This window comes from Telmatherina bonti (assembly GCF_933228915.1).
Source record: "Telmatherina bonti genome assembly, chromosome: 6".
NCBI classification, from domain to species: domain Eukaryota; kingdom Metazoa; phylum Chordata; class Actinopteri; order Atheriniformes; family Telmatherinidae; genus Telmatherina; species Telmatherina bonti.
In genome coordinates, this window is record NC_136624.1 from 37,301,884 (window position 1) to 37,362,831 (window position 60,948).

General features: G+C 41.6%; 2 protein-coding genes across 2 annotated transcripts; both read left to right on the plus strand.

The window, feature by feature from the left end:
• Positions 1-18,497: 18,497 nt before the first annotated feature.
• Positions 18,498-26,003, plus strand: LOC306756669 (protein unc-119 homolog B-like; the record flags this gene model as incomplete). Its single annotated transcript, XM_079241491.1, has 5 exons — positions 18,498-18,729; positions 19,711-19,824; positions 20,007-20,106; positions 20,297-20,469; positions 25,891-26,003. 5 exons carry the CDS (start codon positions 18,498-18,500, stop codon positions 26,001-26,003), a joined length of 732 nt encoding a protein of 243 aa, XP_079097617.1.
• A 12,785-nt stretch (positions 26,004-38,788) lies between these two features.
• Positions 38,789-60,193, plus strand: LOC306757627 (RNA-binding protein Musashi homolog 1). The gene is made up of 14 exons (XM_079242738.1): positions 38,789-38,906; positions 39,424-39,464; positions 40,152-40,233; positions 40,368-40,452; positions 47,028-47,069; positions 47,511-47,603; positions 53,717-53,765; positions 54,233-54,315; positions 54,557-54,674; positions 55,517-55,597; positions 56,176-56,232; positions 58,597-58,653; positions 58,800-58,954; positions 59,103-60,193. Exons 1-14 carry the CDS (start codon positions 38,842-38,844, stop codon positions 59,142-59,144), a joined length of 1,050 nt encoding a protein of 349 aa, XP_079098864.1. The 5' UTR covers positions 38,789-38,841; the 3' UTR covers positions 59,145-60,193.
• The last annotated feature ends 755 nt before the right edge of the window (positions 60,194-60,948 follow it).

The following is a 60,948-nucleotide window of genomic DNA, read 5'->3' on the forward strand; positions in this document are numbered from 1 at the left end:
GTCAAGCTTGTTTGCTTCTGTCCCAAAAAGCAGCGTGGGAAATATGTGCCACTCCAATCACCCAAAACCCAAAAACCAGAACTTTTAGATCATCCCTTTATCTCCTGTAGATCTGAGTGATTTCAGAGAAATGTCAAAACAAAGCAGAGGTCTGTGCTCGGACGTGGAAAATCCCAAAGGGAAGGAGGGAAGGTGCGGCAGGCAGGGCCGAGCTGCTCTCTGCACCTCCCTCCAGTGTGCTCTTCCCGAAGGTAAAAGCAGGGAATGAATGAGGCCGGTCTTTGTCCGAGGGAACAGAGGAGAGAGACGAAAACAGGAAGACTTTGGAAAAGCAGAGTAACAGGGATCGTTTAATAAAAGAACGAACAGCAGACATGTGAACTTTCTTGCATGTGAATTTGCCCGTCCTCTTTTGTGTGAATGTGTGTGTGTGTGTGTGTGTGTGTGGAGGTGGGGGGAAATCTAAAACAGAGAGGAGAGAGAGAATAGAGCAAGTGGGGCACCATGTATGGTCATTCTGTCATGCTGCCTGGCTGGATAGATCCAAAGGAGGACATGCAGACCATGCTAGACCTCCTGATGATAAGACTTATCAATACACCCATCTGTCTTCTGATCAGCAGCCTGAAAGCTGCACGGTTGGCTGCAAACCTTGTGCCTGCTTAGCAAACATCTTCCTCATTCTGCTCGGTTTTCTGCCCCTTTGCAGTACAGGTTCTCACAGCAGTAAATGTTCAGTTTCCTTAACAAAATGTTCTTTTTACGACTCACAATGACCCGGTTGTTTCACCGTCAGGTGCGGCGCAGAATGAGGAAGTGCTATTTCTAAGAGCGGCAGCACCACTTAGTGGCGCAAGCAAGGATGCACCAGCACAGGAGCGACAACCACAGCACCCAAATGCAATCACAGCAAGCTGCACACTGGGGGTTTTAATAGACTACAGTGTGCATATGGTAAACAGACACAGAATGCCACACACACACACAATGCCACACACACACACACACACACTTGAGGAATTCTAAGTTTGCTGTTGCATGCACAAACAGGTGCCGAAGCAATCCATCTTCAGCAACAAGCCCCCGAAAGCTCTTCAGTGAGCTGAAGCTCATCGCTCCTTTCCATCTACAAATGTCTGACTTTGCTGTTTTCACAGTAAAAAGTGATTAAATAAGATTTTTAATCATCACAATCACGTGTACTTTTCTGCCTTTCGCCCAAAGACAGCTGGGATAGGCTCCAGCTTCCCTGTAACCCTTCATTGGATTAAGCGGTTAGGATAATGAATGAGTATTGATTGTTGTGGGCCATCTTCACCTCAACCTGGTTATCCACGTGGATGATAACGAAGTTTATTTGTGGAGATGTCAGCTCAGACATGGTTTGTTGGCTGCAGCTGTATCACAACGCCGCCAAGTCTCCGACATAAAGTTTTCTAGTGCTTCATTGCATGATGTCCACAGCTGAATGCTGCTTTTAATAAAGGGACGGACAAAGTTAGCAGCTATAAACACTCGCCGTTCTCTTGCTTCAGGCTAAACTACTGATCTCCAAACATCGCAGAGCTTTTAATGAGCTACGAATGAACGGAGGAAGAGTGGATTGATTAGGAGGAAAAACCAGTCATGTTTACTCCTGTCATGCAGATTAACCTTTTACTGGAAGATTCATATGATTAAAATAAACTTAGTGATAAAACTGTGATGGAAGAGGAGGAAAATTAGCACAAAGCAGAGCTTTCTGGGTTTACAGCGGGGCTGCAAAAGACTGGAAAAGACTGACAGTATGATTCTTTTCTAACCCTGCAATGTATATTGTGATATAAAAAATATACATATATACAAGACTTTGTCTTGCTTCACTCCTGACATCTTGTGGACAATAAACCTTCAATGATCTGGCCTCCTTTGTCAGTGTTACAAGCGTGGCTTTTATCTGTGTCTGACCGTTTTTTCTTTTTCATTTATTCATTCATTTTCCTGACCGTTTAATCCAATTCAGGGTCGTGGGGAAGCTGGAGCCTATCCCAGCAGTATTTGGGCGAAAGGCAGTGTACACCCTGGACAGCTCGCCAGTCCATCGCAGGGGGGGGTCTGTAAAGCAAAGCGCTCCAGGTCACATGATCCCTTGAGAGAAGGAGCCGCTCCTGCAACAATAAAATGTCTGGTTTCTGAAGAAAGCACCCCCCTCGGAGCGCCAACACGCGTCATGCACCGCATGGTGACCCCAGAAATCATCAATTAATCTCACATCTGGCTGATGTTTGGGTCAGAAGTTACACGGTGTCCCTTTAAACTTTTATTGGTATATTCACATTAATAAAATTAAACTTAGTGATTAAATCATAAGGATTTTCAAACGGTACCTGGTCAAGAAAAACAACATTGCATTTTACCATTTTGGAATATAATCTCACTTCCTTTCATGGTCGGATAAATGAAACTTATGTTAAATAAATTTCTCTGCATAACGTAGCAAATATAACACAGGCTGCACTAAACCATCTGACACCGCCCAAAGAGGACATTTCCCAGTTAACGTTAAAAACATTGAAGGTCTTGTTGGTCTTTGTTGTAGCTCACATGTCTGGGATACTTGGCGAGCAAACCATCAAATCTGTGTGTGTTTTTCCCCTCTAAAAAGGTTAAAGTGTTCCTTTAGATACCTGTCAAATCAAGCTACATCATGATGCTTCAAATATTTAACTTAAATTTAATAATATGGCGTCCTAAAGTCCAGGAGATGTTGAAAGATACCAGTTTAATAAATAAATGATCTCATGGAACACTAGAAACGTGAAACAGACACACCTAACCTTTCTGAAATACTGGGCTACGTTATCAGGATGAATAGAAATTAAATTCTGCCTTTAATGGTCTTAGTGCACTAATTCCACGTTGGGTTATTAATCACAATGACATGCATACTCCTTTATGATTAATAAAAACAGACTGTGTAAGGTGGGAGTCTGAAGGAGGTACAAACTGCTGAGCTGGCTCTGCTGCACGCTGCAAAAACATCGCCAGACATGAAGCACGACTTCAGCAAACTAACCACAACGTTCTCAGATGCAGAAAGATAAAAATAAGAAACACATTCTTCCTTTTGCTGTATTTATACCCACTCTTCTTCTTCCATGCTTTTCTCTAAGCAATAAATAATATTGCACAAATAAAATAACTGAAGTTCAGAGATAATAAGAAAAGGGAAACGTGCAAAATTATGGGATTTAAAAGAAGGAAATGTTCCATGTGAAGTAATGGGGATAAATGGGAATTAACCTGGAACTGGAAAAGTTAAAGGTTGGTCCTTACAGGGGTTTTAAATGTAGGTGGGAAAATATTCATTCATTCATTCATTTTCTGAACCGCTTAATCCAATTCAGGGTCGCGGGGAAGCTGGAGCCTATCCCAGCTGGCTTTGGGCAACAGGCAGGGTACACCCTGGACAGCTCGCCAGTCCATCGCAGGTGGGAAAATATATTTTAGGATTAATCTTGACTAAAACAAACAAGTTTTGTGCCAGTACACGAATAAACCGACCACCTGGGCCTTGATACAGGCAACATTTCAGGCAGTTGGATGAAATCTGCACCTGTAGCTTCTGTCATCCTCCACATCCCACCATCATGGCCAGCCCGAAACAAGCGGGTTGGAAAGATGCTCACACAGAGGTTTGCAACGAATATGAGGGCGGAAGTTAAATATAGTGGCCATTTGGTCAAACCTAGGGTTATTTGAGACATCCTGAACAAGGCTGGACAGCAACATATAATTGGCTTATATGAACGCAGTCAGTTTAAACTGGACTTCTGTGAATTTAGTTGGATTATAATCAGACTCTGGTGCATTTCACTGAAATGGATCGCCTGTAAAACGCCTGATGGTGACAAAACAATAAAGCTGAATTGAAATGAACTGAAGACACTGAAGAGGAGATGCGGTTGGACGTTGAGAAGTGAAAATGGAGGATGTTGGTGAAGCTACATCTGAAAAAGTTTGGCAAGAAGCAAAGAGATGCTTTATGATTTATGTGTTGAACAGGATTTTATGTCTGCTTATGATAAAAACTAAATCTTTATGTTTACTAGGGGTGGGAAAATCAAATCGAAAAATAAAAAATTGGGATTTTTTTTTGCTTCACAATTTTAAAATCAATTTTTTGTTAAAAAAAAAATAGTTTTTACTGATCTTTTTACTTTTCTTCTTGGGCATTTTAGCAGCAGAATGATGGTCTGGCTACTGTGTTTTGTCATAATTGAATTAAAGAAAAATGATGTGCAAATAAAAATTTTTTCATACATTTATTTTGTTTTAAATCTACAAAAATCAGCAATATCGAAGAATTGTGAGAATCGCAATTTAAATCGAATCGGCACCCAAAAAATTGGAATAGAATTGGGACAAAAGCATATCGTCAAAGCCCTAATGTTTACATATGTAAACATAAAGATTTTGATAGGTAAAAAAATTCCCAAAGTTTCCAGATACAGTTGTATCCAGAATCCACCAACTTAACTGTTTTACAGCTTCAAGCCTGGATTTCTGGAACTCTTAGGGAATCTGTCGCTAAGTTTCCACCCATTTGCAATCATTGTTGTCAGCACTAACCTCCGCTCTGACAAATATTACAAACACTATGTAAATATAAGCTTTCTGTTTTCCACCAGCCAGCTGTCTTTCTGTTCTTCCACACGACTCCTCTTCCACATCCCGTCTTATGAATCCTCTCGACAGTTTTTTGATGATGTTTGGATCAGGGGACTTCGGGGGATTTTGATTGGTGTTGTCCCAGCTTCTGCAGCATCGTGCCTTACTTCTTAAAACTTAAATATTCACAGCTGACGCCAACCTCTGTCACATTTTTCTGTACAAGTCATGAGCTATTGTTTCAGAAGAAGCAGAGCGACACAACCTCACAGCCACACGAACACATCTCTTCAGGCAACATTCCTCTTATCCACATTCAGACAAACCATAATTACAACTAATGATCCAAAGAAAGCCGCGTGTCAACCACAACAATCCTCATGTGGAGGATTATTGTCACTTGGTATCATCGATACCCATGATGAGTTGAGATCTAATAGATTACAATAAAAGACTCATACACACATCATCACAAGTTCTTAAGCTGAATCTTGACAAAGCAAGTATAACAAGATATTTTTCTTGTGTTACAGGAAGGACAGTGTCGGTGCAGGTGAGGTATGCGAGGCTCCCAGGATCACATGATTCACCGGTGAAAAGCCACGTTTGCTGGTTCACTCCCATATCTGTGTTCCACCTCGCCCTTTCTTTGTAAACTAAAAAGTAACTACTTTGTATAAACATGGTGACATTTATTTCAGGAGACTTATTTTTTTTATTCTTTTTACTATATATTAGAATAATATATTATATATTTAGAATTAAAAAGCCAAAACCGCTGGATGTGTTTAGGATTTACAGCTTGTGGAAAGTTGCTTCATACACACGACATCTGTGTTATTTCATCATTAATGGTGCATTTAAAAGATCTGAATGTCAAGTTTTGGAAACTGTTACGATGAAACCCTAAAATAACTCTTAAAACAAGTAAAAAACATCATCTTTTGGCTGTATGACACTTCAGCGAGTAGAAGGCAGGAATGTCAGGGGCGAATAAATTTATAGTCTCATACGAGAGAAAAGAAAACACACCGATGCACTTTGCGATATTAAAAGACCTGAACGTCCAACAGTCATAAAATCCTCTTTTTGTAAGATATAACAAAGAATCCAGCAAAGTGAAAAACACTGACATTTATTTTAATAGTGGTGTGAAAAAATATCAATGTACTGAAGCATTGCAATATTTTCTTTCATGATTATTTATCGATTTGTAAAAGCACTGTATCAGTTTTTATGAATGATTTACTGTACGTTGTACAAGTGCAACACAAAAACAAACTGCTGTACTTAAACTTTACTTGTTTTTGTTGATGTTTACTTAAAGAATCCGAAACACTTTAATTTTTAATCTAAAAATATGTAAATGTTAAAAGAATACCACCAAGCATACTTTCTTTTAATAAATACTTTGACATAAAAATGTATATATTTTCTAAAACTAGTTGAAATTTTTACTAATAAGGCAGATTTTAGGTTTTTATTCATAATGTAAAATAAAAAGGAACTGTTTTAATTTATTCTGTAGTGAAATATAGATCCTCTGTACTTATTCAGTAGGTTGATATCAAGCATGCAGCAGCTTTGCATATTATTTACTATGCTGTGACAGTTTGCTTACTATTAAAATAAGGTAAAGAAAAATACCACAATATGTCGTCTTGCTTATAGAATGGCAACATATGGTTTTACTGTGATATTTCATACCACCAGATTCTTGCCCATATTATTTAAGTCAAATGTTAAGACTTGATCAAGAGCAAAGAAAGGAGAGTTTACCACAGAAAAAAATGTTTAAAAGGCTCAACAACAGAAAGGCCAGAATTAAAACAACACAACTAAAAAGCTAGAAGAGTTTTAAAGCAACAGAGGACGTGAAACAACCTGCGACCCGATGCACACCACCTCATCTGTAACACTGTGGATTCTTCAGTACATGGGGACATATGCTCCGCTCAGATTCAGCCGAACTGGGAAACATGTTGCAGAACGACGGACATGAACTCAAAAAACTTTTAAAAAAAAGGAGTTTTTAATCCTGCAAAGAGTAAATCTGTTGCCTGATCGTAGGAAGACATCTGGTTTCAGAACCTGCCAGCGATCCTTCGTATAAGATTTCCTGATAATAAGAGGAGTTTTTTATTCCATTTGTACAGTTTATCCAGTTACATTTAAGCCTCAGAAGAAGATCTAAATTTAAGTAGACAATGTGAACTTGTGTAAATATAAACATCTAAACATCACTGAGGACATTAAATTACAATCCAAGCAGATTAGGATGAGTTGGGTTTTTACCTCATCGTCATCCTCCTGAGCTTCATCTTCCTTTGTCTCCACCTCTGGGTTGTTATCTTTGTTTCCCTCTTCCTCCTCCTCCTCCTCTTCTTTCATTTCCCAAGAGATGAGCAGCTCTTCCTCCACCCTCTGCTGCTCCTCCTCCACTTCTACGTCCACAATCTTCCCTTCCACCTCCTCTTTATTCTGGTTCTCCTGTTCTGCAGTGGACTCGTTCTGTTGTTCCTCCTGCTTTCTGTTTTCCTGAGGTTCAGCATCTTGGAACGCCAGTGACTCCCCTTCGGCGACATCGTCACCCGCCCCCCTGAAGCTGATGGGAGGAGTTTCCACTTCCGCCCGGACGACCCGTTTCTTTGGTTTGACGGAAAAGTCGTCAAAATCCATGTCGATCAGGTTCTTTTTGACGGAGAAGTCATCATAGGGAACGTCGATCTGAGGCTCTGTGGGGATGTGGGATGAGGCGGGGTTCAGAGTCTTCTGGGGAAAATCTTCAGAGTCAAAACTGATCAGATTTTGCTGAACTGCTTTCTCCTCTTCCCTCAAAGTCGCTTCTTTTCCCTCCATCTCTTCCTCCGTTTGGAGCTTTTCTTCAAGTTCGTCGACTCGCTGCTTTTCCTGCTCCTCTTTCCTCTCCAGAGGCTCTGCTCTTTCTTCCTCCATCTGTCGCTTTCTTTCCTCCTCTCTCTGTTTTCCTATTCTCTCCATCTCTTCCTCTAGTCTCTCTCTTTCCCTCTTTCTCTCCTCTTCCTCTAGTCTCTCTCTCTCCCTCTTTCTCTCCATCTCTTCCTCTAGTCTCTTTCTCTCCATCTCTTCCTCTAGTCTCTCTCTCTCCCTCTTTCTCTCCATCTCTTCCTCTAGTCTCTTTCTCTCCATCTCTTCCTCTAGTCTCTCTCTCTCCCTCTTTCTCTCCTCTTCTTCTAGTCTCTCTCTTTCCCTCTTTCTCTCCATCTCTTCCTCTAGTCTCTCTCTCTCCCTCTTTCTCTCTTCTTCTTCTAGTCTCTCTCTTTCCCTCTTTCTCTTCTCTTCCTCTAGTCTCTCTCTTTCCCTCTTTCTCTCCTCTTCCTCTAGTCTCTCTCTTTCCCTCTTTCTCTTCTCTTCCTCTAGTCTCTCTCTCTCCCTCTTTCTCTTCTCTTCCTCTAGTCTCTGTCTCTCCCTCTTTCTCTCCTCTTCTTCTAGTCTCTCTCTCTCCCTCTTTCTCTCCTCTTCCTCTAGTCTCTCTCTCTCCCTCCTTCTCTCCTCTTCCTCTAGTCTCTCTCTCTCCCTCTTTCTCTCCTCTTCCTCTAGTCTCTCTCTCTCCCTCTTTCTCTCCTCTTCTTCTAGTCTATCTCTCTCCCTCTTTCTCTCCTCTTCCTCTAGTCTCTCTCTCTCCCTCCTTCTCTCCTCTTCTTCTAGTCTATCTCTCTCCCTCTTTCTCTCCTCTTCCTCTAGTCTCTCTCTCTCCTTCCTTCTCTCCTCTTCCTCTAGTCTCTCTCTCTTTCTCTCCTCTTCTTCTAGTCTCTCTCTTTCCCTCTTTCTCTCCTCTTCCTCTAGTCTCTCTCTCTCCCTCTTTCTCTCCTCTTCTTCTAGTCTCTCTCTCTCCCTCTTTCTCTCCTCTTCTTCTAGTCTCTCTCTCTCCCTCCTTCTCTCCTCTTCCTCTAGTCTCTCTCTCTCCCTCTTTCTCTCCTCCTCCTCTTCTTGTCTCTTTTTTTCCCTCAACTGTTCCTCCTCTTCCAGTCTCCGCTTCTCTCTTTCCTCAGCCTCCTTTCTTAATTGTTCCTTTTTCCTATCCTCCTCCTCCTCTCTCTGTCTTTTGATTTCTTCCTTCTTTGCTGCCTCTTTCTTCTCCTCCTCTTCTTTCAGCCTCTTCTTTTCCTCTTCTTGTTTGAGCCGCTCTTCCTTCTGCCTCTCTCTCTCCCTCTCCTCCTCTCTCTGTCTCTGCTGTAACAACTCCATCTGTCTCACCTTTTCCATTTCTTCTTCTCTAAGCCTTTCTTTCTCCATCTCCTGCTTTCTCTGTCTCTCCATTTCTTCCTCCTTTAATCTAAGCTCTTCCCTCTTTCTTGCCTCCTCTTTCTCGTTCTCTTCTTTTAGTTTTTGCTCTTCTTCTAACTTTAGCCTTGCTTCTTCGTTCTCTTCCTCCTTCTGTCTCTTTTTCAGTTTTTCTTCTTCTTCTTCTTCTCTTTTCATGCTATTGTTCTTCCTCTGAAATAATCCAACTCTTCTGTAGACGGGCACAAAAATGGGGGCATCCTCCTCAGTTTCATCCTCAGGAGTCTCTTCTTTTTCTTCCTCTTCTTCTTCATCTGAGCTAGATTCAGGGTCTGAGCCCAGTTTGACTGGAGGACCACCATCATCTGCCTCTACAGTCCCAAAGCGAACAGAGCGATGTCTGGGGTTGTCCCTTCGAGGAGTGAGCTCAGCAGATGAGTTTCCCTCATCGACAGCCGCCAGGCTACGACCCTCCAGCTTGACATCACCTTCTGTTGTCTTGTTCTGTTCTCCAGATGGTCCTGAAGCACTTTCTGATGATTTATTTTCATCAGCAGCATCTTTTGGTGTTTCAGGCTGGGTCTCTGTCATCTGTTTGGCAGGTGTAACTGTTGGAAGTGGATCCACAACGTGAGAAGAGGCCTCCTTTGCCTCTGGAACCTCTGGAGTTACTTTTTGGGTTGTTTTCTCTGCTGCTGGAGCAGATGCAGGCTCAGAGCTGAGAAGGAAACACAAATCACAGTCATTCGTTGTGAAAAACCGACTTTAATGATGATGCTTGCTTTGAAAAAATGTACAGACTCTTGTCTTCGCACACTCAGAGTGACCCTGTCTGTACATGTGCACATGAGGTGGAAAGAAATAGCCTGTTTGTTGGATTAGCTCTTCCTATAACCTGGAGACACTCAGCACCTCTTAAGCTCACTAAATAACACTTAATAAGTTGCTTTTGATCTGTTCTGAAACTAAAATTCAGTAGAGGTTTCACAGTTACTGCATAATTATTTCCTGTTGGACTTCAGTTTAACTGGAAACCTGACAAGAACCAGGAAGAAACTAGTCGTCTAAGAAACAGTCCGGTATCATACAGCTTAGGAAACAAAAGACTGAAGAGTTGCATCATTACGTGAAACAGTTGCACACAAACACATTCCTGTGTTTTTCAGCCACTCGCTCCTTTAATGCGGTTCTAAAATACAGTAGAACAGCATAGAATAGATCTGTACCAGGGGTGTCCATGCTCCGGTGCTCACAGCAATCCTACAGGTTTTCCATGTATCCCTGCTCCAACACACCTGACTCAAACCATTCAGTCATTGTGCAGAACTTCATTGGCTGTTGGATCCATTTAATGGAAGCCAGGTGTGTCGGAGCAGGGATACACTGCAAACCTGCAGGACAGCGGGATTCAAAGACTTTGGGCCCCCCTGATCTTCAATGTCCACTAAAGTGGAAAATTTTCTTTGGCTCAGCATCCGCACCAACACGCTTCATGGTGCTGCATCGGTGCAATAAAACAATAACAGGAAGCAGCCTCAGAGAGTGCAGAGTCTCTGTGAACACGTCCTAAAATATGTTTTCCTGAAGCGCTCTGCATATTTCAGCACATAAAATCTAAAAATCTTTTTTGAATGTTTCCTCATTTGAGAAATGTTTCCACAATGATGCCACACATTTACTGTGACACACTCCCCTTACGATCCAGACACATTACGCATGAAGGAGAGAAGAAAACCTTCTCTAACTTTCCTGCCGAAACAACTCCAGACTTGCACAAAAATCAGTTGCAACAACAGTACGGAGCATCACAGTGAAGACACAAGGAGCGCAACCGAGCCATGCAACCTGCAGCTGGGGTTAAAAGAACGTCAGAGCAGCAGGGAAAAAGAGAAAAACGAAGAATAAAGCAAATTTTTCACCGTTCATTTCTCCTGGTGAGAGGAAAACCTCCATTATGATGTGTGGTCTTAAATGATTGATCATAATTGATGTGCACTTACTAAAAAAAAAAAAGTTAAGTGACTAGTAATAGCTGGTCATTATGTGTGGAACAATTTTGAAATATGTGTCTTGCCTGATTGCCCTAGCCGGAGAATGCTCTTTTCCTTTTATTCGTGTCTCGTCTTGTTCCTCAACACAAAGAGCTCGTTTGAAAGTGGGTTAAATGTGCTCACCTGTTGGAGTGGGTTTTGGTTGCAACGTCAGCTTTCCTCTCAGAACCTTTTTCTGCCGCCCAGTTTCTGATCCGCTCCTTCACGCCTCCCGTACCACTCATGATTTCTGGCTCCTCTCTCTTCGTCGTGACCTCCGGCCTCGACGAGGAGTCAAACAGAAGGCTGATTCTGCGCCGAATGCTGCTTCCACCACTATAATCCTCCTTCTGCCCACCAGCATCACTCTCTGCTGTTTCTGGTGTTGCCTGTTTTTGCTCTGGATTGGGAGGCGCTGATTTATCTGAATTGTCTTTGGGGATGTTTGTAGAGACAGCTCTAGCAGGTTGCGGGGGCAGAGACAGACCACCCGACTCAAACATTGAGGTGAGCTCCATGGAGAGCCGCTTCCTGGACCCACTCCAAGGGGATCTTGGGACGGTTTTAGGGGCACCGTCGCTGCTTGGTTCTTCAAGCTTTTGGGCAACAGAAACCTGACTTTCATCCTTCTTTTCTCCATCTTTTGGCTCAAAATTTGGCACAGCCTCCGCAGAAGCTTTGTGGTTCGATTGGATGACATCGTCTCTCGGGACTGCCTCAGCCGCCTCCTTGGATGGAGTCGTTTCAGGAGCTGGTTCTAAAATTTCATCTCCAGAAGGAAGAGTATCTTCCTTGTGAGGACGTGCTTCGCTTTCTGCAGCTGTCTTTGGTTCGGAAGCTGAGGTGGAGGCAGGTTGGGGTGGTTTGGGAGCAGGGGAGGTTAAAGGCAGTTTGAGGCTCCCTGAGGCCTCTGATTTTTCAGGATGCTCCGATTTTGAGGTGAAAGTGGCACGATTCGACTTTGGTGCATGGATGGAGCGAAATGTGGTCTTCTTCTGTAAAGAGAAGGGTTTGGGAGTAAGGAGAGGTTTGGGGGTCAGAGCTGTCTCTGGCTTAGAGGCATCTCCACTCTGTGAAGCCTCAATAGAGCTCTCCATAGCTGAGTCCCTGAAAAACAGGAGGAAAGAAGAGTTATTATACATTACTACAAATATAATGTCACTACTTGAGCCAGCTGGTTACGTTGATACCAAGAAAACTGAATGAATCTTGTTGGTCTAGATTTTTGAGTGCCGCATTTCTTCTGCAGGGGAAAAGTAAACAAATGGATCATTACTAACAAATATTACCTACTAAGACAAGACTTCCAACTAATCTCAACCCAATCAATCTGAAAAATATGTTAGAATAAAAAACTAAAACATAAAACACATGCTGTGAATAAAAAACTGTTTTTTCATTCTTTGATTACAGGTTATAAACCCTCTCTTGTCCACCTATTTTGCACAAGTAAACAGCTATTATCATGTGATTATTTACTCTACACAGTTAACATTACACACAATAACACCAGCTGATTATATATTGTGCAGGATTTAATGGTGAAGCAGCTTAAAAACTGAAATATAAAACAAGTTTTCATTGTTTCCTTTTGAAAAAGGCGGAAATCAAATTGGATAATGTTGAATAAAAACGTTTACATGATAACATTTACTGATTTAACATGATTATAGTAACCACGGAAGACACCTGTTCTTTAGTTTTCCCGTTTTACTTCATGTTTCATACAGGAATCAAGCCAGGCAGGTAAGAGACACTGACAGAAACTCAAGCAGGCCTGGTGAGTCATCACATGCATCTCGTGTGATAAATGACACAATCACACAACGTCTCTCACTGAACTGAAAACACTAAAAGACAAAGTGTAACTGTTTGAAGTTGGGCTGAGTACTGCCTAATCTGCTACATTTCATACTGCAGGCACCGTGCAGCATGTGGTAAAACAGTAACTCCAAACCACACAACTCTGTGCAAGACTCACAGCAGCAACAAATTGCTCATTCTGGTGTCCACATGCGGCTGGCTGGCTGGTATTAGCTGTTTCTATCCCAAACAACATCCAGCATGTGCACTTGGGCATTTTGGCACGTGATAAGTGCTGTTTTGTTGCTACACTGCTTCAACACACAACACCTCTGGGTGTGCTGGAAGTTGTGTAATGGGATCAGGCTGCAGAAAAGCTGTGTGCAGCAGCCAGTGATGCCAAATAACGTGTCTTTAGTTTCTTCCCATCGTTTCCCTCCCTTACTGCTGAATTCCTACCACACAAACACTCCTAACTGCAGTTATAGATTACAGGAGTTCATTTAATGGGTTTAATGAACTCACTGGGAATCAATGCGTTGCAGCTGTTTACGGACAGGCTTTTAAGTTACTTTATCTTTGTTTGCTTTTGGTGCCTCTTACTCTGTCAAGGCTATGTTACTCTGGCTGCTTTTGGCGTTTACATTTGGTTCATTTTTGTGTGATGTGAGACCCACTTAGTTGAGGATGAATTTAGTCTCTTAGAGCCAACCATCGCGATACAATGAGCTGCGTTTGACATAAAAATGCCAAATGAACGTTTTATTAAGGCTTGTTAATAAGTTACTAATAAAGCCGTGAACGCTGAACTCCCAGTCATTGAACCGACGCAGCGAAACGTGAGATAAATAAATGTAACATTATGTTGAATTAAAACCAATCTCAAACGCCAAGAACAGCACATTTACTGCAAGAGGATATTCAGGATGCAACAACAGCACATAAAGCACCTGCTCGTCAACGTAGCCCACCCGTCCGCATCCAAACAGATAATAATTATGTTCTTACAAAATAAAAGTTTCCATATCTTTACCTCTTGTCTTCACGCAGTCATACAGGTGGACGGAAGCGGGAATAAGTCAGAAAAGAAAAGTCTTCCTCGGCTTTCCGTGGACGTCTCGCCTGCTGAGCTGTTGTCAGACACTTTTCTCTCTCGCTTTCTTTCTATTCAAGTCATTCAGAGTAACAAGACGTCAGACCGCCGCTACACCCAGCAGTCACTCCCTCTGCCCCCCCACCTGGAGCTCGCGCCCAGCAAACAGCTGCGGCGTCAAGTCACGTTAAAAACAGCGCTAGACAGGAAGCGTAGAGTCCACACTTCAAAGCAAAGCAAAATTATCAACCCGTAATTGTAAGATATGTGTGAATTTTCATATTATTGTTTGTCTGGACAGTATATTTCCTAATTATCTAGAGGCAACTTCTTAGTTTGTCCAGCTATTTATGTCAAAATAAGTCTGTGAAGAGTCATTAAAAGCTTGGTTACAATATCTAGGACAAAAACAATGATTTATTAAGTGTGAAAAGCTAGCTGCACTTCTAAATAGAAGTAAACAGATTGAAACCAACTTAATTCCAAATCGAAGAGGAAGCGTGAAGTTTCTTTTGAAAATCTGAACCGGAAGTGTGTAATTTTTCCAATCTTCGTAATATTTGGATTGTCAATGGACTGGACAAACGGGTTCCGTCTAGAAGCCACTTTCCTCAGCCTGAGAGACAGGGAACACGATCTCTGCAACTCTTTCAGCTTTGTTGGTGGTGCTGATGGCTACCTAGGGCTCCTCAGCAGCAGGAAGGGTTCAACTCTCACACAGTAAACAAGTATTTGCATAACACCTGGGCCTGAGCCTTTACAACCTTCATTTGCGTTGCCTTCGTGCGCATCAGAGCAGGAAACACCACACCTATGAAATGTCATAAAATGAGAAAAGTTAAACTTACTACATCTAAATGTATGTTCTAGATGAAACTTTAAGTTACGTGATATGTGTGTGTTACTGCTGCATTGGTTTGGGTGGAAGATGGCTTTTAAAAAGTCATCAAATGGTAAATTATAAAACAATATAGCAAAACTGCTCTGTTTAGAACAGCAAATATACAAATCTTTGCTAAATACTTAACATAACAACAATTATATGCAGTATTAGTCTTAACAATTTTAATTATTTCCAATTAATGTTAGTTATTGTTGTTTGTTGACGTTTATTCTACTCAGATGTCTTACAACTATGTATGCCAAACACAAAAATTGCAATTATTTCTCTCCTATAATGATATAAACTGTTTTTGGGTTGGTTTTTTTTTTTTTGTTTTTTTTTTTTTAGTATACACTATTGGAAAGCCTAATTAATTCAATTCAATTCAACTTTATATATATATATATATATATATATATATATATATATATATATATATATATATATATATATATATATATATATATATATAGCATAAAATCACGGCAATGCCATCTCAAGACGCTTTACAGACAGAAAAGAAAAGCTAATTCATAATAGCCTATATAAGGAAACCAACAGATTGACTCAATCTCCCATTCTGAGCAAGCACACTAGCGACAGTGGGAAGGAAAAAACTCCCTTTTAACAGGAAGGAAACATCTGGCAGAACCCGGCTCAAGAACAGATAGCCATCTGCCTCTGCTGTGTGGGGGAAGAGGACAAAAGGACAACAAACAACAGGAACTGCTACTCCCGGCCCAGGAGACCTGCTGAGACAGGAGACATATGATGCAACACTGTTATTGGGGGGGGGGATAAAAGAGAGAGATAAAGAGAAAGAGAAAGAAGCTCAGTGTATCAGCAAATGTCCCTCAGCAGTCTAAACCTATAGCAGCATAACTAAGGGATGCTAACCATCCCTAACTTATCAAAAAGATAAGTCTTCAGCCTAGTCTTGAAGGTGGGGAGGGTGTCTGCTTCCCCAACACTAACTGGGAGCTTATTTCATAAGAGAGGGCCTGATAACCAAATGCTCTGCCTCCTGCTCGGCTCTTTGATACTCTAGGAACCACAAGTAAGCCTGCAGTCTGCGAACGAAGTACTCTGCTTGGTATATAAGGAACAATGAGGTCTTTGATATATAGTGGTGCCTGGTTGTGGAGGGCTTTATATGTAAGGAGAAGGATTTTAAATTCTATTCTAGATTCAACAGGCAGCCAATGAAGAGTGGCTAAAACTGGAGAAATATGATCTCTCCTGCTGGTTCTGGTCAGGACTCTGGCTGCAGAATTCTGGATCAGCTGAGGGCTTTTCAGGGCATATTTAGGACAGCCCAGTAATAGAGAGTTACAGTAATCTGTTCTCGAAGTAACAAAAGCATGAACCAGTTTTTCTGCATCACTCTGAGACAGAATGTCCCTAATTTTGGCTATATTGCGTAAATGAAAGAAGGCTGTTTTAGTAATTTGCTTAATATGTGGGCCAAAGGACAGGTCAGAGTCAAATATTACTCCAAGGTTTCTCACTGTAGCATTGGAAACTAAAGTCATGCCATCCAGGTTCATTACAAAACTGAAAAATTTAGCTCTGAGTTTTTCAGATCCTAAGAGAATTACTTCAGTTTTATCTGAGTTTACGAGGAGAAAATTTGTAGACATCCAAGTCTTTATGTCTATGAGACAATTTTGTAGCCTATCGGGCTGATTTGTTTCATCTGGTTTAAAGGATAAGTATATCTGAGTATCATCTGTACTACTATGAAAGTTTATTCCATGTTGTCTAATAATTTTGCCTAAAGGGAGCATATATAGCGTGAAGAGTATTGGTCCAAGTACAGAACCTTGAGGAATTCCATGACTTACTGTAGTTTGTGAGGAGGACTTGTCATTTACATGAACAAACTGAAGTCTATTAGATAAATATGATTTAAACCAGCTTAATGCTGTAGCTGTAATTCCAATCAGCTGATCTAGTCTTTGTAACAGAATGTTATGATCGACTGTATCAAATGCAGCACTAAGATCAAGCAATTAATCAGTTTTACAATAATTATTAGGCCTATTTGTCAGGGTCTTACATCTATTGAATGAGCAAAACAGATAATTCTGTGGATGGTGTAAAAAAAAAAAAGTGGAAAAATGTCCAATATGTGTTGTAAAGTGAATCATCCAGTCCACCACTCAACTGGAAATAGGAGAATACCAACAACAGAGTGTTACAGATCATGTTAGCACATTTTTAAGCACAGTCCTTACATATTATATCCCACAGTAAAGCAGGTTAATCATGTTTTCCAACAATATATATTACACATTATAGATTAGTATTATTAAAGGGAAAAATAATCAAATACAAATTTTTAGTACTTTTGTGCCAAGTTAATTTAGCAATTTACATGTTCTTTGACCTCAGAAGAAATGACAGTTTTCCCTGTATGATATTTTAACAGTTTTAATAAACAAAATGCATGAATTATTTTACATACTGCATTAATGTAATTTTCTGTAACTGTGCTTTACTTAAGATGGTTTGAGGAACATTATACTGTAGTAACCTATTTAAAATATTGTAGTATTGTTCCAATACCAATTCCAACTTTATTTATAGAGCACTTTAAAACCACCCAGTTGACCAAAGTGCTGTACACAATCCCAAGCTCAACAACATACAGAATATAATAGAAGTAAAATTAAATAAAAACAATAAAAATATTAGTCCGTTTAACACACAATATATATAAAAAGAAAAAAAGAAACATTAAAAAGGAGTCAGCAACTCAAGCAGTGTAAAAAGCCAGTGAAAAAAGGTGACTCTTAAGAGCAGATTAGCGCATGACGCTGCCAACATGGCGACGGTAGGAACCGCCCACCAAGCTTCAATTCAGCTCTTCAGAAACCTTTGGGTGACAGCACGGAGACTCCGTCCATCTCTTTATGTACAGTCTATGGTTCTGCCAGAGGTTTTCTTCCTGTTAAAGGGGAGTTTTTTCCTTCCCACTGTCGCCGCGTACAAGCTCAGGATGGGGGATTGGATCGAAGTCATGACTCGATGCAATCAGTTGGTTTCTATTATAGAATATGTATGAATTGGCTTGAAATGAGGTTATGTTGACAAGGCCGGATTATCCAATGGTCATTATGGGCACAGGCCCGGGGGCCCACGCCCACTTCGCCCATGTGGGGCCCACATCAGGCAAACATCAGCAGTTTGGACATGAAACAAAATGTACATTGTACAAGATAGTTACACCACAGTGTCTAGTGCATTGCTATTGGTGCAATTGACTGAGAGATGTTAGAAATTCACAATTTTTACAATGTTGGCGTGTGAAAGGGGGCCCCTGGAACACTCTGGGCCCAGGTGCCAGTGCATTTTTATTCCGGCCCTGAATTTTGATTCGTGTATGTAAAATGCCCTGTCACAATATTGTTGTGAAGTGGCGCTATACTAAATAAAGTTGAATTGAATTGAATTGAATTGAATTAAAACAAAAACCAAAAGTCGGTGTTCTGGGAAGAAATGTAGCTCTTTTATTTTATTTATTTGCTTGTGATTTGGATTTAGTCGTTGTTTTTGAAGGACTGTTTTACCGCCCCTTGGTGGACGTTTTAAAGAAGCACTTGAACGAGTTGCCATGGCAACTGTTACAGAAACAAGAGCTTGACCGCTCGCCGACAGTTTTCTCGAAATTTGCGACGCCATCTTCCTCTTCCTCTTCTTCATCATCTTCCTCTTCAAGGAGGGAAGACAGCAGGCGCTCGCGGCGACGAAGACAAGCCGAGGAGAGGCAGTGATGAGCGGAGCCAAAGCCCGCAGCGACGGTCCTGTTGCTGAAAATGTCTCCGGCGGCGGGCACAGCGCTTCGGCTCCGCCGCGGGACCGCAAGCCGGGCGGGGGGGTCCTGAAGAGGCTGAAGTCCAGACGGAGCCAGGTGGACAGCAGGCCCGTGACGGAGGAAGACCTGCGGACGCAGACTGGACACATCACGCCAGAAGACGTGCTGGGACTGCGGGGAGCTACCAGAGGTCGGAGCTTTGCACAGTTTTGATTTCAATCTAATAATAAACAGAAATGTAATTAATTTATTAACATGTTAAATGAGACCAAATCACAGTCTCCAACATGGGAATGGAGCTGATAAATCTTATGCAAAAAGAATATATTTTACTGTTTTATTAGAATATTTGTGATTGGTTTTGATATATATTAATATATATTTTATAACATGTTATTAATGTTACAAAAATTATATTAAAAGTCACAAAGCACCAGACGAGAGCAAGGACTGATCAGGAAGGCCATCTCTCTCTGTGGTCTTATCTATGTCATGTCCTACATTTACAGCTGTTCAGCAAACAAATGAAATATGGAAGGAAACTAAACTGCAGAAGGTAAATTGAAAGCTTGAATGAAATGAAATGAAAAATACTTTATTAATTTCCAAAGGGAAATTCAATATTGTAGTAGATAATTAACTTGAGGAGGTCTTGTTTCGGAGGCTGATGGCTGCTGGCAGGAGTGATCTTCTGTATCTTTCAGTCTTACAACGGACCTGAAGAAGCCTCTCATTGAACACACTTTGTTGTATTTTCACTGTGTTGTGGAGAGGGTGTGAAGAATCCTCCATCATCTTCATCAGCTAGTGCAGCATTCTTCTTTGGACAATCAGCTCCAGCGGCTCCAGAGTTACTCCAAGCACAGAACCAGCTTTCTTTGCTCGGAGTGACTCTGAAGCTACTGAAGGGGTTAAAGTAAACCTTGCTTTTTTAAAAGAAGTTGTGAAACAAATTCTTGCTGCCTTCAGGGAGGCGAGATCTCATCTCCGGTGTAACCCCGCAATGAAACAGTAGCTCCACAGGTTGACTCATCTTTTAGCTATGTTCGTATGTGTGTGTAAATTTGTTATTTGAGGCATTTTATTAAATATTTCAAGGTGGATATTTGATGGAGCATCCTCGACTAAAGCAATGTAAAAATAATTGGTTCCTGTCTTCTGTCTGTTGCAGGATATCTCTGCAAACCTGAAGACAATATTTATAGCATCGACTTTGTACGCTTCAAAATCCGAGACCTGGAGACGGACACGGTCTTATTTGAGATTGCTAAACCGCCACACCCAGGTACATCATTTTCACACACTCCTGCTCTTTTGTTTCTGCGTTTTAAAAACAATGCGTCGACTCTGCACACATCTGCTTGTTTTCTCTTTAAAATAGATGACTGTAAGCGGGTTTCTGGGTTAGGAAACGCCAATAAAAATAGCCTTCGCTGTGAATAACATGTCTGATCTTGCTGTTGCCAGATGATGATGAGGAGAACAGGGAGGGAGATGCCAGCGGGGGCCGATTCGTACGGTACCAGTTCACACCGGCCTTCCTGCGTCTGAGGACTGTGGGAGCTACGTGAGTGGCTCACACATGAGGAAAAACACGCTGACCTGTTCAATACACACAAACAATGAAAACAAATGCAGCATTATCTTCTGTCAGCTGCTCACCTAACTGGTTTGTTTTTCCACTCAGTGCTGATTATAACAACTTAATTACAGCGAAGACTTATCCTGACGACCTTATTCTCTCTGCATCTCATCAGAGTGGAATTCACCGTTGGTAACCGGCCTCTGAACAACTTCCGCATGATCGAGAGGCACTACTTTCGAGATCATCTGCTGAAGAGCTTTGACTTCGACTTTGGTTTCTGCATCCCGAACAGCCGTAACACCTGTGAACATATCTACGAGTTCCCTCAGCTCTCTGAGGGCCTGGGTGAGTATACCTGGCCGATACCTGGCATGTTCTGCTTCTACATGAGTTAAGGAGAAGATAGCTCACACCTTTTGTCTGTTTCCACCCTGTGCTCGATGTATTCTTCTTTTGTTCGGGTGTAATTATACAACAAACTGCTTCATTGTCATCAGTTAAATGGTCGAGACGCAGACAAATAAACAACATAAGCATCGCTTTAACAACAGTAAACACAGAGGAGATTCAAGTCCTGCTGCTGCTAACGAGTTCATCCCGTCGGTGCTGGAAAAGAGAGGAGCAGCAGTCACAAAGCAGGTTCAAAGAGCATGAAATGAGGAGGGGCGGCGGCGGTCTTCAAAAGACTGTCCGTGGATGGCCACTCAGGAGATCCGGATCACAGAATGAAGGCTTGTTTACAGGTTGCTGGACAGCAGGTTTGCTCTGTGGCACGAACGTCCACATGGGAAATGTGAAAGTTTCCTTTCGGCTGAATAAGTTTATATTTGTGCATTTAAGAGATGCACAATCAGCATGAGTAAAGAATATAGTCTTACTGTCTGATCCCATCCATCCATCCATCCATCCATCCATCCATCGTTGGTGGAAGGTGGAGTCTATACCAGTAATCTTAAGGCGAGAGTGAAGTACACACCTGACAGGTTCCAGTTGTCAAGGGTTTGTATTGGTTTTTATAGATGATTGGTTTATAGATGACTGATTAGCTTTAGTTGATCTTTTCTTATGTTAACCTTCTCCTTGTTTTAAAGAGAAATATTCCTCTAAATCTGGTTTTCACAAATATTTAACAACCTGCTGCAAAGATTTGCCATAAAGTCACTGAGGCAGATGGCATAACTGAATACGTCAGAAATACCCCCCCTCTCCCCACATGACATGCAGGTGCTTCAGGAGAAGATGTATTTTTGACACAAAATTCTTCCTGAAAGCCAGAAGTGTCCGTGGAAAGCCCAGGCACACAGAAACATGACTTTAGACTCCTTTCTCATCAAACACCTGCCTTTTTTTCTTTACTGCCTTAAATTGATCATTTTTCATAGTTTTTTTTATTTTTCTGGCACAATTCTTTTATGTCTTTACTTATTTAGTCATTTTGCAACATTCCTGTGGGATTATTAAAGTATTTTTCATTCGTTCATTACCAGCTGTTCAAATATGAGAAAGCATTTTTTAACTTTAGCATATTGACACAATTATTTTTAATTGATTCCTGATTAGTAGAGATGATGTGATTATATCATATTGTGGAGGCGTACACTTGAGAAAAAGATCTGTTTACACTCCTCAAACACAATCTAAAAACCTGAATCAAAGTTTTTTTAACCAGCTAAATGAAGGACAGACCCAAAACCCTGACAGTCTGCTGAAGATTTATCATGTTTATTTGGTTTGTTTGTAACAGGAAACAAATTTATTTCTAACTCCCTCAAAGAGCTTTTCAGCATCAAACACAAAGGAGATTATTTTTCACATGGCAAGATGTTCATTCATTCATCCCTTTTCTACACCGCCAAGTCCAGTTCAGGTTGCTGGGAAACTGGAGCCTTTCCCAGCCATAAGCGGGCGAGAGGCAGCTACATCCTGCTCAGGTCACCAGTCCATCTGCAGACGTTTAAAAGAGCAAACACACAGCTTTTCCATATGCGCTTACTGGCAGCGTAACCTTCCATGTTCCTTATATGTTTTTTACTGTTTAATATGAAGTTGAAATGAAGTGCAGACCTCATTTCATCCAAGTTTAGAAAGTTGTCTTCACATTAACCCTTAAAGAAACTGTCATGGTTTGGTTTTTCTGTGTGGCCTTTTGTTCGTGTTTTCTGTTTTATTTTGTAGTTTTTCCTGTTTAGCTCCCTTGTGTTTTGCTTCCTGTTCATCAGCTCACCTGGTTTGATTTTCTGATTCTTTTCACCTGTTCCTCATCAATCCTTCAGTGGCTTTGTCTCAATTCAGGGTCTGCACACTTCCAAGTGCGGCTTCGTCAGCTGCATATGTCATAGTGGCGCACCGAGTGCTGTCCCAATTCAAAGGCTCCTTCGAGTCCACCCTTCATTTGGCTCCAGATCAGCTTAAAATAAAGGATACAAGAGATGTATCCTAAGCGCTCTCTCCTATCCCAGAATTAATTGCGCTCCGATAGAAAAGAATGAGCAGCAGAGCGCCGGTGTAGGTACCACACCAGCCACATCGTTGTTGTTTTTTAATTTCTACGTATATACGCATACACATACATCCCAGCAGACAAGCTGGGAGGACAGCGGCATTGTGTCCAATAATTACTGATAAATTTCATTACAGTTGTCCTCAGATGTTTTTGTCCCCTTTTATTAAAGAAAAGGCTGAATTTATTACAGTCACTCAGATAACCGGGGACTGAAATAAGAAACAATAATTAAAAATGTGCTAAATTATAATTCAGTGGTATAAGACACGGTTTTTGTCATTTAATTGAGTTAAAGAAAAAAAAAAAAAAATCAGTCCTGAACAAATTAGAGCATTTTTCTGATGTACAGTGGGACAAAATACCTGTCAACAGGTGCAGAAGTCTGACTGGGAGGAACAGAAAACACCTGACTGGAGTGGAAACATATTTGATAATATTTGTTTGCTTTTTAAAAAATCTTGCTATTGAACCAGAATTAGAAAATAATGCCATGATTTTTTTTTTTTTTTTAATTGTTCGCACCGTTTTCTGTCATTTCAAAATATTTTATTTTTTTTTGTCAAAGAATGGGACCAGTAATTAGATAAAATGGCAGATGTAGTTGCTAGGCAACAGAGGACTGGAGCACTATGGGTAATTCTCGTACACTAGATAGGCCGTCTCATTTCACTGACCAGTAGTAAGCGCACTTCGGAGTGTGCAGACGACGTAGAACACTTCGTAGCTGTAGTCTGCGTACTTGGAAGTGAGCAGACCCTGAATTGAGACAATCAGTGTATTTATACTCCTTGGTTCTCAGCTTCCATCTCCTGATCATCCTGTTGGGTCTCCGTTCTGTCGTCAGTTCAGTGTTCCTCTGTTATTCGGATTAAATCTTATTCCTGCATTTCGTTTGCATCCTGCTGCTCTGTCCTGCTTTTAGGTCCTCTCATTCTTCATACCCCTGACAAAAAATGGTTAGAATAGTCCAAGTTTTTTAATATGAGGTCTCTATTTGCCTCTTTGACAAGAGTTTTTACTGGACATTTATCATTTATTACCATGTCATATATCAAAATTCTTATAGTGCAATTTTCTGCTTCCATTAAGTTGCAGAAGAATCAGGTTGTGTTCAACAGGATTTCAAGCAAATGTTTTACCATAAAGCGATGCCAAATGTCCCAAACTATGTATATTCTGTATGTCACACTGGGTTCTTATTGGTTAAGCAGCATCGTTGCTTGTTTAGCTCACAACTAAAAGAGTTTAGAAGTTCAGTTAGTTGCAAACACATAAACATCCGTCTGACGACTAAAAACTGGGTGAAAACGTTTCAAGCTAAAGGTCAAAGATGAGTTCATTCACAAACTCGCTCATGTTTCCAGAAGTTTGTGTGACACTGAGATGACGTGATGGATGAGTACATACTGGGAAGACAGACTTAAAAAACATGTCAACAAACCTCAATTTGATTCCAAACTTGTCCCATCAACCCAAACATTAGCGATTTAATCATCATCATCATCTGCAACTGCAACTTTATTTATATAGCACTTTTAACACAACCACAGTCAACCAAAGTGCTGTACAGAATAAAACAGAGATAATGATCATAATACAAATACAGAGTGCAAAAACATATAAAATTTCTAAAACTGGTAGAATCATGATAAAAACAGTCTAAGATTAATAATGTCAACATCTCAGGTGGTGTTAAAAGCCAGTGAAAACAGGTGGGTTTTAAGACGTGATTTAAAAACAGGTACAGAAGAGGCCTGTCGGATGTGCAAAGGCAGCTCGTTCCATAGTTTTGGAGCTGCAACTGAAAAGGCTCTGTCCCCTCTGAGTTTACGGTGGGTTTTTGGTACACTCAGGAGGTGCTGGTCAGCCGACCTGAGTGACCGCGTCGGAGAGTAAGGGCGCAACAACTCAGAGAGGTAGAGGGGGGCAACATCATTCAAACATTTAAAAACAAATAAAAGAAGTTTAAAATGGATCCTAAAATGCACGGGCAGCCAGTGAAGAGACGATAAAACAGGGGTGATGTGCTCATATTTACGAGTGCCAGTTAAAAGACGTGCAGCAGCATTTTGTACAAGCTGCAGGCGAGTAAGTGCGGACTGGCTTACACCAAAGTAAAGTAATCCAGCCGTGTGGTGACAAAGGCGTGGATCACTGTTTCAAGGTGCTGTCGTGATAAAAAGTGCTTTACTTTGGCTAGCTGCCCTAGGTGGTAGAAACTGGACTTGACCACAGAGCGAATCTGACTGTCCAACTTAAAGTCACTGTCCATTTTAAAACCAAGGTTCCTGATTTCAGTTTTTGAATATTTAGTTAGTGTTTCTAGGTCCACAGTCGCAACTCCATTACTGGGACCAACAACCAAAACCGCAGTCTTTGAATTATTGAAATGGAGGAAGTTTAACGCCATCCAATCTTTAATGTCACGCAGGCATTTTTGTAGTGCACTGACAGAGAAATTGTCTTTCTTTTTAAGCAGGACATAAATTTGACAATCATCTGCATAACAATGAAAAGCAATGCCATGTTTCCTTAAAATAGAGCCCAGGGGAAGCAGATATAAAGAAAAAAGGGTAGGGGCCAAAATTGAACCCTGTGGAACCCCATAGGACAAGGGGGCAGAGGACGACTCAGTTTCCCAGACGGACAGAGAAAGTTCTACCCTTTAAGTAGGACCTAAACCACTCAAGGGCTACGTCCTTAATGCCCACAAGGTGCTCTAACCGGGAGATTAAAATATTGTGGTCCACTGTATCGAATGCAGCGGTTAGGTCCAACAATACAAGGGCCACACAATCACCAGCATCACAGGCTAAAAAAATGTCATTAAAAACTTTTAAAAGTGCAGATTCTGTGCTGTGCATAGCTTTAAAACCAGATTGGAAGAGCTCCAGCAGATTGTTCTTATTTAAAAATGTGGTCAACTGTCTGAGAATAATTTTCTCTAAGATTTTAGATAAAAACGGTAGCTTGGAGATTGGCCTGAAGTTATTAAGGTTACTGGCATCTAGACCGGGTTTTTTCATAAGGGGCTCCACTACAGCATGCTTAAAATTAGCAGGAACCACTCCTGAGGTTAGACTGCTATTTACTATAGCAAGTACCCAGGACCCAAATGCAGAGAAGACTTCTTTAAAAAGTTGAGGAGGGACAGCATCATGGGGGAACCTGTGGGCTTTAGATAGCTCACAACGATGATTTAATCATCATCATTTTAAGTTGCATATTAAATATTAAACACGCTCATATTGTTTGTTTTGCAGTGCGTCAGATGGTGGAGTGTCCGTATGAAACCCGCTCAGACAGTTTCTATTTCGTGGAGAACAGACTGGTCATGCACAACAAGGCAGACTACGCTTACAACGGAGGACAGTGATGTCTGCTTGCTTGTGCAAATGCCCTCCCAAACACACCCAATCGCATTTACTCACACACACGGACACACATGCATGCATGTTGCGTAACACGCAGCTCTAACAGCGCACATGGGTGTGCGGTCTTTTGTGTTTCTAAAGATGAATTACCAGACACTGGGATCTATTTCAGGGGTGTGTTTTGATAATTGCTGGAGTTTGATATTAGTTTCTTCTCAGATACAAAAACACGAAGAGACACAAAATGTCTTCATTTATACACTTATTGACATCTCTTTGATATGAAAAGAGGGCTCGTAAGTAGCAGCCGTGTAACATGTGTTTCTAACAAGCAGAACGGCTACAAAATAGATGCTTAGTCTCCTTTTAAAATTCTTAGCATCCATTTAACACACACACGCACGTTTTTTTAGTGTTTGTCAGCAGCAGCTGCTCTCAGAGCCGCCGTGTCCATAATCCACTCCAGACAACATCGAGGAAGAAAGAGAGAAATCATCTACATAAACACTCCTGTCAGACACACATGGCCTCTCCTCGCTGTCGCACACAGAGCGGCGCCAACAACACAACAGCACACGACTCTGATCAAAGGTTTTGTTTTTTATTTATCTGTTTGTTCTTTACTTTTACATTCAGTCTGATTACAACATGAAAACAGATCAGGGACTCATCAACTCCAAAGTAATTCCAGTCTTTATAATTCAGCCACAAGATCCAGGAGAATCCAGACCTGCTTCAGCGAGCCGCAGGTATCACAATGCATGTTGATGTGAACCAAAATAAAAATAAAAATAAAGATTTTTAACAAGTTACCTTAAAATTCAAATGAAGATTGTGCATCCTTATTGTAAATCAAAATGAAATATTGTTATTTATCAACTTGATTGTATTTTTCCATTCTGTAACTATTAAACATGTGTTAAAGCATCTAAAGTTCTTGGAATTAAGTGAAGTTTTTTTTGTTTTTTTTCATTGCTAGACGGTTCCTCCTCCTGTGCTTGGTCTACTTTGGTGTTCAGGATAAAAGAGTGTTTGTAAAGTATATATATCTACATTTATAAATATATATATATATATACAGTTTGTAAAAACTTAATGAAACAATAAACATACATTTTCAGATACAAGTGATGCTTGTTTGGTTAATGTTGAGTTAAAGGCAGCGAGAAGAGAAAGTCCCTTCAGTGGTCACTGGGAGGCGCTACTCTACAACAAAGTCACAACAAGTCAGGACATATTTATGGAGAAAAACATCACATAAACGATGATTATTATTTGTAACATTGTCATTATTGAATAAACATGTTTGTTAATTTTTTACATTTACTTAAAACATCAAATGATGTTATTTGGCCTCATAATATTCATCTAATTCAGATTAAATTAAAATTGTCTTAGTTTTTAATCATTATTTTGTCCCCAGGTCTCATCTCGAGCATTAAATATATTTTAAAAGGAATTCTTATTCTTTTGATTTTGCATTTCTGGGTTCGTGTTGGATTCAGGTCAAACCTCTGTTAATTTCTTCTCGTATCATTTCGTCCTTCACATGTCGATATCTGTGTTTCTTCACCTCCCATGCATCAAACCTCCAAGCCCCCCCTCGTGGTTTCTGCTTCTCTCCACACCTATGCAGCTCTCACCCTCCCTCCCCTCCTCCCTCGCTCTCTCTCCCTCTCTTTTCTTTCCTCTCCTCTCACCTGGTAACCAGACCTCTGGAGAGAAGTGTTGAATTTCCACTTTCCCAGAGAAGAGGACAATCTGAGCCACACAAATACCCACAATGGACCCCCTCCGCTCACTCCTCCCTTCGCTTCGTCACTGCACAAGTGTACACACACACAGAAACACACTGAGAATGAATACACCCTGTTTTTAGATGCTTTTTCCTCCTCCTGTGCTGCTTTTTGCAGGACACGTTTCCTCTCTTGAGCTAAATCCTTTTTATTTAATTAGTTCTGTTTCTTCACTTCAGTCTTCACCATTCTTGTAATATTCCATCAGATGGCTGATCTGAGATAAAAGAAACTGCTGCTGACCTGCTGAGATGTCCCATCATCTTTAAATGTTTTTGGGAATCTTTGTTGTTGCAGCTGTGGCCATGAGGCTACACAAACAGGAAGTGGTGAAAGTTTTCAATTTTAAAGCCATGATTACTGATTTTTTGGACACTTACTTGCTGTCACGGTACAAAAGTGTCAGAATTAGGATAAAACCATGTCTTAGCTTAAACATTCTGGATAATTTTCATTAACTTTTTATCTCCTCACCAACTCCTGAGAGAAGTTTGCCTTTATATCTGCTAAATACTCCACTTGATTACCGTCTTGTTGCTAAACGTCTGGCTGCCTAAAGCTGAGTGAGAACGATCCAAACCCACTAAGCTGTGATCACAAGCCATAAATGCAAAACTGTCCAGCAAAAGGAAAAAACAAACAGATAACTGTGATTTAGCACATTTTAAATGCACAAAACTGCAAAAACTTCCATCAAAAAGTTATTTTTATAACAATATAACACGATTAAATCAAATGTAAAATGACAAAACTATAAATTTTACAGGATACAACAGAAGTACATGCATCACCACATTGATATAACTTCATTCATTCATTTTCCTAACTGCTTACTCTGATTAAGGGTCGCAGGGAAGCTGGAGCCTATCCCAGCAGTCTTTGGGCGAAAGGCGGGGTACACCCTGGACAGCTTGCCAGTCCATCGCAGGGTTAATATAACTTAAATATTCATTAATTTAAAAAATGCATTGCCTCCAAATAACTTTGGGAAGTCGGTTATTTTGATCTTACAAACAATTAAATACAAAAATGTTTGAAAAAATGCCCCCAAAGTCAAGTTAGCTGCAAAATGATTGAATGCTAAGCTAAGCTGAGTGCACATGATTTCCAGGCATCCTAACAGCATGGACATACCAACATGCACTGCTCTCACTCTGTATCTGGGTTTCTCATGCAAAGATTTACGTACTTATTGTGAGACTTCACAAAGTAAAGTAAAACTCTGACTTCACTGTACATGGATTGAACCCCAGTACCAGTAATAAGACCTCCTAAAAAGGCACCGTGGATGGTGTGATACTTTCACCATGTAGCTCTGACAGTCAAGATGTGGACAAAGGTTGTTCAGTGGAAAGCTGAGTTTGTGTGACAGCTCAGGCACAGCGAGGGACGTTGCATAACATCAACCTCTGTACAGTATCCAAGAAAAAAAACAGCAACAACAACAAAGCAAAAGAAAAACTTGCTCTTTGACATAAACTGCGCAGTGACACTTTGATGGAGAACATAAATAGTGGCTTGATGAATATTGGGAACACAATCTTTGGTCAGATGAGACCAAAATAAACTTTATGGCTCAGATGGCAGGTTCAGACAAAAAAAACCCCAGCATGTCTGGTCTAAACCCGCTGAGGTCTACCGCCGTGAATGCACAGTCCAAACGAGTGGAGGTTGTGGGATAATTACATGTATAGATGAATTTTTCTGTGACTATTTCACAGCCGATCACAATACTGACTAACAAGACAACCCCCAGTTTGCAGGATCTGAGTGGCAGAGCAATATTCCTGTAAGATAACAAACTTCAGCATGGTGCACAAGTTTCAGCTGCCAGACATAAATCCAACAGACTGCTTATAAAAAATGTACAGTTCTAAATATCCTCTTGAGTTATTCAGTAAGTTATTTCACATTATTTATCATCAAAACCTCCAAACAGATACAAAAAGCACCCCTAACTCTCAGTTTTCTTGCCTTAAAAGTAACATATTTCTTTAGAATGAGTAACAAATGATGGTGTGAAGACATCATGTGTCAGTTGCTCATTAGACCACAAAGCAGGACGCAATTTAACTGTGAGCTCATAAATCAATAACCACAGCCTTCCATCAGGCTGTCGGGCCCGCATACTGCAGCGCTCACATAAAAACAGCTGTACTGTACTGAACTGTGTGTGGATATAACAGCAATCTCAATATATCCAGATTGACTCCTCATAATTCGGATGAGCGCGAGTACAGAAGCGTCCAAGGCAATAAATACACACACTTTCCAGGGATGATTTGTGCATTCCCAGGCCTTCGTAGTATTCATTTCAGCAGTCAGCGCCGGAAACAACTGGACAGGTGGGATAAATCAAGCCACCGCTTGTACAAACACACACACACACACACTCACACATCTTCGTACCTGGCTTCCCCATATATTCTGCTTAGTGAATGAGGAGTGAGAGGAACTGCTTTATTGAGGTTCCCCCACAGCATACACACTGTCTCTTTCTCACACACACACACACACACACGCGTATCCTCAAACAAGCAGGGGTACGTGTGTGTGTGTGGGGGGGGGGGGGGGGTGGGGGGGGGGGGGGGGGGGACAGTAGTGTCCTATAAATAGAAGCTAGGAATGGCGTTGATAGGTCCCGCAAAAAGAAATGGAAGGGGGGGGGGGGGGGGGGGGGGGAGTGGAAAAAGGATTAAAAGAGATACAGGGACACACTGCGACTCCTTTTCTATGTGTGTCAGTGAGATACTTCGATTTCTCACCACCACTCCCCCCCCCCCACACACACACCGTCCATCCCTGCTCCCTTCTCTCTCTCTGTCCACATGTCATCTTCCTTTCTCTCACTCTTCCTTTCCTGCTGCCTTCCATGTCGTCCTGCTGCGAGAGCCGTCAAGTGTTAAACCTACATCACCCGCAAAGAAACGATGAGTCACCGCTCAGTCTTCTTCTCTCTGAGGTCAGCACCACGATGCTCTCAGAGATGGCCGTGACTCCATCTGGATGTGTCATTATGTCATTCTCTGCAACAGCTCTGTGACTTCATCTCACTCCTGAAAGGGGTCGAGGTAGACATGAAGGATGATGCATCATCTGTAAATATGAGTAAGCATCAGCTAAAGTTCATTCATAATCACAGAAACACCCACAGCGTTGGGCAGCGGTGGGGAAGAAGCATTTGGAGGTTTTACTTGAGTCACTTTTTGACTGGATACTTGCTATAATTCAGTGTCACACCCAGCAAAGCTTTGTAGATGTGACAAGAGATAGGAGATAATTAGTTATCTCCAAGTTAATGATGCTCTCAGAGCAGCAGAGATGGATGGGCAGTCCTGTAACAAACTCCTGGAACAAAGATTTCCATACCAATTTCCATGGTGGCAAGTGCAGTATTGACAATCTGTCTTTAAGTGTTAGGTCTCTGCTGATTTGTACCCAGAAGCCAATGTGTAGCATGTGCGTGTGTGAGTGTGTGTGCTGTTCCTGTGTTCGTCCGCCCAGCCGTCTGTCTGTGTGGTATTACAGCACAGATTTCCGCTGCTGCTTACCCCAATGCGGCTGTCAGACAGAAATAGTCCTGTGTCATTAAGGTAGATACGCTGCGGTGTGTTTGCACTCACAGGAAGCCGGCAGCCACGTTTTGGAAGCCTCTCAGAGCCTCCCAGCATCAGCAGTCCACTTTATTTTGTGTGCGTATGATTAATAAAAGGTTAACTCAACCTTCAGTCAACTGTTGCATGTAAATCTCCTCTTCAATCTCTTCCTTCCTCTGTCTTTCTCTCCTCCCTTTGTCTATCTGCTTTCGCCACACCTTGCCCCTGGAGGGATGCAGGGATTGTGATTGGAGAAGGGAGGCGGAGCTCCTGGCGCTTTCACAGGTGTGCTCGCTTCCTCCCATCTCCTTTGTCATGCAATGATTTCTGCAGCTCACCACCTGCCAGGTGAAAAATACACCCACAGCAAATGGTATGCTTTAAAATGGCCTCCTGCTTTCCGCTTTTGCTTGTTCAAACATTCCATTTTTATCCTTTTTCATTATCCTCCCACTGCTTCCAGTTCAGTAAAGTCTTTCAGGAACTACTTGTTGCTTGTGTACATTTTGAATCACATTCAAATGACGACTTCTGGCTCTAAAAAAAAAATTTAAAAAAAAAAAAAAAAAAAAAGCTTGCTGCAGCTGAACCACACAGCTAGTCGCGCTTTTAGACCATCAGAAGATGGCTTTCCAACTCTTTTTCTAAGGAGTCCCCCCCCCCCCTTTCAGCTCTTTTTCAAATAGCCTCGAGGGTGGTGGAGAGCAAGTCCCAGGCCCTGACAGGTCAGAGGGCGCCCGCAGACAAAGGCTTCGTGCTCTGGGTCAGCTGCAGTCAAGGAAACAAAAGCAGCGTAGACCTGGATTAGACAAACAACTGCAGGCTTTTTGAGGTGGCATACTGACAACAAGACAGAGAGATGGAGGTTGGAAAGAGCAGAGGAGGGCAATGAGTGCACTGAAAACCTCTCTCACATGCCCTCCCACGCACACACATACACACACAGTTGTGTAAATTTCACCTCCACGCACACTTTGCCAGATTTTTAAATCAGCCAAAACTGTTGCTTAAGATCATAAAACAAGTGAAAGTTTCTGGAGCTGTAAAAAATCTGATTCTTATTGTTCTGCTGTGCTGTTTCCTGATAATCACTTATAAAACTGTTCTTACTTTTTCATATCGCAAGCCCAATAATGTGGCTTAAATTTTTGGCTTCTCACAGCGCCCAAACTTGTTCCTTCCCCTCCCCCACACCGCTGTCTTTCTCCTCTCTTTTTTATTCAGTGCCATTGATCATGCATGCAGAAATTCAGCACGCCCAGCCCATGGCTCCAGCCAGGATAGGTTAGCAAGCGTGAGGCCCTGTCCTACATACTGTTCTCTCGCCATGGTCCGCCAGGCCACAGTTTCACCCTCCCCCTGACCTGCCTCTCCTCACTGACACACACAAACACCCTGCGGCCCTTCTCAGAAGCGGCACAAGCGCAGATCATCATGTGGTGCTGGGAATGTTCTCTCATCACGGCTGAAAACTTTCAGTCAGGTGGAGAAAGAAAGATTTGGGTCCAAATCTCTTCAAACTGAATACAGATGTAGAGAAGAGGTTACAGGATTTGAGCTCCGCGCTGCTTTAAATGCTCAGAGAGCAGAAGGGAAGTCATTTCTGCTGGGTTTATTTCATTCCCAGCATTAGACAGTATTACAGTGCAAGATTTAATTTTTTCTTTATCAGGGTCATCATGTAATGAAACGAGCAAGTGCAAACTCTCCTCTTGCATCGCATTTGTGGCAGCTGCTGAGGTACGAGATGAAACTGCTCAGCTGACCAGGCTTGGCCCCGGCCAAGAGTGTGGCTGACTTAGAGGTAATGCTGCTAATCTGGCACTTAGCTGGTTAGGACAGCCTGTCACATGTAGGGAGGGAGAAGGTTATTAGGTGAGATCAGGTTTAGATGTGGGACTGAACCACAATTAGGTGACTAGATGACAGATGTATGATGCTGAGCACAGCTGTTTTGGATGTGATGAATCAAGAAGGAACAGGTGGTCCGAGGGTTGAGGGCACAGGAAAGATTATTGATGGAAGGAAAGAAGCCTAAAAGAGCTGGATGAAATATTAGTTATTGTAAAAGTAAAGAAAAGATTATGACATCACTACAGGCAAGATTACATCACATTATATAAGATCAAAATATTTCATCATATAAGATGATATTAGCTGACATTGTATAGATTGTGGTAAAACACACTTTGATCATGTCGGTATATGGTCAAATGAAGTTGTGCACACAACATGAAGTTTTGTGCACAATAAATGATCAGATCACATTTATTCAAATCTGATCACATGACACACGTCATGCAAGATAAAATCTCAGTAAGATCAAATAACATTTTTACATGGACAGAGAAGAGGACCTTACTGAGTTATGCAAACTAAAATATCAGTCACACTGTAGAAAGATAGTTATTGGTATTATGTTTACAGATTATCCATTTCACCTGAGCCTGGACTAATTAAAAGAATAAACCTGTGGGCACTGATGTGACCTCTAAAATAAATACATAAATGAACAATGAAAAGAAAAAAACAAGCATGATGAACCAGTTATATAAAAAGCTTAAAAACTTTTATATTTTTCAGTTTTTGAAATCTCTTTGCAAGAAAATACAGCTGTCAGTAAAATAAGTTGAAATAAAAAAAATTGAATGAAAATCCTGACATTGTTTTTTTTAATTGTGGTTCAACAGAAATATATTAACAACAACAACAAAAAACATCATGATGGGACCCCAAACATAATATTTTGTTGAACAATTCTTTGAGGCACTCGTTGCAATCTCGTGTTTTTGGTAAATCTCAGTCAGACTTCTGCACCTGTTGGCTGGTGTTCTGCCCAGCTGCTAATCAGCAAAGTGCTCTAAATGGTCTGGGACCATTTTTATTAATATATACTTTTATTAATAATAAATAATAAATAACATTAATAATAATCAATATTTGTAGTTTGATTCATGGTCCTAACACTTCTTTTTTGTGGTTAATATTGTCAGAGAACAGCATGATAACTAATAAGTACTAATAAGATAATAACTAATAAGAAAAAAAGTTGTATATGTGTATTAGAAAGTTTGGAGAATATTCACTTAAGTTCATCAATTATATATATATATATATATATATATATATATATATATATATATATATATATGTATATATATATAAACTTTTCCATAAAGGTACAGGTTACCCATCAAGACAATGTAGCAGTGAAATCAACTTTCGTGGTTTACAGCTAATTTTTTTTTTTTTAAATTTCTTATTGTTAGTGTTAATTCTAAATTTCTTTATCACCACTTTATTTTTGTATGGCCAAATAAAACTGAAAGCACGCTGGCTTTCCTTTCTAAATCTTTTCCACGTTAGATGTGAGAAAAATAAATAAAACTGAGAAATCCACATCTGGTCTTTTTAGGTCTTAAATGAAGTAAAAAGAAGTTATTGTGAGCAGTTTTTGCTCGTTTTCCAACAGCGAGTAACCTTTCTCTCTGGAAATGGGGACTCTTAAACTGTTTAAAAATGTCTTGAAACAGCAACACACACACAAACATTACTGCTGATGTCTTTCCTCCTGGACAATGTGTTAACATTGTTTCTATGGAAACAGAAAGAGTATAATGATTTCTGGCTCATTTCCTGGTAAATAAATCACAACATAATGCAACAAAGTGTATGTGAATTATCTCAATAGATCAGCCAGCATCTACTTTATTTCTTTATCTATTTTATGTTAGTATTTCTCACTTTTTTTCTGTTTTTCTTCTACTTTAATATATATTACTCTGTTGTGCTTGCCTTTTCTGTGAGTAAATAAGTAACATTTAAATATAAAAAAGATAACATAAAAACACAAAAGCAGAGATTGTGGTCAAATTATATTAAATTGAAATAAATTTTGTATGAAAGGATGTAGACCAGCAACAACTACTGCTCTGCCGCGATACCCAAGCTGTAACAATCGAATGACAATAAAGAATCTTGAAACCTGAACTTGACGTTTTATTTACATTATTTTAAGATGTCAGAAGTATGTATCATTCATGAGCAACTTGATTCTTTGTCGTAAACCAGAAGAACCGATTCCTGTTTGAAGGAGCTGAATTCTTAGAAGGAGCAGGACTTTATTTTAATGGGCACAATATGCATAAAAAGAGACTAGGATCATACCACTATGTAAAGACAGGGAGTGTAGCAGTGCAGACCAGATATCTGGAGAGAGCTGGACTACGATTTAAACTACAAGTATGTCAGGAATAAAAATGGAGAAATCCGCCAATTTAAACAGTCACAATGTTCTGGATTAGTTTTTCATCTACTTGATTTGTGTGGTTCCTTCATTATTGCTAGAATTTTGTAAAACCTAAACATTGAAAAAAAAAAAAAAAAAACATAAAAAAACTAATGGAAACGTTTACACTTTGAAAACCTGGCAAATATTTCCAAACTGTTTTTATACCTTGTCATGTGGTGGTCTTTCAGACATCTTGATATAGAAGTATATCACAAAAGTGTAATGGAAACACTTTCTCATTTACACGTCACTGGATGTGCTGTAGGGAGTCAAGTGACCTGTTCATTTCAAGTAAAGATGGCTTCTGGTGTATTTCGTTTGGCAACTGAAATATCTGCTCCAAGACTAAAACACTTTATGTCTCTCACCTCAACAAAGTGAAGTGTAATGGAATGAAACTGTACAAATATTATGGTTTATTGGCTAAACATCATTCAATGAAAACACCTGCAAATTGCAATTGTACTTTGTCAAAATTGTAAAAAACTGTCGCTTTGATTTTGTGAAAAACTGTCATGAAAATGCAGCTTTTATTTTCCAATTAAAAACATAACAAAACTTAAGCCTTGAATTTCTCCTCGGGGATAAATAAAGTATCTTTGATTTGATAAAAAAAAAAAAAGCAATCTTTAAAAAGTGACCGACAAACAAACCACTCAAAACTGCTAAAAAAAACTACAAAGAGTCATTTTGGAGCCGACTCTTCTTAAGGGAGCCTATGTCAAAACAGCCAAATCTATAGTAGGAGTTGAACTTCCCATTAGTACACAGAAGGACCACATTGTTTTGATAAGTATATACATTAAGAAGTAGTTGTACATTAATTTATTATTTTTCACAGGATGTGTTTAAAGTGCTTCCTTGACTTTTGAAAGGACTGTCCCTTTACCCTGTAGGCCCATTTAGTGATCTGTTCACATCTGACGCCCAACCTGGCGCGACTGGAACACATCATTCTCCGTTATTTCTCCCAGTACTGCCAAATCGCAGGATGCTCATAAATGTAACCAAGTATAAGGGAAAGTGATACACTTTTTGAAAAATGCTCTTATATAATTGGTATAAATCAATGTTTTTGAGCCACAAACCCCAAGATAAAAGTTTGCCCTTCGCAACCTCCACAACAACTGAGTGGTTAATGGTATGACAAGTCATCTGATGGTCATCCTGCAGCAATCCTCTACATATAAGGCCTAAAAAACTGAAACTAGTTTTTTGTGGATTAAGTTAAAACACCCTTATTCTGAAAAATAAAGTTTTCTCATTACGATATGGACATATTTGGAATTTTAAAACAACACAATTACTTTGTTTCTGGACACGCGTGGTGAAACTTAATGTTAATTAATAAGGAATATAAAGTCTTTTCTGGTGGATTTTGTTTGGCTTTTATGTACAAGAGTTGATGGGAAAAGTAAAATTTCTTAATTAATTTTGTATTGTAGCATCACAGGTTGGCAGGTGTATTAGATCCATAACTTTCACTATGAACTATGACTGTATTTATTCAGGGGATGACAAAACATTTATCTGCATCAATATATCAATCATGTGGTCAATAAGCCAATGAAAATTATCCAAAATGCAAACACTGTTTAAAAAAAAAAAAAAAAATCAATACAATAACCATATATGCAATTTTATTTTTGAAATGGTTGTATTTGAGTTTCCCGGGACGTCGCTTTCCATTTATCACCAGTCTGTCTTTGTTGTAGTAATTTATTTGATTTTTAAAAAAAATTAATTTAAATAGCTGACGTCAGCAATAAAAATTGTAATTCATATTCTAGTTGCTTTTAGAGATTTTGATATGGAGTTACTCTTTCCTATCTGTCGATAGACCCTAAATAGAATCAAATGGAAATTAGATTGTAACTTAATTTGAGATCTCAGCAAAGATTAAATCGCTATTGATTAAAGCGATTAAATATTGTTATCAAAATGCTGAAACACAAGGCCGAATTATCCAATGGGCAGTATGGGCACAGGCCAGGGGCCCCGCACCCACTTGGGGCCCATGTGGGCATGAAAAAAAAATGTACATAAACACCAGCTAGTTACACCGCAATGTCTAGTGTATTGCTATTGGTACCACTGGCTGAGAGATGTTAGAAATGTTGTTTCACGGTTTATTAGTCACAATTTTCACAATGTTGCGGTGGGAAAGGGGGCCGTTGGAACACTGGGCCCAGGGGCTTGTGCACTTTTAATCCGGCCCTGCCGATTTACACTCCCAGCATAAAACCTCTTTCCTCACACACCCTCCCATCTAGTCTGAGGCTGTTTGTCCCAGCTCATGTCCTGTAGCAGAGTCCTGGGAGTTTCATGTTTGTCCATGCTTCTACCAGGTGCTTTTTTTTTTTTTTTTTTTTTTTTTTGCTTTGTGGTTGTAGATCTAGCGAATCTTTGACGACTGATACACATTACTGCCATCTAGCGGTGGAAAGCGACAACAGGTTTAAAATGTTTTTCTGGTGCTTATTGCAATTTTAACATCCCCCTTAAAAGCCACAGACTTATTTATTTATTTTACAATGATTTGTCAAACCCCAGAAGTGATCATAGGACCCCCAGTTTGGGAAAAAAAACCAGGTATGATTGGTCCTGTATGGTTGAATTTATGCTCAGCAACCAACTTCGTGCCTTTTCAGCTCCTCTAAAAGCGGTTTTGATGCTCCTGAACAGAGGCGGAAAAACACTGGATCTCACACCAGTCAATATGCTGTAATGGGCCATGCTGGTGTGATCGACCAATGACAAGAGCGGCGGGGAAACACTACAGAGCGCGCGCCAGTGCAGCTTGAATAAAGGCAGGCAATGTGCATGAGGGGAGGGGAGGGGAAGGGAAGGGAGGGGAAAAGGGGGACGTCCGAGGCTGGGCTCGGCTACGGGAAAACGAGGTGGGGGCGGAGCCTAACTCTGAGCGTCTACGCATTCGTGTGTTTCCTCGCTCACCCCTCCTCCTTCCATCCTCCCCACCCCCACCTCTGCTGCCCGCCCCCCTTCCTCCACCAGCAGCTTCCCCCCCCCCCCCCCCCCCCCCCCCCCCCCCCCCCCCACCGTGCTGCCCGCCCCTGAGTCTGGAGCAGCAGCAGCAGTGGAAGCCTCACTGCCTCTCCTCGCCTCACAGTGCGGGAATATAGCAGCGGAGAGCAGAATGGATACGGAAGGGAGCCAGAGCAGCCTGTCCTCCGGCACGGACAACTCCCCCCACGACCCCTGGTAACAGCCTCAGCCTGCCCGCCCGCCATTCGCTCGCCTCCTGGCCCGGTTTCACTTCACCTTGGACTTTAGTTGAGTTCAGTGCGGAGCGAAGCCGCGCCGAGACAAAAGACAAGCACGCTGCGTGTGTATGTGTGTGTGTGTGTGTGTGTGGGATGGATCCACTCAGTGGAGGAGACACAGACGCACCGCTGCTTTCTGTCTGTCCCCCCCGCACCACCACCACCACCCCACCTCCAACAGCACCCCCCCTCCTCGCTTGTTTGTTTATTTATCGCGCTTTTCCTCCAGAAGGCCACATTGCAACTTCTCCTCCATCATCTGGAAAATGCTCTCCTTTTCCCTCTAGAGGATTATAACGGCCCGGCTGGCCGATGGGAGACTTCGCAACATGGCCGATGCTTATCCTTCTTACTTTATTGATGCCATATTACACACAATTCCTTCTGATTTCCTCTCTAATGTTCCCATGATGTGCTTTATTGTGTGACTCACGGCTTGTATTTCTCTCATTCAGCAAAATGTTCATCGGGGGTCTGAGTTGGCAGACAACACAAGGTGAGCTGTCCCGCACTCTACTTTAACAAGTCTGCATGACCCCCCCCCCCCGTTTTCTGTTTGTTTCCCTCTAATCGCTTTTATTTTCCATGTGAGGGTTGTTGAAGTTCAGCAGAAACACTAAATAGTTAAATCAAAGCCTTCTATTCACCGAGGATCAGCTCTCGGGATTTAGACTTGCCGAGACGCAGGAGATTAAGCCTGGAGAAATGGTGCACATACGACTTGTCTGCCTTTCCACCATGTGCACTCCTTACACTGGTAATAACCGAGGAGGACACTTTGGAGTAAAAGTAAACCAGTGTTAAAGCAGAAGTTGGGCTCTCCTGTCGTTTTCCTTATTGCTGCGCTCCGCTGAATCCATTCATTTATTTTAAGAGGCACGAGCGCAGGCTGGTGCGTGGATCCAGTTTGTTCTTGCAGCGATGGCCCGGGTTGTTATCCCGCTTCTGCTGGGTTAGAAACAGCAGTCCTGTTTGTGGAGCTGTTCTGCTGAATGGCCAGTTAAACCAGTGTGGAACCCGCGGGAGGACTGGAGGGACACAAGCAACGTGGTCCACCCCGACCCCATTGTGTCTCTCCGGCCACTGCGAGCCTGCCCCCCACCCCCCTTCATCTCACGGGGCCTGTCGGTTAACTCTTCATCCCTTTGGTTTATTTAACATGATTTCCTCGATGCTTTTGCAGAGGGCTTGAGGGAGTACTTCTGTAAATTTGGCGAGGTGAAGGAGTGCATGGTGATGCGGGATCCCGTTACCAAGCGGTCGAGGTAAGAAGGAGGCGTGTGCGCCCAGCCGTCCTATCACTGGATGCCTCACGCGCGTCCATGCTTTTCCTTCAAGCTGCTGAAGTTTGTGTTCTGATTGTGTGTGTGTCTGTGTGTTCTTGCTTCTTCCTTTGCAGGGGGTTCGGCTTTGTTACGTACGCAGAGCAAGCTGGAGTGGAAAAGGTTTTGGCGCAAAACAGACACGAACTGGATTCCAAAACGGTGAGATTTGGTTGATTTTTCAAGTTTTTAATTTGGGCTCCGTTTGTCTGACTTTGTTTCCTGTTATGAGGGGGTCCGTGCAGCTTGTTTTCTTCTGCCTCTTGGTGCATTTTGCCTCCCACCTTATGGCTTGTAAAGTTTAGGAGTGCGTTTTGGAGCAGCCACCCTCCTCCTCCTCCTTCTCCTCCTCCTGTCTGCTCATTTCCCCCTCCAAATCCCGGTTCAGGGCGCCAACATGAAAGCGTTCTTTCTTGGTCTTCATTGCCATGGTTACCTGGGGATCTGAATGGGGTAGGAGCCCCTGCAAAACCCTCACAGGTTGTATGTGGAGCAAGGAGCTCACAGTTTTTTTCTTGTTCTTTGCCTCCTAGAAAATAAAAACACTTTAAAAAAAAAAAAAAAGTGGCAGCTTTTAGGGTTTTGAGGGGAGGACACAGTTGTGGCATCAGATCCCAAACTGATTCAGGCAAAGTGTGAGCTGGAAGTGAGTCTCAGCTGCATTTAAATATTAATGCAACTTTTAGGTTAGTAGAGATTGCGTTTATACGGCTTCTCTGATTGGAGGTTTCGGGGAAATTTCCCCTCCTTCTTCACTGACGCATGGAAATTCAAATGTGTGTAAATGGGACAAATCACTTGCCAGATAGAGGTCATACTCACTGGGAAGGTAATGGCAGGAAAGTGCATGTGAATCCCAGTGGTTTGTTTGGTTAGAGTCAGAGCTGCAGGGCTTTGATTTGAATATGCATGAAGGTGTGAATGTCGCTGTCTTGGTCGTATAGATTGGTTGTAGAAGCAGAGACTGGGTGTGTCTTCGCCCAGCTTGTGGTCCTTCCAAACCACATGTACACACACACACACACACACACACAATAGGATCATTTGAGAGTAAAAATCAGTGGCACAGAAAAGGCAGCAGAGCCCAGGGGTGGGGGGGTAGAAAGGTAGGGTTGGTTAGTTGTTGGAGCAAGTCTGTTGTCGGTGGTGACGCCAGCCTCTGGAGGCAGTGCTATAACTGCACAACCCAGTGGGATTTATGTCTCCATAACAACTTCTCAGCTATTTTGCATTAACTTAAGGAACCGGGCTCGGTCGGGCAGCAAAGCACCGACACACACAGATAGTGTCAAGTTGTTTACTTTGTGTGCGCACCTTATAATCTGTTCTTTGGTAGTTTAAAGCAGCACTTTTCAAATACTGGAAATGAATGAATCTCTGTTCAGCGGCTGTAAGATTCATCGCAACACGACTGCTGCTGTTTGCTTCAAAGTAGCTTCTAAGCAACTGCAAAGTGTTACTCAGTGAGTCATATTACCTCTTAAAACTAGGTACTGCTGAAGTGTTCGACAGCCAGACCGTGTGTGTGTGTGTGTGTGTTGCAAATGTGCGATGTGAAGACTGGTTTGGTGGTGCTTGTGGGAGCTCAGCTTGGCAGGCCGCTGGTGGGGTAAGGCGGTGCCTTATTATAAACCAAAATACAGTTTAAGGCTAAACAATAATAATGTTATTGGATCTAATGCAACTATGGTTGCTCAGGTTGTTTTGGCAGCAGTCTGGGAGGCAGATAAGACGAAGGTGTACACACACACACACACACTATGGCATTATTTATCCGACCACTTGCTTTTGAGAAGGACATAGTTGCCATTTTGCTGTTCTGCCATGGAAATAATATTGATTTTCATTTTTCTGGAAGAATTAACTCATTTCCCATGCCTTCATTGTTTTTAGACTATTTGAAATCTAATTAATCAAACAAATAAATAGAAAAATATAATAAGATGAGCATTAAGTTTTATTGTTAGCCAAAATCCTTTAACGCGGTATCCTGCTATGAGTTTCTGCAACACTCCTGGACCGTCTCGCCACACTATTGTTTGATCAGACCAGAGAAAGACGTTCCTGGCTGGAATGAGGAAGAATATTCAATGTGTGATGTTTTTGCCCTGTAATGCTGAACACTTGGTTTGCGAGAGGAACAGGAGCTGTGAAGGGACAATAACTGGTGCAAAGGTCCGCGCCGCTGGTTAAAAAGTGGCATTAAACATTTACAGTCCTGTTATATCCTGTATGGTTTTTAATCCATCCTCAGAAAAAGGAAAATCTCGGGCTAAACATGAACAGAAGGTTACAAACGCCGTCCATACCTGTGCTGCTTAACAAACCGGAGAACAACAAATGTGGGATTGTCTGTTGTTTTCAGGGAGAGGTCTGTCGAGGTTGTTATTTTGGTTGGAGGTTAGATTTCCTGTCAGGGCAAAGTTTGGCCTCAGGGCTGTGATGTGCAGTTGTGTATCTCTGGACAGAGAAGAAGGGCAGAACTGGTATTTGTTTTCTCTGAAATGCTTTACTGGAACCAGTAACAGGAAAAGGAGAAAAACAGAGCAGAAATTCACAGAAAGGTGACTCCATCTCGTTACGGAGATCTACCACACGCTTTGACTTGCAGTTTTATTTGATGGACTTTTGCATCCAGTAATCTTAATTTGGTGTTATTATTTATCAAAGCCTCAATATGATCTCTGTACGTAGTATATTTGAATATTTTACATGAGTAAACCCAGCTGCTGAATGTTGTTGCTTTTGGCACAAACATCTGTGAGGGTACAACCGTATGCATCGGCAGGGTCTAATAAAGCTTTTTTTCTGGAGCTTTGTCAAATGTGGCATCCTGGATGGCTACTGGTCCAACACCTGGCTACTCAGATACTCGCAGCGACTCTTCGTTTCTGACTGGAAGATTAGCTGGTAGTGCTGACATGGACAAAACTGAAGGTTGGAGTTGGGGGGTGGGGAAGGTGGAGCATAAGAGAGAGACGAGGGAGGCCTGGCTCCTGTGCCGTAATTAGTATGGATCTGAAAAGCAACTAATCGGATTGAAGGAAACAAACTGGATTGGGCTTCTGAGGTCCATGCGCACCATCAGATCTGTGGATAAAGCTCGGGCCTGCTCTGAAGGTGGATCCGGGACGCATTCGGTATGCTACGTGTGCGCAACCCACCCCACCATCCACTAGTTTAGCATGAGGAAGGTTAAAGGGTTGGGGTTGGGGTTCCTCATTAGCGTGCTTCGTTAACTAATTACAGTTGGGCAGATTGACCCTGCTGGCCTGAATCCAAACCAAGTCTCCTTCCCTCTGTCTGCGGGTCGTATTGACAAGCCAACTCCTTTTGTCTCCTCTTGTGTTTATAGCTTTTTGTTTAGCTGATATTGATTAGGCTGCAATAACGGGGTAGCCTGTGGTTCCTTTTCATCAGTGTGGGTGTTTGCCATTTTGCTGTGGGAACGTCTTGGCAGGTCGGCCAGCTTTAATACGTCTGCATGTGAGGGCGTGTGGAAGCGGCACATCAACGTATGTGTGCACGAGTCTGTGCTCTTGCTTGTTTAATTGCATATATATGTCACAGTGTCAATATGTGCTGGTGTTTACATTTGTTCTGGATTATGTGGGTGCTCCAGAATGTGTACGTATGCGTGCCGGTGGGGGTAGCACAGGAGCCCCAGTTCCTCTACGGGCCCATCTGTTTTGCCCTCTTTGTCCCGTTAATTAATGAAATCAGAGGGGCATCCTGCTGGGACGGCCCTGCTGCACCGCTCCTCTGGACAGGCCCACTTTCTCATGGCCTGACTCTCTTCTCCAAACGAATGCCTTCCCTTTCTTCCCCGTGCTTGCCCTCCTTCTTCACTCCCACTCATTGATCCCCACATTATCCATCAACCCAGTCTATTGAGTTAACTTTTGTTTTTATTATTTTTCTTTTCCAGTTTGTAACACTGGTGGATGCTCTGCGCCACGTGAGGTGATTATTGGTCGTAGTTTAGAGTAGTGTTTACAAGCTAAACCACTAAAATCATATGTTAGGCTGTGCTGTCACTGTGCTGCTTAGACTGAGCAGAGGTTGGATGTCATGAAGCAGGATGTTAGTCAGACCATTTCACCAACACTCGGCTGGAACTCTTCTCTGTCAGGCTCGGAAGTGCAACTTTTTTCATGAGTAGTTACACTTTCACCGGTCTGATTGGGACTGCTACATGGCCGAGCCTCTTCTCGGATGTCAAGTGTCTGAAGAGCAATGTCTGAGTGTTGCAAACAGTGACCTGGCTAAGTCATTTTACTTATTGCTTCGTGGCCTAGCTGTCTTTTCCTTGAGGCTACTCTGCCACTCTGATAGATGCTTTAGATTTCGTTCATTATTGCCTCCTTCTGAGAACAGCCGGATGTAGAAATGACATTTTAGACATTTTCTGTTTTTTGTTGAAGTGGAATGATTCTTCTTAACAGCATGGCATGGCTGTAGCTGTAGTAGCTCTGCTACAGATATTGCATTAGGTCTAACCTCGTCTCCGTATTTTAAGAACTTTTACTGGAATTACTGGTTTCTTTGTCACAGTATGAATGAGTACAAATGAAGTGACGGGTGTCTGTGTGTTTAATGTGTCTGGTGGGATTTCACCGTTTTAAAATCTGTGTGTTGCATATCACTGTTCTCCCGCTCCATTTAGCAGATCATGGAAGTTTGCAAGAGCCTGATTCTCAAATTCAGCTCATGGTGTTAACTAAGCTAAATGTTGCTTATGACGCTCGTGCTTGTTTGCATTTCTTTTCTGTTGACTGCGGTAATCGTTATGTTCCATGTTAAATGTGAGCTGGTTTGTGACTGTCATCACTGTCAGCCTGCAGACTCTGTCTCTGCCACGTAATCAGGCAACTCTGGTCCTCTTATGTTAAAGCAGTTAAAGGCAGGTGGGCTGACCTGAACATCTGAGGCCGGTCAGATTGAGCCATAATGGACACACTGCCAACTTTGCACCATGATCAGTCTTAAATTCAAAACTCCTTTTTATTCATTGGCCTTTCTCTTTGCTTGTTGTTTATATGAATTTTGGACTGACATTTTCCTTGTATTGTTTACAGAAACAAGGAGATTCTCCCCTTCTTTCATGCACCCCGATAAAAGACAAATATCATTATCATATATTTGAAGTATAAAGTTGTCCCAGTGAGCAGGGATCCTGTGTGAGAAAAGCTGTGTTGCCTTTGTTTGTGACGGCGTTCTGTTGTTGCACTGCTGTTGCAGCTAGCCGCTGGTGGCTTTGCGTGTCCTTGTCGCCTTTGTCTTTGTGTTTAGACCAGCTGGAGGTGACATGACTCTTCTCATCTTTGCATCCCACTTCAAGGTGCAAAGTCCTTCTGCAATCCCTTCCAAGGGCGCTGCAGCTGCATCTTAGTTACACAGTGCTGTGCTCTCGAAGCACTGGTAAATGCGAGGCACTTAAAAGCCCTCATAGGATGTATTTTCCAGTGCACGCTTCTGATTTGTCATCAGAAGCGCACAATTACCACAGAAAAGATGTGCTGGGTGTATTGTCCACATTATGAGTAAATTATTTTTAGGCTCCTTTTTTAGTTGCTAATATCAATTCAGCATCTTTAATAGTGTCTGAGTGAGACACGAGGGGCTTTGCTCCACATCCAATTATTACAACAGAGATGGAACTCTAAGACTATAATACACCAGGAGGTCCTGTGACCTGAAACCATCTCTCTCGTTGGCTTGAGAGTGAATAACAAGAGATTCTGCACAAATTTAAAATGCCAGGCCAGGCTTTGCATATTTAGCATTATTAAAGGCCAGCTCATTCAAAGCTCATTTACTTCTAATTTTATCTGTAACCTTGACCATTGCTGAGACATTCCAGTGGGAAGAAATACAGATACAGTGAAATCTGACTAATCAAAACGGAGCTTGCCAGAATTTGTGAGATTAAAAAAAATAAATAAACATGCATACATTTTTTTAAATGTATTTATCATATGTAATGCTAATATTTGATTCCAGGCTGCCCTCTGACTTGTTTGTGGCTGAGATACGTCGTGTTGTGTCTCAACACACAATTCTGAGAAAGTATTGATGCCTCACAGTGTATTTAGTTCTTCTTGCCTGTTTGTTTGCCTGGTGTGTTTGGATTTGTGGTGGCTTGCATAAACAAGGGTCTACTATACATATTCGCGGATTAGCATAGGCTCTATTTCTGGATCTTAGTAGTCTTTCACATGGGCACAGACTTAGACGCTCTGTGTGGTAACTAATTCTAGTTAGTTAACAGGGTGATAATTCACTGATTCGCTTTACACAAGCAGGAGATGGGCCACTGATCAACATATATGAAGCAAATACAGTTGCATGCTAAAATAAATAATATTTTGCTTGTGGGCAAGAAGATGTGATAAATATGACATTTCCTTTTTACTGGAAACTTTGAAACGATGACACATTTCTGTTTGTATTACTCATATTTATGGTGTTGGAGAGTTTAATTTTAAAACCTAGTTTAGTTTAGTGGTGCTCTTTGTTTGTTATTAGTGTTGGCATAAATTTTTTATGCCGCTTAGCTGCTCCAAAATCCTCAATAAAATCTGTTCAGTGTTTTCTTATTGAGTTGTAAAGAATTTAATGAACACTAAACATAAATGATGTGCTCGTATAAATAGTAAACAACCAAGAGGGAGGATTATTATTTGAATACTTCATGCTGGATTCAAAACGCATCTAAATTCATCTCTCCCCTGCAGATCGACCCAAAGGTGGCATTTCCCCGCCGGGCCCAGCCTAAGGTGAGTACCCCCTAATGGGGTTAACAGCAAGAAGTAGTGATGATGTCATATGTCAGCCATAATCCCTCAGTCTTGGTTGGCTGGGATTAAAGTCAGGCACATGACCAAGCAGGAGTTACTGTCCACTTGTTCAGCCTGACATCGTGACCCTGTGCTCCAAACCCTGACCCCTACGCTTCCCCTATAAACACACATATATACATTTGTCCTCTGGCTGACACATAGATAAATGCTTGTACTCATTACTTACCTGTGTATACTCTTACAGACTCCTTAGGGGGCTAACGTTTATCTAAATATGCTTGAATAGTTAAAAACAAACTTTTAAAAAGGGTTTTGATTTGATAAACATCAACCAGCATAAAGTTTTTGAATCACAGACATCTTACCTTCCACTTAATGTTATTGATGAAAGATACCTTCTGCTTCTTGTGTTGCTAGCTGGTGACCAGGACAAAGAAGATCTTTGTTGGAGGATTGTCAGTCAATACCACCATCGAAGATGTGAAGCAATACTTCGACCAGTTTGGAAAGGTAAGCTGTTCACAAGCCTGCTGCAGTGGTTCTTTTTGTTTAACAAAACCAGGTGTTTTCCAGCACCACATTTGAGTTTATTTGATACTGGTTTTGCCCTGCGATGGACTGGCGAGCTGTCCAGGGTGTACACTGCCTTTCGCCCAAATACTGCTGGGATAGGCTCCAGATTCCCGCGACCCTGAATTGGATTAAGCGGATAATGAATGAATGAATGATACTGGATTTAGCTTTTTATGGTATTGTGTTGCCAGTTATTAGCTGTACTTGTCCTTTACATTTGAAGAATAGAAAAGTACGTGCATTTATTAGCTATTTTGACTGTTCAACCATTGGCTAACAGTATTTGTATTTTAGCCAGATCAATCCATTTGGTCAGAGCTTCTAGCAATTTTAGCTAAAAGCTAAGCTGTGATTCTAGCTAAAATAGTTAGCATCAGCTATTTTAGCTGAAAGCTCTTTGATGCTATTTCTAGTTTTTTTTTTTTTTTTTAGCTTTCTACAGTGTTATAGTGTTGAATACTCATCAGACACATAAGCGGTGTCATTTTTTTATCACCTAAAAGCATGTTTGAGTTTTCCAGCACTCTCTACATTTGGTTTCCATGGTGATGGAAACAATTGGTTTTAGAGAGTTTTTTCAACTTCGAAATTTTAGAGACGTCCCGGGGGAGGGACTTGGTGATTGGTCATCTTCTCTCGGTTGTGCACGTTTACCTTAAGAAAGCCACGCCCACCTTCACTGCTCAGTATAACTACTCCGAGCAGTTGACCAATCAGACACAGCCTGCAGGCAGGCATAGGGCGGAGCTTTCTCTGTTCGCTTGTTTCTGGCCGAGACTGATCTGAGAGGATCAATAAATAAACATAAATGAAGGGGTTTGTGAAAAATGCTTGATTATTTCTTGCCTTTCAAGACTTGCATATTAAAATAAATTAGACTGAAATGTGCATCATAGAGACACTTTAAATCAGGGGTGTCCAGCTCTGGTCCTCGAGGGCCAGGACCCTGCAGGTTTTCCATGTATCCCTGCTGCAACACACCTGACTCAAATGAATCAGGGATTGTGCAGAACTTCACTGGCTGTGTTGGAGCGGGATACATGGAAAATTTGTAGGACAATGGCCCTTGAGGACAGACTTTGGACACCCCTGACTTAAATAGTTAAAATTGTTTTAGTAATTTCAGCTAAACAAAATTTGTGATTCTAGAAACATTACCAAGCTTAAATAGTTAACTTTAGCTTCTTTAACTTAAATTGTTGAAACAGATAGCTTTAGCTGTTTTAGCTAAAGACTATATAGCTAAATTAAGATTGTTGCTAAATTAGTTAGCTAGTTACCCTTAGCTATTTAGTTATAGCCGTATGATAAAATTTAAACTATTTGAATATTTCCATGGTTTTGTATGCATTTCTTTTCTCACCGAGTTCTTATACTTTATTTAACTTGCACTTTTCAACTCGCGGAAGTGTAGCCACATAAAACAAAACAAAAATAATGAAGAAAGTTTAAGTCATTACCTGCTTGCTATTTTGACCCCCTTTTTGGCAAATTGCGCTTTAAAAGTTGTCATTGCTGATTGACTACTAATGTTTGCTCTTGTTGCTTTTTTTCTCCATTTTAATCATATCGTAATGGCTGTTTTACTTGAGCTTTTAAGTCTTTCTATGTATCCTATGTCAGCTGTGGAAGTTAATCCTGGTGAACGTATCTGGTTTGTCCATTTGACATCTTTTAGCTTTTCTATTAACAATAATAATATTGGTGGCCAGAAGGTTTAGCTTATTTATTACCTTGCCTTACCTCTTACCTTATTTATTTTGTTTCACTGCCTTCCATCTTTATGCAAGTTGTAAAACAACAAAAAGAGAAAAAAGAGAAGAAAAACAGTAGACAATAAAAGTGATGAAGAGGACTAAGACAAGAAATATCCTGTGTGGCCAGTTCTGAGTCTTCTTACTCAGTTTGTTAGTTTATCTCCTTTGTGTGCTGTTTTGCTCTTTTCTAATCACATTTGAGTGTTTTTGGCCTCTGCGTTTGTCCTGTTTAGCTTCTTTGAATGAAATTTGGTGAAAGGCACAAACCCATGCTGTGGAGACAGATGAGTGGCTGGGGGAGAGGGAGGAAGAAAAAGAGGCAGGAGGGGAAGAGAAGAGAGAGATGGCAGGGGACTGAAAGGAAAGAACTAACCCCCCACAGAGAGAGAGGGAGGGGATCTCAGAAAAGGTTGAAGGGCACAGAAAAGGGGGATGCTGAGAGAGTGAGGCGCAAAAGTGACACGTAAAGGGGAACGTCAATCTGATGGGTCGCAAATATATCAAAGTATCTGTAATGCATGACATTTGGGCTACTTTTTTTTAACAAACTACACTTAAAGGGGATTAGGAGTGTGTTTGAGGAGCATTCGGGGTTTTCAGTGTTAACTAATCAAATGCAACAGCTGCTCCTGTAACAGCACCCCTCCACTCCCCCCTGTTCCCCACCTCACCCAAAATCAGTACTTCAGACACCCTCCTATTCCACATAAGCATCCCCAGCTCCAGCCCCTCTCTGCTTGTTGCCGTGGTGACCTGGCTTCGCCCATTGTCCTGCTGTAATCCAGTGTATTTTTGTTTCCTTTAAAAAAAAAAAATGTGAGAGAAGTGTGCATTTGCATGAATGGAAAGACGGGTGTGTGCGCGCATGGAAGTGTGACAGTGTCATCGTCATGGCTGCGGATGGAGGCGAGCTTGCATACATTTGTGGAGACACAGACAGACAGTAGGGCTCACAGGCAGCGATCCAGTTGTCACAAACATTAAGTGTGTGGTTCTGCTGCTGTCGGTGAGCAGGACGGTCTGAATATGAGCACGGCTTCAGGATGTTGGCCTAATGGGTTGGAAGAAATTAACAGCATGAAGCTCCTTCTGCCTCATGTCTGGCTGTGTTTTCTCTCTGTTGGCCTCTGACTCATGCTTGGTGCGTTACTGTATTTCAGGTGCTGGTTCAAATTTAGATAATGTCTATTAATTCTCTGCCGTAAAGCCTGGTAAATGTGGAATTACGTGTGTGACCATCACACTCATTCCGGTGGACGTTGTGACATGTGTCTTGTTTCGTGAATGCGGTTTCTAAAATGGCAGTTTGCGGCTCTGTGCCGAATCAGTTCTCTCTGGCGATTACAGACACTCATATCTAAGACAACACTCCCTCCGCAGGATGAGGGAATATTTGGGCTGTTTGGACACGTGAGACCAAAGCTGTATCATGGATAGCGGCAATCCCACAGTGCATTCCTGCTGAGCAGGAGGTATTTCTTGTTTATTATCTGAGCCTGGTTACAAGGTGCAGGTTTAGATGGAGCAGGACTCTGTGTCCTGTTTATTTTTATACTGTGGCACCGCCTTGCAAGGAAAACACAGAATGCACTCTGTGTTTTATTCAACTCTTTGATTGGTGCCGGAGTTTATTTTTTTCAATACACATCTCAAAGTAGACCTTAACGCCGCTCGGTTGACACATCAGGTGTTTTGGGCCAAACCGAGGAGTCGAAGGGTTGGCTTTATGCGTGGTTTTGAACATAATAAATCAGACTTACTATTACTAAATGTCTCCAGGCCAAGAAGACTGATGCTATCTTGTTTGTATGAAAACTGAATCTGAATCTGGTGGTTGGAGATCCTGTAATCTCCTTTAGCCGAGTGCAAAGTTGACAAAAGACTTAAAATACGACCTGTCTGAATGACAGAAATGTGTTTTAAGTTGGTAATCGAGCATGCAATTAGATAAATTGATGATTAGCATTTCAGGCTTTTCGGCTGTGCAGTCAGTTCTCCTAAATCCAAAGGAAATCTCTGTTCCATGCCTTCTTATCCTGCCTCTGCACTGCATACCTGAAAGGACCTTACAGGAAAAACTGTGATTCAACCCTCCCACCCCCCCTCAGGTACTTCTAATAAAATGAGAGGATATGTTCGAGCAGCGAGCAAAAGGAAGGAGTGGATAAGATGAAAAATGCAGCATGGACAGAGCAGACGGGAAAAGTTGGGACTCCACTCACCCATGTGAGCTGGCGATTAGAAGGCTTGACTGAACACTTTGTCTGCTGGCCTGTTTAGAGAGAGATGGCCGGAGAGCCAGAGCGAGAATGAAAGAGGGAGATGTGAGGAGACAGCAGGGAAAAAATGTGAATGCCACCTTTCATAATCTCGCAAAAAAAGTGTAATGGACTTGTCAGCAAACACTTGTTCTTCAGACAATGGCTTTACGCTTGACTTAAAACGGGATATTTTTAAGGCTGTGCTCAGCAGCGCGGGATCTCGGCTCAGCCTTGTTTGGGTACATCTGAGAATGTCAGAACTTGAGAATATGACCTTAACTTTTCCTCACTGCCTTCATGCAACGCAGTGCAGTTAGTGACTGAGCCGCTGCTAAGCCAATCTCAGTCTCCTACAGCTATCCAATCAGATTGTTTTACAGCACCCTGGGCAGTGGACATCGTGAGAGTATCTTCTTATTGGTTTTGGCAAAGGCAAGGGACCACAGCATAAGCTCACACACGTGACGGGATTGTTTGCATGTCTGCACACCATTGTATTCTCATGGAAGACAATTAGCTGAACCACATTAGCATTTCTGTGCAGGGTATTATCTTTTTTCTTTCTTGCTTGGAAAATGTGCCAGCAAAAGCGGCACAGCTCGAAATATCTGGCTGGCACCGTTAGCCATCTCCTCCAAGAAGAGATGTTGCTAATGCTAAGTGGAGGGCTAGCTGTGTGTGTGTGTAACCTTACTCTAATGATAACATGTTGGCTTGCAGCTGTCTACCTAGTGTTCTCTTCCCCAGCTCTCTGCTGTGTCATTGAGTTTGGACGACCGGAAAGGCGGAAGACATGAGGGGAGAGGAGATGAAGGGGGAGGATAAAAACTGAATGAAGGACAGAGAGGAGCGAGAATGGGGGGGGGGTATGTGTGTCCAAGCTATATGATGACAGGGATGAGAGTCAGGAGGGTTGTGGAAGTAACCTTGATCCTGTACATGTTTATCGAACAGCAAGTGTGTGTGTGTGTTTTTCATGTGAGATAAGTGTTAGAAATCAGATGGCCGGTGCATCCAGAGGCCTCTGCCACTCATGTTACCCTGGTTTAAGTTTCATTGCTTATGGCCTAATGAAAATAGCTGTGTAGTCATGCTCCACACGCGTGTGTCCATGAAATCTAAAAAAAAAAAAAAAAAAAGCAAAAAGGCCGTTTCAGATTTAAAAGCAGAAAAGTTAAGATTTCCAGGCCTTGGTTTTGCCTTCCCCGTGTGCCTCCTCATGCCGTCAGAGCCGTCGAGCACAAGCTGCTAACTTTCCTGCCAGTGAAGGACAAGTGAGGGAGGAGGTGGGGGAGGAGGTGGAATATGAATAGGGCAGTGGAGTGAGTGCAAAAGGAAAGAGGAGGGAGAGGGAGAATAAAAGAAGAGCACGCTGACAAAGACCCCAGCTCACTTTGTTTTCTATTCTATAATACTAACCCCCCCCCCCCAACAGATTTTCTATCTGTCATCAAAACTTTACCCTCTACTGATTTCATGAAATCATCCTAGCATTTGTCAGTTTCTCCTTCTCTCCCTTTCCGACACTCTTTTTCTCTCCATCCTATTCATTAAAATGAGTTTGGTGGTGGTGGTGGGGGGGGGGGGGGGGTGGCAAGTTCTTCTAATTGAAATTCTTTACACAGTCTCCATGGGGATAGTAAACTTTACAGAGAGAGAGAGAGAGAGAGACAGCGAGGGCGAGCAAATGAAAGCGAAAGAGGTGAAAGAAAGCAGGACAGTTTGCGAGAACTCAAGCAGAAGGATTTTCCTCATCATCTCTTCAACATTCACTCCTGTTTCAGATTAAACACACACACACACACAGCGCACCCCCTTCTTCCCTGATTTCCCCATCGCTCTCTTCCTTTCTCGCCCTTTCAGTTTTCTACTTTGTCACCTGTCACCCCCTCCCTCCCTCTCTCTCCCCTCCACCCTCTCCATCTGTTTTCCCGTCTAACTCCGATGCTAAAGAGGGACAATGGCACCCCATGCTGGGTAATGATGTGTGAGTGGTAATATGTTGAAGCTCATGTATTCTTTGTTTTCATAGGTCGATGATGCCATGCTCATGTTTGACAAAACAACCAACAGACACAGAGGTAGGTGAGCAGAGTCATATGCACGCTCTCACACACACACACACACACACACCCATACAAATGACAGGAAAAAACAGCGTGACAGTCATTGCGAGAGCATCTGCAAACAAGGCTGTGTTTTTTCTGCAATCACGTTTAGTCCATTTATCTCTGTCCTCTCTGTGGGTGAGGGGGAGGGGGGGCACGGCCTGCTGAGGGTCATCCCACAGGGTCAGGATGGTTACTGACAATGATGTAACTTAACAAGACAGGTGAAGAAACGTGGAGATGTAGAAGAGCAGAGTTAGATAAATAAATGTGTTGCTGATGATGTTTGGAGAACCCCGCCCTCTGATTGATGGGCACAACACGCAAGGGTCGCCTTGTCTCCTCAGCGCTTTGGGTCATGGCGGCTGAAGCCGTTACTTCTTATGTTAAGACAAACGCAGCCTTTAGATAATTTGGTCCATCTCTGTTTTCGTCTCCAGGTTTTGGTTTTGTCACCTTTGAGAACGAAGACGTTGTGGAGAAAGTTTGTGAGATCCACTTCCATGAGATCAACAACAAAATGGTACGTCTCTGAGCAAGAACATGGCTCATCCTCATGTTCAGGTTGTCTGGCAGGAAGAACGATGGGATCCGAAGTCCTGTTTTTACTTTGTAGCTCCTGCACTGATCTGCATGTACGCTGTCATTTAAATAGATTTGAATTGTGCATGTAATGCATATCCGGTGGTCTTCTGCTACCTGCAAGTTGCTTTGGATGGAGAACTCTACTAAACGACTAAATGTAAATGCTTATGTAAATGTAGGTGGAGTGTAAGAAAGCCCAGCCCAAGGAGGTGATGACGCCAACAGGCTCAGCCAGAGGCCGTTCCAGAGTGATGCCTTATGGGATGGACGCCTTCATGCTGGGTATTGGCATGTTAGGTAAGATAAAATATCAGTTTGACAAAATTAAAAGAATACAATGTGACATATTGTGTAAACAAAGCGCTTTTAAGAGGATATCTACAAGTACAGCTTAAACTTTACATGATTGGAAACTGTTTTTAATTCCTCAGAAAAGATATTGACAGAAGAATTTTTATAATTACATATTAAGAAAATAAAGAAAAAGGAAGAAATATGTAGACAAGCAATAGTGTATCTAAAATATAGTCACTTAAATGTAAGCTGGAGTAAAAAAAAAAAAGTACCTTTCTGTGTTGATTTCATACTGTAATTCCCACATGAATAATTCAGCTGAATTTAGTGAAACTAATCTCTCTGGTTTGGTTGATGTTTCATCTCTGATGCATTTAAACACAGAAGTCACGCGTAAAGAGATCTTATTGGAGGAGAAGGATGTTTGAAGAGATTTTCATTGAGAAAACAAACCTATTGCTTCTTTCTCCGTGGTTGTTTCACTCCCTCTACTGGCCATTTCAGAGAGTAATCTGATGAGTAATGCTTTAAGTCTGCAGATGTCACCTTCTTGTATTAGGTGCAGCTCATATCTCATTTCTCTGATTAATTGTAGATCCATCAACCCTGAGCTTCACTTGGAAGCATTCAAAATGGAACCAAAATGACAGAATTACTAAACCTTCCTGTCCTAGTACTCAGTTTTATTTATTTACTTCCATCCATGTATAAACATAACACTGAGAGGAGACCAGTGAGCTTTCCTTTGCAGCATATGAACAGATTGCTGCACAATACAAGTTATTATTTGTCTTTAATCAGTCATGTTTTACTAAAAGCTGATTATGTTTTATCTTTTTAACCAGGTTACCCAGGTTTTCAGACTACTACCTACACCAGCCGCAGTTACTCTGGAATTGCTCCTGGATACACTTACCAGTTCCCAGGTAAGTCCCTGTAAAGCTCAAACACAGCCGGCTCTCTGTGGGTCTGCAGACAAGGGCAGAGGAGTTATAAAAGGATACAGGCTGCGGCATGTAGTTGATTCAAGTGTGGGACATGAAAGGTGTGTGAACATCAGCCATGCGGATGGATCTTTTCCTCTCTCCCACTCATGCACACACAAACAGTCAGAGCTAAAACCGCCTTCGTTTCTGGCTGCTTGTAGATTAAAGTGAAATCTTAAATGTTTCTGTCTGACCTTTTGGAGTTTCCTCTCTTTTCCTAATCGTCTTCTTCTGTCTTACACACAGACTGTTGATGTTTTGCTGCTGATTTGCTGTTTTTCTCCAAAATATTCTGTTTATTTGATCTACTCATGGAGCCTCCTTTCATGTGGCCATGCTGCCCCCTCCCCCTTCCTCTGCTCCTACCTTCCTGCTTGTCCTTGCAGCACTTTTTTTTTTTTTTTTTTTAACCTCCTTTGCTTGTTCATTTGTGTTGGCGTTGACTGTGTGTGTGGCTTTGTAGTCTGGCCGGTGACTGTATTTACAAGGCGCTCTCTCTTGACCTTCTCTGTTTCTAGAATTCCACTTAGAGAGGACCCCCCTCCTGACATCATCCCACCCCCCTGAGCTGGCAGGTCAGTAGCTCCGTACTTCTCCAAAAGTCAAGAGAGGAAAAACAAACACATTTAGCAGCAGAAAGTCAAACTCAACTGCGTTCGCTTGATGTCTCCGCTAAAAGAGATCACAGAAACCAGAAAACCTTCACAAAGCCTCCTGTTTCTCTGGTCTCCTGGTGTAGATGTGAATTAAATTGTGACTTAATTTAATCCCCAACAGCTAGACGGCTTAGGTTAGCATAAAGACTAGAAAGGTAACTAAATCCACCTACACACCTCTAATGCTCGCAGGGTGGCATGTTACCTCTTGCCTGTAGTTCATTGAACTGACTCAGTGTGAAGACATCTGTAGAGAAAAGTGACTCTACAAGCTGTTCTTTAACCCTTTGATGCAACGTGGACCCTTGTTTAAAGGCTTTTTTCTGGTACAGGTAGATGCATGGGTGTGGATTAGAGGTGCCACAAATAATTGACTTATCGCCAATTATTTGGTAATTAGTTGACTAACTGGATCATATGTAAATTATAGCTTGTGCTTACATAAACATCATTAGATTCCAGCTTGAAGTGTTTTTTCCTCAGTGTTATGTGCTATGTATTAATAAAGACATTCATGACATGTCATTCAACAACTTGAAATGAACTTTGCAGCTTGTAGTAAAACAGAGAAAACACGGTGCGGTGAGTTTAGGAAAACAAAAAAAACTTCTTTTGTCAGTGGCATCAAACGCAGCTACATCTATAGGTACGGAATAACGCTATAAAATCCAATGAGGTCGGCACCTGAAACAAAAAATAAAATTCATTTTAGCTCACGGTTGACGTTAATGTTAGCAGTTGATTATTAGTGTACTGAGTGTTCCCCTTTACCATACCATACGATGTTTATTTATAAAGCACTTTAAAAAACAACATACAGCTGACATACAGTGCTGTACAGAAACAGCAACGATTCAGTTTCTTTGCCAGAAACTGAATCATTTGCAACGTTCTTCCTTGTGCGTCGCGGCCGTAGCACCGTGGAGGGCAAGTTCTACCTTACAGATTTGGCACTGGACACGTGTCTCTTTCATTTTTATTCAATGCCCCCAAACTGTCGAGCTTCGTTGATGGCTGACCCTGATTTCCACGAATGTGCATATGTGTGAAGGACAGAAAGCCAGACGAGGCAGTGGAAGGTACCGTGGGAGTTTTGAGAGGAAAAAACCCCAAAAAGTTTAAACTATCTATACGATTCGTTGATTAATAAATTAATCGTTGACTGTTTTAATTGTGGAGGACTAATCAACAAATCTTGGCAGCTCTAATGTGGATTTTATATTTACAAATTAGTCATTGAGTCATCCAATGGTCACTGTACAATAATTAAATAGATCTTAAAATGTTATATAAGCACATATATTATAATTACCTAGTTATTAAGCCTCATTATAAAAAAGGCAACCAATGATACAGCCATTTTAAAAAAAATGTATTTTAGTTTATAGATATTTTCATCAAATAGATAAAAAAAAACTACTAAGAAAAGTATTGAAAATAAAATAAAGCATCCTTGTACACGTGGCATCATTTTTAAATAATTCATGCAACAAGAGGGCTAAATTCAAATAAGGATTTTGTTTGGGTTGCATTTACAAAGTTACGCTGAGTCATGATGACTTTACAAGACTCCAGCTTAGACCGAAACTAGACAATAAATAATCTTTTACTTTAAGAACAATAAAAAAAAAAAAAACAAACACTGACTACTGTCCATTTTTGTCTTTCCTCACTTTCATCATGTAACAATCAAATTAACACATGATTGATTGTTTAATGTACATATAACGGCACGTTTTGGAGTTTGCTATCAAAAGATAAAAGCGGAACAAATGGGAAAAACTGATTTTTTAAAAGGGACATCATTATCTTCTTCCAAAGGAACTTTTCCAGCACATTTCTTATCACAAGCAGGATTTTAGGATGTAAGAGACCCCCGGACTGCCTCTCATCTTCTCTGACCCTTAAGAAGACATATTTATTTGCAAAAAGACTTTAAATGATTAAAAACGCATAGCTAGGTGGGACAAGTCCTGAGCCTTTAGAGATGTTTTGGGTGGATTTACCAGCAGCTCTGCTGTTAAATCTACAGTGGTATCCTTGCATCCTATCTGGAAACAACATCCACATTTCTTTTCTTCAGTTCCTAAAGCCAGATGTGATGAAACGCTGAGACTGGTGCCTTTTATCCCTTTCACCAGTTGGATTTAAATGTCATGGCAGATGTGTGAGCAGATGTAGATTCACCCACACTGAGCTGTAGATTATTGCTTATGATCTGATATAAGAGTTATGCGCAATGACTCATTTGTGCAATAATTTGTTTTGTTGTATAATCCTCAGCCATCCCCCTGACTGCATATGGACCAATGGCAGCTGCAGCAGCCGCAGTAGTTAGAGGTAATGTGTGTGTGTGTTTTGAATATTTGTGTGTCTCGCATAGAGTGTTTGCACAATGGCCTGTTTAAACAAATAAAAGTATATTTTTAGATGTGTGTGTGAAGCCCTCTGGTGCTGAAGCCTGACTCCTCTCTCCTGCCTCTCAGGCTCCACCCCTTCACGCACAGCTGGCTTCCTGGGTACCAGCAGCCCCGGACCAATGGCTGAGCTGTATGCTGCAGCCAATCAGGATTCAGGAGTCAGCAGCTACATCAGTGCTGCTAGCCCCGCCCCTAGCACAGGGTTTGGTCACAGTCTCGGGGTAGGTCACCCCACACACACACACACACACACACACACACACACACACACACACACACACACACACACACACACACACTTTAATGCATGCAAGGCTGCACTTATGTATTCAGTAAGATGAGTATTGGTCTTTGTTTACGTGTCCTCAGGGTCCTCTGATTGCTACTGCATTCACTAATGGCTACCACTGAGAAGACTCAGGTCTCTGAGGATTGGAGGGCTTCTCCTCTGCTGTCGAGTTAATCAGAATGCTGGCTGCCCACTGATGGCACAAGCTAATTGGCTGGCCACACGCTCTACCAGGCTCTCCGGGCTCCACGTGGCTCCACCCACCGACTGAATATCTTTTTAAAAACCAGAACTCTTGTTTTGCTGTACTAATCTCACTTCAACATAACGTTCCCCCCCATTTCTCCTCTTTTTATCCTCATGTAGTGTAGCAACGTAGATTTCCCCTCAGTTATCCGCTTCTGTTCTTTCTAAAAGCCGAGAGAAGACAACTGCTAAAAAACAAAAGAAAAAAAACCAAACAACTCTGAGAAACCGTCACCTTTCAGTAAAACACAGAGAATTATCTTCAGTTTTTATTATGATATATTCCAATGTGATACATCATTTCATCATGAAATCCTTTCAAGCCATTACTCATGTGAACATGGGTTAGATGGGTCTGAGACACATTTTTAACAAAGGAAGAACAAATCCCACAAAGTCCTTTTTTTACAGTCAAGTGTCACGGAAACATGGATAATAAAAAAAACTAAAATGTATATTTTGGTAGTCTTTAAAAACAAAACCTTTGTAATATTGTTATTAATATTGACATAATAATGATAATCTGTATGGTATTTTAACTGTAATTGGTTTTAAAGCAATGTTTTTATGTCTTCCTGTAAGATACTGTACATAGACTCGGGGTGGGGTGGTGGGGTTACTGAACCGGCTGGCATGTCATTGGTTGGTTTAGAGAGGGTTAACGGCATTTTGACTGGATGCCATCTGCTACTATCTGCTCATGTCACTGCTTTTCATCTGTGTGCGTATGGCGTGTGTGCGCACACCGGGGGCCAGTCGCAGCGCCGTCGACGGAAGCTGTTGACGAGTACGTTTCTCTTTAACAGTTTATGTTACAAGTCATCCCGTTCACTTCACATCGTGAGAAAGCAAATTTGAGTCTTGCATTTTCATGAAAATGACGTCAGTAAACACGATGGACTTATGGAAGAAAACCACGCTTAGACAGGAGAAATCAGGGGGAGGGGCGGTTCATGGGATCGGGGGTTGACTTAACTTCCTCTTTTTTGAAAATATATATATATTTTTTTGTGCAGTTCACTTCTTAATGTTTTTGTTTATTGTTTTCTTTTAAAAAAAAAAAGTTTCTTTTATGCGGTGTTGTCCACCGTGGAAACAAATGAAGGACATTCTCAGAGAAAGCAGTTGTAGAAAATCACGATCATTTTCTGTCCTCTTATCACTATCGAAGGTGCATGTGATTGCGTCTGAGCGTGCGTGTGTGTGCGTGTGTGTTTGTACGCATACATCAAAGTGTAATATGGAACTACTTCTGGCAACGAAGGAGCATTTTGATTGCCTTTTTCTTTGGTACTGAAAAAAAAAAAAAAGATCGCTCTGTTCCATTTTGGTTCATCTGCTCCTCTGGCCTGACTTTCTCCCATTTCATATTTAGTTGTAATAAATTTGTGCTCCTCTGGAACCAACATATTATTGTTTATATAAAGTTGCTGCTTCATGTGGTGGTGGACAGACAGGGCTTGGATGGAGAACCAGAAATGGAACAGGGTTCTGCTCCCAGTCAGTTCTGAAACGGGACCTCAGTGCGAGGTGACGCTGGCTGGCAGGAGAAGGAAAAACGCTGGAACAAACTGAACCTTTGCAAAAACAAGTAGTCTGTTTGTTCAGCCTTCTTGTTGCAGCCTGTTTGATGTGCAGCACAGCAGAAAACTTCCTGATCCAGCCAGCGGTTCCTCTTGT

What these genes read in the sequence shown, in the direction of transcription:
- LOC306757627 (XM_079242738.1), top strand. Translation starts at nt 38,842, where the DNA reads ATGGATACGGAAGGGAGCCAGAGCAGCCTGTCCTCCGGCACGGACAAC. An exon ending in ACTTCGACCAGTTTGGAAAG is followed by an intron (nt 47,604 to 53,716) that starts GTAAGCTGTTCA and finishes TTGTTTTCATAG; the next exon opens with GTCGATGATGCCATGCTCAT. An exon ending in AGCAGCCGCAGTAGTTAGAG is followed by an intron (nt 58,654 to 58,799) that starts GTAATGTGTGTG and finishes CCTGCCTCTCAG; the next exon opens with GCTCCACCCCTTCACGCACA.